Genomic DNA, 72,089 nt, shown 5'->3' on the forward strand with positions numbered 1-72,089 from the left:
GAATATATAACGGGATGAGTCACCAGACAAACAGCAATCACTGCAGAACATAAAGTCCTCAAACCCACCAAACTGGTGATCAGGAAACCGCCTGATTGGTTGTTTTCAGTGAATGGCTGTTCACCCACATCCTGGGAACAAGAAGGTTTTCCAAACTGACACTGGCCCCTAATGCTACACCAAATTAGCTTCCCATTAGCATGAGGACAATAAAGTCTGCTTCTGAACGCCAAGAACAAAAAATAAATATTCAACAAAGCACATTTCTACTGGCATTTAGCAAATACAAATGAATTTGATCATCACAGACAAAAATAGGAGACATTTAACCTGATTTAATGAACAGCAGCAGCTTTTATTCTCACCACTCTGCTCAACAGCTGAGTTAAAATAAACCCAGTGAGTTCATGAACTTGATTTAAGACACCAATTATAAATGTCAGTGTGTGAAAGTGTAGAAAACCGGCTCCATTAAACCCTCCGGTGTTAAATGATGAGAATGTAATGAAACCAGGCGGTTCTGCTGGGTTTAAAATGTAAACAGGCTCTGGGATCTGCCTTCATCATCAGGTGGAAAACAAACTGAACTGGATCTCAAACACTGTTTGCATGAAAGGCGTCTAGAGAGAGTTCGTTCTCCAAGCCTGAGGACTTATCCGTCCTAATTAATATCTGCTGAGAATGAACACTTCAGATCAGAAAAACAACCGCAAACCACGGAAAAACTCTGCATCTGTCTCACGCACTCAGTGAGGTTTGGGGGTTTTACATTTTCAGAGCTGCAAAAGATTGAAATTTAATGTTGAGTCCATTATTTCTTATTCTAGTTGACATCAACTCTCACACCAAAGAGCAACTCAAACAACCTGACATGAACGTTGGGAACCAGAGTACCTGGAGAAAACCCATCTATAGACGAGGAGACATGCTGACTGCTAACACAACCAGGATCGTTTTTGTCGGAAAAATCCAACATTTAAAAATGTTGGATTACCAGGAAGAAGAAACTGAAAAATACATTTAGTTTAATTCACCGCTGAACCAAAATCCAGCCTGATTCTGTACATTTTGGTTTCTGAACTCCAAGAATGATAAAACAAACATTAGATTCTATTATTATTATTATTATTACTGTGGTAAAATGAGTCTTTGTGGAAGATCAGGAATGTAAAACATCTTCTCTCCCCTGGTGTCCAAATCATCCGTCCAAAGATCTTTTCTCCAGAAATCCTGGTTCATTTGTCATTTACTAATAAAATAAATGATATTTCTGTTGTATTCTACTGTCTTTGTTAATGTGAAACTTTTTTATGTATACCTTCTTGTTCGTTTGGTTATTTTATTTTTCTATTGTTGTTCAGTTATTTATTTTGTAGATCAACACTTGTTTTTTTTTTCTAATGTTTGTTGTATATTCACTGAATAAAACATTTATGCTTCATGTTTTTCTTTTGCTTCGAGGAAAATATCAGAAACTAAAGCAGCAGGTTGTCACAGCAGATGCATTTGAACTTTTTATGTATTATGTACTTTTTATGCTTATGTATTTACATAAAGAGCCCTAAAAGAAGCAGTGCATTGTGGGTAATCATCCTTAAACTTCCAAGTCATTCAAAAAAGCGTCCTTTAGACTAATTTTAATTAAATATTTTCCACCTCGATGAATGATTTTTATTCAGTATAGAGACTTTATGATTAATGACCAGAATCATTCAGAGTTTCAGCAGAATAATTCAGGGCACAGGAAGTCGCTTCCTGCTGCTCTTCATCAAAGTCAGTCCAGTTTTCTGGTTTTGATTTCCATCAGCTCTGAATGACTTTCAGCTTTGGACAGAAAGTGAGGAGAAAAGTGGAAGAATTTGTGTCCAACTGTGAAGGTTGAGTTATGACAGAGTGAAGACTTTAATGACGGGTCAAGAAGGTCAAGAACTCAAAGAACTGAGAATATTTCAAGGTCTGCATTTCAAAAGAAAGTAACGCTAACGGTTCCTAATGGTTCCACACCAAGCTTCTTGTCTTGATGGTTAGTATTGAAGTCCAGTTCTAAGATGTGACCCTTGATGATGCCAGTTAGTTAAACCACTAACTGGAAAACTAGATAGTGACAAAACAAGCAAAAATTTTAATTCAAATCACTTTTTTTCTGCTAAATTATTGAATAAATTCACACATGAGCTCAATGACAAAAGATATTTGTTGTTTTTAATCTGTCATTTCGGTCCTTCAACCATCAGATTGGTGAAGTTATTCAACCCATTAGAAAAGTTGACAGTAGACGCTGACATTAGCGTTAGCTGCAACATGTTTAGCATCGAGATGCTTCACTGATGAGCTAACTTGTTTTAGCACAACTTGAACACAAAAATAATCTTTCGAAGCGTCCAATCAGATCGAAGCAGAAATTAACCGTCAGTGTGCCAAGAAAAGCAGTTTTGTCGTCCATCGCAGCTTATGGATGTTACTTGTGCGTCAGATTTACCGTCGTACCAGAAACATGTAAATACAAAAGTTCCTTCTGGATTTTTTTTTTTATGTATGAAAAATGCATTTAATTGCATTTCAATTTTTAATGCTTTAAAGTCTTTTTAAGGTCAAAATTAATGCTAAATTAATTTAGCCGGTCCTGCTGATAAAAATCATACATTTTTGTCACTATTTTCAGAAAGCGAAACTCGTTTGTTAATATTTCAAGTCTTTGTTTCTTTTAATTTTGATGATTATGACTCACGGATGATGAAACGAAGTGTTTTAATCTTCCATCAATAAAAACAGTTTATTTTAACCAGATCCACCATCCAACGACTCTGAATCTTCAGATTGGTGGACTCTGATAAAATATCTGCTTTTTATTAATTTTTCTTCCTGATTTTTATGTCTTGGAAGGTGTGATATAACTCAAGCTTTAGTTACAATAACTCCAGAAAATGTGAATAAAAGAGCCAAAGCCGGTAAGAAAGAGCCAGGAGACGATAGTGTGCTTGACAAAGTACATCTGTTGTTGGACACAAGTAAAGGCCAACAGGTTGTGCTTGGTTACAGTCGCTCACACAGTTCATATTTACACACAACTTTACTATAATGAACTCTACAACATTACAGCCATGTTACAAAGCGGTTTACATTCACGTCTGGTAGAAGGTCAAGCAGCATCTGGGGTCGTCCTGCCACAAACCTCAGAATATTTCACATCTGCAGAGACAAGATGAAACGTTTCACTTTAAAAACAAAACCAGGAATAAAAAAGAAATGAGAAAAGTTGGACTTCCAGTCCTTCACGCTGATCCAAAAGAAGGTTCATAAGCCTTTTTACGAACAACAAAAAGGAGAGGATATTTATTATAGCAACATAAAATAAAACTACAATAATTAAATGTACTGCATTATTTACGGTGGCCCAGAAGGGTCAACAAAATACAAAAGCCACAAAGAAACAACAGCCAAAAGTCACGACCAAGGTGATGCTAACGTTTGTTTTAGCATCACTTCTGTTGCGGCTCTTGCGTTTTCTTGACCCTTCTGAGCCACCGTAAATGTTTTTATACAAAAAGCATAAAAGAAAGAAGAGAAAAGTGGTTAACGTGTTAATATGGACCCAATTACCTGCATCAGGTTAGCTTTACAAGTCAGTTTTACAGTTTTCTAACTGGAATCGCTAAAAGGATTTTTATCTTAACTTCAGTAAATTCTGAAAATGTAAACATAAATAAAGACGATTCTGACCAAATTCTCCTGCTTACAGACACAACAGGCAAACTTTAAACCAGATTTCAGGACTTAAACCTTTTAGAAGCTTTAATTAATAAAGTTTTCAGATTTCTGTCAACTCAGATTTTATTTTTCAAATAACCCCAATGTGAACATTCATCAGAGAAAATGTTATTTCAGTTGAACACTAAATGTCTCTGTTGGAGATGGGAATTTATTGTATCTTTACTATTATAGTCAAAGTAAAAGATTTTCAGTACTTTCTACAATATTTGTCTGATGATGGTCTCAATAAATCTGAAAATATGTTAAATTCAGTCATTTTGTGCAGTTTGGTGTCCTTAGGAAGCCTGTTTAAAATGTTTTATTTAAACTTGTTGGTTGCCGTATCATGCGGTCACAGCCATGCAGTTACTTAAAAAAGACTAAAAATACGTAATAAATAGTTTTTATCATGATATCACAAAATATTGTGATACAATTTTAAGTTAATATCGCCAACTTATAGTTGCTGCTTTCTTTAACTTTTGACATTTTGGCAACAATTAGGACAGATGAAACAAAATATCCAAGCATAATTATTTCTAGAAATGGTTGATGAGATTTTTAGATTTATTCTTTAGATCTGGGAAATATTATTTTTTTTGCAGTAATGAATCATCTCAACGTTACATAGAGTATAAGTAAATGCTTTGGCAGTCTTTTGAAATTATTTTTGTTTATAATATTCATAGTAAATATTCATGTAATCACAGGGTTTCCTCTTTTTTGTGAAATTGTGCTTTAAAGATTCAATAAAAACAACATCTTAATAAAGACAAAGGTTTAACATCAAAGGCTCAAGAAACTAAAAATGAGCAAAAAATTTTAAAACTTTTTCTTTCATTAAATAAAAAAAATTACATTTTATTTTATTTTTTTTAAAGTAAATTTTAAACTAAAGCACTTTGTGGTACAATGTAATTATTTTAGCCAAGAAGACTCTTTACTTTCCATAAGAATAATTTATAAAACACAAAGGAGTGAAAATGAAAAGATGAGTTCAGGAAAATCAGGAGATTCAGATTTTATTTTTTTTGTTCTGGTCACCTGAACTTTTCTTTTATTTCCCTCTTTTGTTTCTGATTAGTTTATCATCTGAATCACTGATTTCACTCCTTCATGTTTTCATTTTTTATCCATCCATGATTAATGGAGCCATTAACGTTTCAACTCATAATTAAATCCATTTGTTAATAACATTTTGAACGATGGAGCGAGCGCCGTTTAAAAATTAAAACTCAGGCAGGAAGCTGTGGTTTTGTGTACAGCAATGATGAAGATTATTAAGGAAAACATCATCATCATCACCATCATCATCATCAGACAGCAGGTCCGATTCAAACCCATTAAAATTCCTCTGATGTCTCGTCTGAACAATGAATGAAGGTCACATTCATTAATATGAATTTAGGCGTCACTTTCTCATAATCACCGATCTTGATATAAATTTTTTATTTTATTTTATTTTTTGCAATAATTTATTTGGGCTTGTAGATATTAAGATGGTCAAGATCGATAAAAATATTTTTGTTATTATTTTAATACTTTATGGTGTTTCAAAAAAAAAAAATATTTGGGAAATTATTTACATATTTGTGTCATTATTTTCTGAAATAATTTATTTTACTTGATCTTGTGGGCGTAATTTCTGCCAAGTTATAAACTTTAACTGGTGGAATATTTGCAAAAAACACGTCAGGTTTGAAACAAAAAACAAATTTGATTTAACTGGTATTCATAGCCACTGCTTAGCAGGGAGGAGGATGTGTAATGCTGCGGGCCTGGTTCTCCTTTAAAGGGACTTTTCTCAATGTTTCAGTGTTAGAATGTGTCACCACATTAAAAATAAACTAATCTATTTTAAGATGTCTTACATATCCCGACACTACTTTAATAATTTTTAGGAATAAACAGAAAACTGATGACATTATTTTGAAATGTTACAAATCAGGAGTTCTTGATCGATACAACGGGGAAAAATCTCAATAAGCTGCAGGAGGTTAATATTGTCCAACCATCTGGATCTTTTAGGAAAAAAACAGAAAATGTTAAAATGTTGTTCCTCTGCCTCACCTGAATGTTAACAACAGGATCAAAACAGGAAGTCGAAAAAATAACTGAAAATCGACAGAAATGATCCTGTGAGATCAAGAGAAGTTTTATTTCCTGTCCCTCTTCCAGCTGCCTGTGTCTCGGTAACGTCAAGGTCGGCCAGCCATGCATATGAATCAGCTCTGCACTAAAAACACAAACATTTTCAAAAACTGGAAATAATAAAAAACACTCCGGCGCTCACGTTTCTTCAACAAGCCGGACCGAATCACAAATTTACAGCAGAAATTAGCAAAACATTTTATCAAAAACAATGAAGTTGTGACTGGATGAGCCACGTAAGCCTCAGTCTGGTTGAACATTCATGTGTTGGCAGAAAGCAGGGATCCTTTCCAGCTCATTTTATTTTAAACTCATTTATCTTAATCACACAAACATTTTGTTTCTCCTCCTCCGTCTAAAAAACAAAACCCTTCTCTCTCAACGTAATCCGTCTAAATTTGACCTGCTTTCCCGTATCAGACGCAGAGGCTGCGTGTTTCTCCTGCGGCGGGAAGCAGCCTGATTGCTGCGGGACTTTAATAAGCCACTGGAGGTTTAATGAATGCTTCACATGCAGAGTTCAGCCCTGTTCCCAGACTGCATCACCAAGCTGAACTGTTTCACTCATGAACTTGTCTGATGGAGATGAATTTGACTTGAACCGACGCCCCAGAGGACGCCTCTTCCTCCTCCTCCTTCTCCTCCTCGTTTGGGAGTTCTCCATCATGTCGAGGTCACGTCTTCAAAGAGACGCCGCTTCAGTTGTTCCACCACTCTGAGTCATTCATTCTCTCGCTGTTCTTCTGTCACTCTCCCTCTAATCCTCCATCATTTCCATGTCCTCCTCTGTTTCTGGCTAATAAAAACTTTTAATCCCCCGAGGAACTCCCTCCATCGTCTCCGTCCGTCTTTTCTCCGTCTTCCAGTGAGCGATCGTCACACGTCGGTGGCGTTCAGGTGCGTGGAGACCGGGTCTTGCGTCTCCAGGACGATCTTCTTCGCCCTCGCTGCGCCCGCTGCCCCTCCGCCGACAGGGTGGATGCTGTCCAAGCGGCCGCCCCGCCCGCGGTCTCTGCGACACTTGAAGACGGCGAGGAAGGCGGCGCGGTAGTTGCGGTTCATCCAGCCGTACAGCAGCGGGTTGGCGAAGGTGGAGCACATGGCGATGACGTGGAATATGGTGTAGAGCAGGCGGTAGTCGCGCATGTCCAGCACGGAGCTGTCGATGTCAGTGGCCAGCTGGAAGGCGTGGATGGGCAGCCAGCAGACGGCGAACACCACCACCATGGTCACCAGCATCTTGGTGGTTTTGCGGCGGCGGCGGTGTCGCTCGGAGCTGGCGCTGCTGCTGACGCCGCTCTCCGCCGGGCTGACGTGGCCGCGCAGCTTGGACCAGATGCGGGCGTAGGCGAAGGAGATGATGGACAGCGGCAGGAAGTACTGCAGGATCAGCATGGAGATGCTGTAGAGCGTACCGTCCGTACCTTTACCGGGCCACTTCTCCCGACAGAACTGTGAGGAAACAGAACCACACGTTCAGTTCAGGTTTACAGGAAAATAATCAATAATCTGCAGGAAAGTCTGGAGAAGCAAGACGCTTGATTTGAGATCATTCTAGATTTTTAAAATCTTTGGTGAACGTTTGTATACTTGTGGTAAAAAAATACTTAAAAACATGACAAAAGTTTTAAAGTTCCTTCCAAGCCTAACAGACTTGAGTCCCTGAACTTTGTCACTTTGTTTCAGGGAAAACCAGGAGAGACATTTTTGACAAATAACTGAGTATTAAAAGCATAAAAGACCTTCAAAAAGTGTCAATAACTGTAGATGAAAACCAAAGACTGCAGGAATGTCCGTCTGTTTGGCAGGAGAATATACAGAAATGAATTCTTGATAAAAACCACCAAAATGATTCTTATTCCTAATCTAGCCGCTCTGTACATCTGCTACGATCGTTAAATATTTCACCCTTTCATGTGGAAAGTGACACACGGCAGTTCTTTTTTTTTTTAGAAAGATGAAAGGAAAAAGTGAAAAAGTGAAGCTCTGCAGCATCCAGGTGGAGGAATTACACTAAGTGCAGAAATCCACGGTAAAAAAGATAAAAGCGAGAGTGAAGGAGGCAGCAGCTGGGAGAAGAGAAGAATCTGGGAGGAGAAAAGTCAGACAAGGAGAAACGGAGGAAGAAAAGGAGCAGCAGGATCAAAGCACAGGTTTGTTTGCTGCTTAGGTGTGTGTGTGTGTGTGTGTGTGTGAGAGAGAGAGAGAGAGAGAGAGAGAGAGAGAGAGAGAGAGAGAGAGAGAGAGAGAGAGAGGAATCACTGGCAGAGTTGGGTAGTAACTAGTTACATTTACTCAATTACATTTACTTCAGTAACTTTTTTGGGAAAAAAAACTCTTAGGAGTATTTTTACTACGCTGAACCTTTTTCTTTTACTATTATGAAGTATTTCTACTCTTACCTGAGTAAAATTTCTGGATTTTTTATCCACTGAATGAAGAACAAACATGTTTTAACCAAAAACACAGACACACATACGCAGTTTTTAAAGTTTCTTAAGTCTTTTATTCAAATAAATTGATGTGGAAAAAATTTCTTTTGCCTGATTTATTTATTTTTTGTTACTTACATGAATTATTGTCATTAATTTTCACTTATATTTACATTTTGGTCTGTCTGATAATGTAATTTTTAAATATTAAATGATTTGATCAGTTACTCAGTGCTTGAGTCATTTTTTGGACGGCTACTTCCTGAGTAAAACCTCAGCCCTCCTGAGCTGCTGGCTACTTGTAAGGTAAGGCTACCTGTAAGGTAAAGCTACCTGTAAGGTAAAGCTACCTGTAAAGTAAGGCTACCTGTAAGGTAAAGCTACCTGTAAGGTAAAGCTACCTGTAAGGTAAGGCTACCTGTAAGGTGTGGCCGGGGTCCAGCACAAACGAGCCGTACTCTCTGAAGATAGCCATGGGGCTGGCCAGGACGGCGCTCAGCACCCAGGTCAGCGCTATCACCCCGAAGCACACATCCTTCCTCATCCTGGTCTCCAGGTGGTACACGATGCACCTGAAACACACACACACACACCCAGGGCTGAGTCCAGCTTGTAAAACACACACTGACACTAATGATGGCCTCAGATGCTTAATGGATGCTGGAGCTGAGAGGAATTTCATGAACAAGCAGCAGGAAAGCTCTCCACCCTTGTAATGTTGCCACTTAACCTCAGCCTGCGCAGGAAGAGCAGCAACAAAAGCCGTATGGATTATTCAGGCTGATGTCTCTGTGGGAGCAGCTTGTTATTTCTGAAGCATCCCAGCGGTTTTAGAATCCAGAGCAGGAACTTCAGTCAGAAAACATCTTGAGAACTCACTGTGTGGTTTTATTTAAAGCACAAAGAAGACCAGAAGATGTCAGATCAAAATGATGGAACATCAGATTTCTTCATGTTCCACATTCAACAAACACTCAGAACCACCAACTTTAAATTAAAAATATGGATTCTAAGATTTCAAATGATGTGAAGTACATGGAAACAAAGAAATAAGTTGTTCTTTATTTCCAATGGTTTTGTGCATTAATAACATTTTAGGGCTATTCGTAATTTAGAAACACAATTAAAGAAAAATAGACTTGACTTGATTTGGCAGAAATAAAAATCCTCTTCTGAACTATTAAATATAAAAATTATCCACCCATTTCTATCGATTGTGTTTACCTAAAGTATTTATTTGCCAATTAAATAAATTTTAATTAAATAAAAATAACAATAGCTGTTAGCAGTCACCAACTGAGTTTCAATAAGCAGGAATGACGCAGCTTCCTCTGGTCAAATAAATATTCCTGCTGTTGGTTTCTTTCCATCTTCAGGGTTTATTTTGAGTGACTCGGTTTAAGCCATTTATCCATTATTATTTTTAAACGCAATCCTTTGGTAAGCTAGCTGTGGCGTCGCGCTTTGAGATGACGTCACGGCGGCAAATAAAGGGTCGTTTACATGCAGTACCCTGCGCACCACTAGGGGCGCCCGCGGACCACCAGCAAGACTGTTCCAGAAGAACTACAGATTCCAGTCACTGGTTGCCATGGAGATTCCTGCCTTTTCTAGTGCAGTTGTTTTTAAAGTTCGAGCCTCAGTCACAGTGTAGAAAACCGTAACTCCTATCATGAGCGGATCATGAGCGTTAGAAACATCTGGTGGCTAAAAATGTGAATTTTTACATCTTTACAGACGTCCATCCATCTGATATAGGAGGAGGAAATCAATTATTGATCAGAGTTTCTCATAAGACAACGGTTCCCCTCTTTCCTTCCAGTTTTTAGTTGTGTTGGACAGTTTTCAACCTAATTTGAGCAGTTTCTGAAATCTCCTTAGATGTTTTCTCTGCTAATAATTTGACCTTTCTTAGACTAACATCTTTTCCACGACTATTGAATGTGTCTTCTGACATCGATGGCCAATAAATGAGAAGCTACTCATTGCATCAATATCATTTTACTCATCATCCAGTCAGGAGGCTTGGACGTGTTTGCAGAGGTAAATCTAGTTGGCGGCGTTTTTTGGGGATAGTTACTGTTCAGCCAGTTAACAATCAGCTTTTTGTGACTCAAACTTTCATTTTGCCCAAAGATTATTAGTCTTAGAAGGTACTTTATATGACAACCAACAATAACAGTCACATCTATAACAAGGTTCTCACATGCTATTTTAAATTTAACTTCTAAATTAAACATTTTTCCTCATTCAGCCGAAACACCATCTAATTTACCTCAGATGCTCATCCTTCCTGCAGACTGTAAATTACTCTCCAATTATCACCAACTTAGGAAAACTAATGAAGCTTAACTGTGATAAAAATATTACTATATCATTATACTGAGCCAGAGCTGCAGACCTGCAGCTTGATGTTGTGATTCCAGCTGCAGTCTCATTAGGAATGCCAAGTCCTTCACTGCCACCGTTTCTGAGAAACGTTGGTACTCTGATGCATGCATAAAGAGCAGATGAAGAGGTGCAGGTGAAAAGCTAATGAAGGACTTTAATGCAACTTAATTCCACTTAGAGCTGGAATCGTGACTCCAGAGAACCAACAGGAAATCCAGTAATGGGCGGAACTGGAGGAAACTGGTACAAAATTTAAAAAGTGACAAACATGAACCAGCAGGAGAAAAAAAAACACTCAAATACTTACTGCCATTTTTTAATAAACATTTTTCTTGACATTGTATAAAAATGTCAAAAGGTCAGAGAGACGTTATGGGAGAAACATGTAAATAATAATCATTGCACACATTGTTCTGAAAAAGTGTGACTTTTTCTTATAAGGCCAGGTTGATTTTGGCCAAGTTTTACTATTATTAAATGAAATTAGAGCTGAATCTTGCTTTTACTTGGTATATTTTTATAATCTGTCATATTTAAATGGGACAGATTACAGATTAAACCCATCAGAGAACTTCATCACAGTGCTGTAGAAATGTAAAGCACAAATAAGAAACCTCAACATTTATAACGTTAATATACTTTCTCTTTAATATACTTTCTGTTTTGACAAACTAATGTCAAAAATATACATTTAAGTAAAAGATTCCCTGGGACATTTCAGGTCATTTCACTCAATCAGCCTCTTTTTCATATTACTGAGAACCAACTGCTGACACAATCATTTAAAAACCCACAAAGTGAGAAAACAAAACATTTCTTCTTTGTCCCAGTTTGAGCTTTTTGTGTCAATAATTTGGGAAAATCAGCGACCAGGAATCCATCAACAACCCTGATTATGCCAGTGAGAAAGTGCAGCAGGTAGACTGGAAACCAACATGGCAGCTCCTCCCTCTGATGGCTAATTAACCGCCTGACTGAAACTCTGAGAAAACGCATTTAATCTGCCTGATTAACAGAATAACTGGATCAATTCAAACACTTTCTGCCATCAGAAAGTCTTTTAATCTGAGGTGACCACGTCTTATTTTGTGAAAAAGCTGAAGAATTTCCAAAGTTATGACATTATTAAACTGTTGGACTGGATCTAAAGGCAATAAAATCAAAGCATGAACACTGCAGTAAATGTGTCTGGCTGCCACTTATTTTGGAGGTGAAACAAAAACAAACTCTGACTTTGTTGTCCTGATTTTTAGTTGTCGCCTCCAGTGAGCAGTAAAGATTAACACCCGGAGTCGTTATCGTCTCCACCGCTCTTTTTCCTGTCTTTCTTTTTATTTATATTCGGTGAATGCACCGTTCGTCAGCCAGGTGTACCTCTGCGGTCTTCTGGCAGCCATCTGTTTGCTGTGGATTAAAAGCTGGCGTCGCTCCCTTTGGTGCCGAAGCCGAAGCAGAAACGCGCGAGAACACCTGAGCAGTGGCCAGAGTTTAACCTGTGCAAAGGTGAGATTAAAAGTTTCCTCCGGCCTCCGGAGCTGGAAAGTGTTTAAAGCTCAGCAGAAACGATTCGGGTTGTTTGAGCAGGTGCTGGACATCAGCAGCATATGGTCACAAAAAGAAAAGCTTTCAATTTTGGATAGCAGGGAAATCTTTCAAATCATTCTGAACGCAAATCATTTAAAACATCTTTAGATTAAGAGAGTTAATGGGCTGTGCATCAGCAACATTTTTATGTTTTCCTGTCCAGGGAGTGAAGAAGTTTTTCTTGGCTAGCTGGTGAATTTTCTGCAGGATTGCTGGCAACAAACAAAGTCCCTGTTAACTGAACCCAATCCATTTTATTCAGTTCAAGGCATTTTTCTTCCAAACAAGCAGCAACAATAAATAGAGGCTCAAATTAAATATAACTAGAATGTTTTTATTTTCCTGATCTCAGTCCAATAAAGCAGAACTCAATAGCTTTGTGTAAAATGAAGCCAAACCAACTTAATTAAGTTAAATTACTTCTTTTTTTTTACCCTTTATGCCACTTAAAAGGCAATTCTGCCAAATGAAGAAAGTAAAATCTGAAACATAAATATGTCTCGCGTTACTCAGAATACAAATAATTTTGTTAATTCTGTTTCCTAGAAAAGCAAACTATGAGAACTTGTGTTTTAAATCAATGCATGTGAATCTGAGATTTAAAAACAAAACAAAAAAACATAAGAAATGTAATGGATCTGAGACTGAACCCTGGAGGAACGCCATTTTTACTGAGCAGAACTGAAAACTGCAAAAGCCTGAAGGAATTTAAGAGCCTTTAACAGAGAAATTCAACAAAATATGATGTCATAAATCCTAATTTGAGTAAAATTCAGGTTACATCTAGCAAGATTTTTACTTACTGGACTGAATCTCTGCCAGTATTTGTTGATTTTCCACTTTCTCACACTACATGCTCATTAATAAAACTTTTATTTGTGGTTATGTTCAAAACACTGAACTGGAATTACATCAGGGAAATAGAGAAAATTAAAACCAGTAAATCAAATAAGGTGAAAGTAGAGATGAAAAGAAGAAATGTGTGAAAAAACAAAACAACACAAAGAATAATATGCATATATCTCATAAAAATGTAAGTAAGGCTTGACTCAAACAGAAACACCAGGGATTTCTCCCCAGCAGATAGAAAGAGAAGAAAACTCATTATGACACTGCTGAGGCCCTCAGGAGAATCTCAATGCACTAAATGTAATATAACAGTGTTTAAAATTTAATCCTTTGCTGTTTCCAGGATTAAAATTTAATTCTGGATGCAAATCTTGTAGCCTGCGGTGCTCCACGGGTCCGGCAGGTCTGAAATCCTCCATAAGGTAGAACAAATTTAAATTATGAAAATCAGAAAATCAGGTTTCCTGCTGTTCTGAATAATTTATTATAGTGACCAACATTCAGCCAATCAGACGAAGGAAAGCAGACGACAACCAGGAAAGCAGGAAATGCTCGTCTCTCTCTGAGTCCAGGAAAAACAATGAAATCCAAAATATTTCTTTTTCACCTCTATGAAAATCCTTTTTCTATTTTTAAAATGAAAAATAACTTAAATAAAATTATTATTAAAAGTAAAATCTTGAAAATAAATGTATCTATATTCGTTTCAAACCAGATCCGATTTTAATAAAAGTTTTTTCTAGATTTTAAAAAAAAAAATTTGTTTTATACAAAAGAAACTGCAAAAGACATAAGGTACCATCAAAAAGTGGATTTTATTCCAATCATCTCTTCTGTGAGACGATGGAGAATAAATTTTTCAAAAGAAGATAATTGATCAAAAATCAATCAACAGGTTTATTGAACCTGACGAGGTTTTAAGGTCTGAAGTGGCCATAAAGGTTTAAAGAATCAACCAAAGCAGATGACGACAGTCTGATGCTTTAAGCTCCACCCACCTGTGGCGGTCCAGGGCGATGACGTTGAGCGTCACCGTGGAAACGTGCACGGCGAGGACCTGGGCGTAGGGCAGCAGGAAGCAGAGCGTGCTGCCGAACTTCCACTCCCCCTGCAGCGTGTAGACCAGCGTGAAGGGGAGGCACAGCGTGTTGACCAGCAGGTCAGCTGCAGGACCAGAACACACAGGTCCACTGTTACTCATCTCAGTCACAAAAACAGAACAGAACCACAGCATCTGGACTTTGACTAGGTCAACATGGCATCTTGATTCTTTTCTCTTTCAGTCAGCCTGTTGTGGATCTGCTGTTGTGTTCAGGATCATGGTTCTGCTGACCCAGTTGGTATTAAACCATATTAAACTCCACAGTACTTCAGAGGAGTTCACTGCTGCTGCTGAACCAGCTCAGATCATCGCCAGCGTCTCACTGCTGGCTCAACGAGTCGACTCTGATCTTATCGCAGCTGAAATAATCATAAGAAAAGATTCATTACTTTTGGATAACTGATGCTTTTTGTCAAAAAAAATGTAATTCTGACATATTTTAGGTTCAAAAATATCATCCAAGTATTTTCCTTCAGTCGTTCTGGTGGTGATGCAGGAAAGCTCTCCAGTAGCAGTCAGTCCTGCAGTGAATCTGAAGGAACCTCTGACTGAAGACTTGCTGCATGACAGTCTCTGTTAACATGTTAACAGCTCAATATCCAGGCAGCAGAGACAATACTCCTGGATGCCACCATCATTTGTTCTCAAGCTCTGCTAATCCACCTCATTTGCTTTTGCAGCTCCTCTTTAAATCTCCTCCTGGTCAAAAGGCTGGAAAACCTGGCAGAGAGACGCTGGAGCAGGAGAAACGTTCTTTTCTCCTGCTGAAGCCTCGTTTTAACTCCTCTGAGATCCAGGGCTGTAGTTTGGGTTTTATCTGAGCTGTTGAGAACCTAATTAGCTGCTCCCAGTTGTAAAAACAACAACCTGTTGCCACGGTTACACATCACAACAACCGTCCAAAAGTAAAAATGTAAGAGGAAAAATTCTTCCAGCTCCACAGCATCCAAAACCAGAGAGAATAACTGTCAGCCATCAAACACAAATCAGAGCCAACATCACAGCTGCAGTCTGATGAAACCATGAGAGCAGCAGAAAAGCAGCTCAGTCACATTCATTCCCTCAGATTTATCGGTCTGCCTCTTAGCCAAACATCTCCACTGTTGGTGACCGGTCATTTTCAGGTGAGCCGTTTTAGAAGTAAAACTGAAGCAGGAGAAAACTCGTATACATGAGGTTGAACTGAGTGACTGCAAGGCGCCCAGATCATCAACCCTCCACTGCCGTGCTGGAAAGTCTGAGCCGTTTTCTCTGATATGCTGAGTTTGGGTTTAATTGTTCATGAAACATCCTTCAGATATTACTTTCACCTTTAACCCTTCCAATCAGCAGCGTTTCTGGTTCAGAATGTTTCTCTTTCATGAAGTTTAACTTTTAGGATGCTTACTGAGGTCTGGACAAAAAATATGTTTTACAGGATGTTTGATTTCAAATAGTCTCAAAATATCTTTATTAGCCTTTGACTGGGACTTCTGCCTTCATGGATCTGATCTCTCCTGCTTGCTGCAACTAGCCGAGCAAAGCTCAATGGACAAACACAACCATTAGTCTAATTCTGTCTGATTTGGGAAGGATCAGATAAAAATGCATATCTAAATAGTTTACAAAGTATAATCAGATATTCTGCTTTGAAGTAGCTCATCTTGCTGTCATTAGGAACGTCTGTCATCCTCCTCCAGTTAATGTTTTCTGAATGAGCAGCAGAAGTTGCTGAGCATCAATCCTCCACCAGACCTCTCTGGGATTTGCATCTTTCCCTTCATGGCGGATAATTAATCACTCTGATCGTTTCGGCTGGTCGGGGATGATTGCTCTGAACGTTACGCAAACTGCATCCATCCTGCTAACAACGAGACGGAGGAGGAGGCCAACACAGCTCAACAAACCAAACAAATTATTTTTTTCAAGGGTTTATATCCGAGACGCGAAATCGTCTTTTAGATAAATAGAAACTCATTAAAGATTTATGAGCCTCCATGAAGAGAAAGAAGCTGCAGAAAGGCAGCTGTGAGTCGGATGATGCAACATTTCTCATTTTAATGCGAATACAGTATGTCACAGCATAACTTTAAATGTTTGTACAGGAATATAAGTGAAATGGACCCACAAAAAGCAGCTCCACATTATTTTCAAACAGCCAAATCCTTTAAGCTGATGTGGTTTAATTCTCCATCAGGTTTAATTTGTCTGTTGTGCTTTTAAATCCTGAATTATTTTCCCCCTGATCTTTATTTATCATGACGCTCCTTCAGGCCTGCTCTTATGTCACGATCCAGAGATTATTGTTGAGTCAGCTGAGGACGTGCAGAGGCAGAACCGAGCCTCAGAGTCCAGCCCAACTCAGCTTGGGGAACCGTGACGCCATCTGCCCAGAGATTTGCCCACAGACAGCAGGTCACATGACCTCTGCAGCCACCAGGAAGCCAAACATCATCTCCAGCCAAACCAACAATCAGACCAGGACAGGATGTCAACTTTAGACTTTAGTTCCTGTAACTGAGTGAAACCCAGTCCAGCCTAGATGCTGTTCTTGTTATTTTTTTAAGCCATGAAGGTAATCCTCTTGGATATGTTTTACAATAATCCCAATACTGGGAAGCAAAAAGATTAGCTGGAAGACAAAAGCGAACAAGACAAAAACTCATTTGAGTCTAAATCAGTGTTGCTATGGGGACAGCAGCTGAGACAGAGACTGGTCCGAGTGTCTGAGTCAACATTAGTCCTGAAGTCCATCCTGTCCATTTGTCTCCATGTCTTCGTCCAGTATTGGATACAGTGAGACTGGACTTTGTAGTAATGGACTTAATTGCAGGATCTGTAATTAATTCATTGCAATTGATCACATTTTAATTGAAAGTCATATAATCAGCAAAAAAAATAACCATTTTAAATCTGAAAGCAGCACAGAAGTTGTTTCATTTGTCTGTTTTTAGATTATTAAACCACCAGATTGGTGCAAAGTGCTTTTCATTCCTTCAGCTCTACAGAGTTTCGTTCATGAGAAGTTTTTTAATTTGTGGACGTCTGTGTGCTGCTACACGTTTAGCACTGAGATGCGATTTCAGGCTCTAATAGCTTCACTAATTGGTTAACTCCTGTCAGCACAACGTGAAAATCAGTAGTTTTTCAAACATCAGATCCATTTCTGAAGCAAAAATTAACCTGCTTCATCGTCCATCGCTGTTTTTATGGGTTTCTTATGGGCTTATGAAAAATACAAATACACAAGTTTGGGTTGGAACCTTTGTATGTAAAAAAAAAAGAATTGTTTTAAATTATTAATGCGTTACAATCTATGTAATTACGTAACCAAAATTGAGACGAAAGATACAAAAGACATTGAAACTGAGTCACAATCCAAGAGGAAGTTTCAAATAACGAGATGAAACTCCAGAATTTAAGAAAAAATGGTAAAAGTCAATTAAATTTCCAAATAATAAATGATCAAATGAATACATGGAATAAATCTGACAAAAAAATAATAAGCATTTTTATGACCCTAGCAGACAAGGGCAGAATATGTTTTAGTCAGGTAATAAGAAAAAAAGCTTGTGTATCTTCTTATGCAGTGTAAGCAAACATTTGATTTAAAATGCATTTGGCAAAACAGAGATAATAAACCAGAGCAGAGAGGAATTGATGTGCAGAACATGAGAAAAATGCATCTTGTCATTCTGTCAACTATGTGCAACATTTTACTGTAAACTGAAAACAAATGAAGTCTGGTCTTTAGTAAATTCAGCATTTAAAGGTACAAATAAAAATAGATCTTTCTGAAGACGTTACAGATTCACAGCATCAGGACTCAGTTCAGACTCTCATCAGGTTGAATTTCAGTTAACAGCTGAACCTTTCCTCTGACGAGACATTAACGGGTCAGAAGGTCCAGTGAAACCGCTTCTCCACAAGGCGGGTCGGGGTCAAACCCTGCAGAACCCAAGGACTTTAGATGACTAAGTTTTCAATAAGCGCGTTCTGTCGGGGCGGATTAGACCAGAACCGAAGCTCTGCACCGAGTCGGCTGCAGTTTGGCTTCTTCTGTTTCTAATGTGGCGCCTCGGGGCGAAGAGAGAAATGAAGAAATCAGAAAAGACAAACCAGGAAGAGGAGGAAAAAACAGCCTAATAACACAAACACCTTATTGAAGAAATACATTTTAGGTTTATATCTAGCAATTGAAATGTATTTTCTGGTTTTGCTTTTTTTGTATGTTTCAAACTAAATCAATTGTATCAGGAAAAAACGTTTTTAAAGAAATAAGGAGATCCAAACTAACCTGATCCCATGTGAAAACATATCACACATGTATCATGTTTTGGTTCTACTTCATAAAATAAAATGTAAAAAATCACGAAGCCCAACACTGAGAGCCTTTATCTACAAATAAAGAAAACATTTAACCTTCCCAGGAGTCACCAAAAACTACAGCAGGAGTAACAATCCAGCACAAATTAATGCAACATCAGATGGAAATAAATATTGTGACATTATTATTCAAATAATGTCACAATAAATGTATGTAATGATCAAAGTGTCAGGCAGTGAACATTATAGTGTAGGAGGAAGTAGCAGCAGATATCTATTTGAAATGCAAAACTTTTATTGATTTAAAGAAAATGAAGCATCAACTCTCTGCCAAGCATCTGCTCTGCTTCCCAGGCTTCATAAGGCATGACAGAAATCTTCCTGAACTTCTGATGTTTAAAGTCATGAACTTTTCTCTATTTTTCTCTCTGTTTCATGTTCCTTATTAAACCTTCAGCAGAAAAGAAAAAACGAGACTCTCAAATAAAAGGAGATCTGAAGGAGCTGAAGTTGCTTCATCCTGAACCTCCAGAAACTTTTAGTAGCAACAACAAATCAAGTTGTGTGTCTGCCTGACAAAAAGCTCCTTTAACAGCGTGTTTACTTCCACAGAGGACGGCAGGAAGGGAATCTTTTCATGTCAATTTCTCCAGAAGCTGCAGCTAAACAAACAAATCAGATGAATATTTGGGGCTGTGAGAGCTGAAATCTCCAAAACAGAACCAGCAACATCAAACGGCAGCATTTCAAAAGGAAACCAACCTGCCACCAAATAAACAAAAAAAACTCAAACATACAAGCAGGACTCAAATCAAAGTCCCAGCAGGCGACACAGGAAGAGCTAGTTTCTCTTTAATGGCGTCTCATCTACCTGAAACTAAACCCGAAGAAGTCTAGTTTATCCTCCATCATTCTTACGATTTGTTATAAATGCCAAATGCTGGACTGAATAAATTTACTCCAGAAGTTGATCCTTGTTTTAAGGAAAAGCAGATTGAGTCTGAATGAATGAATCATCAGAAACAAACTGAATTGATTCATCTGCCTTATTTATCTGGGTGCTAAATATACGCTACATAAATAAACAAAAATATTAAAATCTGTGGATTGTATTATTTAAGTTTCAAGTTAAACTTTTCAAACGTGCATCTTTGCAGATTTTCACAGGTTATGAAACAAGTTGATTCTCCTGCAGACTCAGCGGTCAGCAGCGTTTCCAGCTCCTACACGTCGTTTCAAACTCACATTTCCAGAGTTTTCAGTCTTTTTACAAAAACAGGCCTTGGACGGACGAATGATCTCTGCTACATTAACTGTTTTCTGTGGACCTCCAGTGTAGAGTTTCAGATTATTCCAGTCTATAAAGCAGTTATGGACTTTCACTGAGTCATATTTCTCTCTTCCTTCCTGCTGCTTTTCAAACGTCTCCTTTTTCCTCCTTCCTATTCAGTTCTCAGAAGAAAAATGAAAACGTGTCGGTTGTTTCAGCCTGTGATACCAGATAAAATGGCATCATTTATTCAGGTTCATTTGACAGCCTCTCACTGGTCTAATTTCCATTTCAAACTCAACCCTGGGTGGTTCGCTTCAGTCCCACTTCTGGGATGGTTCTCCTCTGAAACTGGGCCTGTCTGGCACAAAAGGCTCACGGCCTCGTTTACATTGTGTGCCTCTCAGCAGTATTGTTGCCTTTTCTCATTATGCAAGAAGTGCTGAAAAAGTACAAAATGGCCGTCTGCCACTTCTTCTCCATTACGGTTTGTTCATTCGACCAGAAAAGATGCCATTCTGGTGTCCTGAGACGACTCTGACGGGGAGAGAGAGCAGCCCGCTCGGCGCAGACATGGGAGAAAGACTTCAAACGGGAAGAAGCTGCGTTACGCAGCGGGACGGGACAGTAGGACGGGACAGCGGGACGGGACAGCGGGACGGGACAGCGGGACGGGGCAGCGGGACGGGACAGCGGGACGGGACAGCGGGACGGGACAGCGGGACGGGACAGCGGGACGGGACAGCGGGGACTGAGACGCAAACCGAACATGGCGAGCCATTCGACTCATGTCTCGGTTTAAAGCAGCTGGAAGCAACAATGTTTAAAGTCACATTACAGTTTTCTGCAATTCAGCTGGAATGTGACCTAAAACATCATGTGGAGACACAAGAGGAAGAAGTTTAACAAACACAGGGAGATTTCAGCTGCATAAAGACTAAATAAATGTCAAACATACGAGGCGATGTAACATTCCCCTCAGGATCAGGTGAAGTGGTGAAACGCTACTGAACGTTTCCATGGTTACACAGACAGGTTGGGGTGAGTTCATCTGACATTCACACCGTGGGAACAGAAAACCTACATTACCTGTTCGATACCCGTTTGGCTTTTAGTCAGTTTAGTGCCAACATGTTGATTGGTTGTTTCTGCTTCCCTGAGGTGATCCGTTTCACCCTCACCTCTCTTCTTTAGATACCAGCAGAACCTGACCTGATGACCTCTGACCTGAACCTTCAGGACGGCCTTCTCCCAGCTGCAGAACATTTCCAGGACCAGAGGACTAAAGTCTCCGATCAGAGAAACTCATCCAGGCTTTAGTTTCTCTTTAGTGGCTTTGATTCCTGAAGCAGCATCTTCACAGGTCTGATTGACAACCCAACGGTCCAGAACGCTGCTGCTGGAGTTCTGACCAGAACCAGGAGGATAGAGACACCACCCGGTTCTACACCACCCAGCTCTACAGTCCTTCACTGAGAGAATAGACTTTAAAATCCTGCTGTTAGCTTAGAAATCACCGAATGGCTTAAAGGTCTGCTGCTGCTGGACCTGCAGACCTCTCAGGTTCTGGTTCTGGTTCTGCTCTGCATCCCCAGAACCAGAACCAAACATGGAGAAGCAGCATCCAGCTTCTATGCTCCACAAATCTGGAACAAACGTCCATAAAACTATAAATTTGGCCGGTCATAGCTCGTTATGTGGCCCTCTAGACTCCAGATCAGTTTTTCACAAATCTGAAAAATTCACACAAAGTCAAAAAATCTCCACATTTTTTTCTGATTTTACTGCAAATTTTTCTCAAAACTGTTAAAAAATACTGAGTTTAAGTGACTGCTGCTGCAGCCTTAGTCCATAATTGATACGGCAAGTAATAAAAAGTCACAGTTAACATCATACATTAGCACAAATATAAAAATTCCTTACAAACATTTCTAAATTGGCACCAAAAAATCTGCAATTTTGATTGCAAAGCCCACTAAAACAATCATAAAACTGAACAGCTGTTCATTGATATTTTAACTGCTTAATTGGTTTTTATCAATATATTCGGGCACAACCGGCCCTTTAAGAAATGAAATACAATGAAAATGAGTTCGACAGCCCTGACCTAACCATCAAACCTCAGCTGGGGGTCAAATCTGAAGCAGCAGTCCACCGGCGGCTGAGAGCCCCGCAGGAAATCAGGCAACAAGGCATGTCGCCACTACAGAGGACTTACAGGCACTTTGGTCTGACTTAGGCCACATGAATGGAGATGCACACCTTCCAAAAATGGCAGCTTTTGTCCCCAGATGACCACAATGTAGATAAGTCCAGAGGCTTTTTGTAAAACCCAGAATCCTCCCAAATATGCTGAGTTATGAACAGGACATGGATTAAGTTCCTCTTTAGAGAATCCTTGCCTTGCAGCTTTCATGCAGTCTGTGCAGAAACGGATTAAACCCAAACTGTAAATGGGTCATTGCCTTGCTGAGTTGTTTGTAGTTATCTTGGATCCGTCTATTTTGAATAAAGTGGCATAAATCCCACTTGGCCAGAAAACGCACAATAAACAAAAAGAGTTTCTTAATTTGACAACTTGGACGTGGAATAATCCTGAGTTTGTGCTTTGACCCTCGGATGAACCGACTCAGACACCTTTTGTCAACAGATGCAGGTTGGGGATTGGTGTGAAATTAAACATCTGTGAGGAAATGCCACATGAATCAGACAAAGCGCAGGAGGAAACGTGAACAAAGTGAAGGCGAAAAACAAGTTGGCCCTTCAGGCAGAAGCTGCCAACCTGTGAATCCAGCGACGAGTCTGCTGCAGGAACTTACAACATACAAACACGGCTGGCACAAAGACGAAGATGATGATGACAAAAACATTTGATACGGTGAAAACATTTTTCACACCAGCTGGTAATTCACAGAGGCAGGTTTTCTTTGCTGACCAACCTTAATCTGACCTATGAATCACTGAGGGGAGAGAAAAGCTCCAACACCTCAGGGATGAACCAAGTGCACCAACAACATCCTCTAATACTTACAGGAAACAGATGACAGTCAAAGGAGGTAAGATTATGGCTTCCTTGGGTTTTATCTTCAGTAATGATACTTGACTTTGATCATGAAGTACTAATGTTGCGCCCAATAAAATATGATCATCAATAAATTCAACTAAATGCCCAGATATGGCACATTTTGAGCATGTGTCTCTTTGGAATTGATTTTACCATCATTTATGTCCATCAAACTGTTTTTTTGCATTAACTGAATGTAAAGTATCTAAGGAAACAAGTCCAATGAATTGAAGATGTTCTTTTTCTGCACTTACAATATGGAGTAATGTTTCTTTTTCATAAATCCTGCTGAAAAGTTACTTGTTAGTTTTATCTTATTTCAAGTGTACTAAGATATTTGAACTAGAAACTAAACAAAACATAGTTGGTAAGATTTTGTGTTTTAATCTGGGGGAAGAGAGCGAATGTCTGCCCCCCCTCGTTAAAACTCAGGATCCGTCCTGATTCCCTTTTTGGGTTTTGCAGGTAAATCTCACTGGAAGGAGAACCGAGGGAGAATATGTCCCTTGTGGCATCCGATCAGACAAAAGGCAATTTTAAACGAAAAGCAGTGAAAACTAAAACCAAAACACAAAGTGGCTTGCTGGCATCATTTCAGCGATCTGATCTTTAGATTGGTGTTGATCAGCAGTTCATATCACACAAATCAGAACAGAGCTGGTTCCTGAAATCTTTCTTCTGTCGACTGTAGTTTCCTTCAAGAAAACACATACTGTCAATGTCACTTTGCATCAAAAAGGCAAGAATCCTGCTGCAAGTCAGAGAAAAACCCAACCAAACAGTAACTGAATTATCAAGAACACAAAGTTCAGCTAAAGGTTTGGGAGCCACCAATAAAGATAAAAAGGTCAGCAGGTCAAAGAGTTTCTGCGTGGACAGCAGGGATAACGGTCCGACGTCAGGACAGAAAACAAAGAGGAAAACACTTTCCTTACAGACAAAAAGAAACAACAGTCGTCCCTGAGGAAGATGTACACGGACTGGGCTGCAGAGAACTGAGTATGTTTATTTTCTGAGATGAAGCATCTTAAGAGATCCTGATAATGAGAAGAAAAGGTGAGAGCTGCCCTGAAAGCATCCTGAGACCATTCATGTGTGGAGTGTGTTCACTATTCCACCTAAAAGCATCAGTGAACAAAGAACAGGATCAAAACACAACCCACCACTAAATGCTTTAGCAGCACGCTTCAGCGCCACATGAAGAAGTAAAAATAATGAAATCAGAATATTTAAAACTTTAAGAATCTTCAAAAAGGGATAACATTTACCGTAACATCTGAAAAAGAGTTTAAAAACACAAAAGTATGTGAAAAAGGAGTTTGATGCGATATTCTGGCAACCAGACGTTTCTCAGAACAAACTATCGTCTCTGTTTTCATTTATTACAGCCAGCAGTGAGGTTTGCTTTGCATCTCATTTTCTTAGCATGTCTCAGAACAACACACACTCGAGGTCGTTCATTTCACACACACACAGGTAAACTCTCACACTGGGAAAACAACGACAGCTTCATGTGATTATTTGTTTCTGCGGTTCGTTAGGAGCCGGCCGGCCGGCAGGCGGCCAGTCGAGCCGCAACAATCCGGTCGCCTGCTTTCTTTTTGTTTCCCTCAAGTTTGGTGAAAAGATCATCTGATTTCTCCTGGTTGAAACAATCTTAGTTGATCTTTGTGTTGCACGAAGACGTGGAATGAATCCTTTTAACTTTGAACATTTAGAAACTTGTTGCTGTTCCTTCCTACTCTGTTGGAGGTCGGTTCTACTGATTTATCTCCTGCAGTTTTTCTTATTTCTAATCACATCGTTAGCAATTAATAATTAATCTTCCAGATTAAAAGCTCACATACCAAAGCATTACTCTGCACCTCATTACAACTCATCATCTGTACTACATTAACGAGCTCCTGGTGCATATTTATGCTTTTTGTCTTACAGTTTTTATTGTTTAGGCGCTAATTACAGAGTACTGGGATTTAGTTTGTCAGGTTTTAATCAATTTGTTTCACCTCCAAAATCTAATTTTATAAACTGCCGTCATGTTTATTGTTCAAAAACACTTTTGAATTGTCTTCAGATGAGTCAGACTACAGACGATCCTTGTGTCACCTAAATATTTGGGTCTTTAGACTCTAGAGACTTTAAATTGGGTTGATTAGGCGGGTACATGCGAGCATCAGATGTAGAGGTGTGGGATGTGTGAATCACGCCTGTTCACACTCAGATGAATAAAGTGGAGGTGAGATCGCCCGCCATGTGCTGAAGCAGATGACTGGGAAAGTGTTTGCAGCTCTGAGGTTCTGGTGGCGTTTTCTGAATATTTAAAGGTTTTCAGCCTGAAGATTCAGTGGTGACTTCACTTCTCTGCCCTTTCACGGATTCGGAGCTGGCTGTAGGCAGCGTAGGCTGATCACTTTGAATTTAAAGGCACTTTGATTAAAATGAAATAGTTACACAACTAATTACGATTACTTACTAAGTAATTTCTCTACTAAACACAATATTAACTATTCTTCTCTAAAACCTTGGAGCGACTAAAAGCATCAATTATTAGTAATTACAAAAGAGGGAAGGAGGCATCAGCTGACTCGGGAAGCAAAGGAAGAAAATGACAAAGAAGTGAGATAACAGCCTGACATGTGGTGTACCACAGGGCTCAGTCTTTTCCCCTTTGACCAAATAATCAGGGACTTTTTCTGATGTGTCTTTTCACCTCTATGCTGATGACATTCAGCTCTTCTCAAATTTTAGAAAAACTGAATATTTAAAGTTGTTGTTCCTGATAAAATGTATCAAACATACAAACAGTGGCTCTGTGAAAACTACTTGCATGTGAACAATGAGACTGAAACTCTAATAATTGCCTCTGAGACCCAAGTAACTTATATCATTGTCTTGGTTTATTGGCCTCTTCTGACTCCGTCATGTCATTTTAGTGCCATTCTCATGGATTAATCAGAAACATTGTAACGAGGTAAACGGGGCAGCAGTAGTGCCACCGGTCGTACTGCCACAGAGCTCCGTTAGCATTTAAAGAGCTTCCAGCACTCTGGCGGCAGCGGGTTTAGGGGCTTTGTGGATAAAAACTGTCAGCATGGCATTTATTTTTAGCTCGTTAAGGTAATGATCACCTGTTAGAGCCTTTTGTCAGTTTTGCTCGTATAAATGACAAAGTCTTCTGGAGAGAAATGCTGAGGGCACAAATGTAGGTTCTTTGGACGTTGTGTTGCGCTCTTCTTTCTTTCATTTGGGAAATGATCCAGATTCACCTCACTGTTTTATGTTTTTAATTACAGCCAACAGTGACACAGTGTGGCAGTATCTAAAATTACACCAGTCAAACGCAATATGAGACAACTACTGAGGTAAAGTTAGCTTTCCTGTGTTTACTCTGTATATTCCAGTACAGAATGGACTAAAACCCAGTAGGTTTAAAAGTGCTGACCTCCATGGGTGGAAGATATAACAAATTATAATTTTTTTTTTTAAGTAATTATGAGTTTTGGCGCATCACAAACAGCAAATTTTTAGTTGATAGGAAAATTATAACATATTTAGGCCAACATGTTCAACTAATCCTGGATCCCTTCAAAGACTGGTGAATGGTAATGAAAGCCCAGGTTGCTTTTACGGCAACCTTCAGGCAATCTGCATTGCTCTCTCATCTCCGTATGTTGTCTATAAGTTCTGGTCAGGCCAGTTTTCTGACCAATCAGCCACAGTAACAGAGCGGTCAGTGAACCAGCTTCAGTTACGTTTAGTAGTGCGGTCCAGTACCAAGCCCTCCTGGAAAATTAAATCAGCATCACTCAATTATGAGGTTTTTCTGTAGCAGTTCTTCCCTCCTCTCAGCTCTCTGTTAATTTGCTCAGATTGAGCGCTCAGTGCGCAGCCAGCTTCTGTAATAATGACGCTTTGTGCTTCTGTATTACCTCTTAAATTTGAAAATCAGATCAAATTACTTGAAATTTCCTGCATCGTATTTGAATCTAAGCCCATGTACCCAACCAACACTCTGGTGTATTGTTACACCTCTAATGGAGTTGTTTTTAATCATATTTACCGTATAAAAAACATTTTCTGTTGGTTTAACCTCTAAGGGTCCAGATGGCACAGAGAATGAATGCAGCTGGACGGTTCTGTTTCTTGGCAGAAAACCTATTAAACACACATTTCTGTCGCCTTTTGTCAGCTCCTGCTTCACTTGTTTGGCGTTTTTTTCTTTAATCACATTTGATCTGATGCCATTATGATCCGACTTTGAAGTTCAAAGCGAGAAACGAACCGCAATTATAATCAATACAAAGACTGTGTTTTAGTGGTAATGCCCATCTGCCTTCTCCTGCCAGCAGGAGTCAGCGGACCAGCGGCGTCCCGTTCCCCGAGCCGCATTCAAGAAACCTCAACCGACAGAAATCTGCATATTAAAAGATTTAGAAACAGCAAACGATAAAATTCAAATTCATGAATACTTTATTTATCCCAAAGGGAAAGTAAATGTCATAAAACGTCACCATATGTGTAAGCATTAGAGTCCTGATGCATGTAGGCAGATATTAATGTTAATCCATGATAAAACGCTGAAATATATGACTTATTTTAAAATGCATCTGATTATCATTTTAAAGACCACAGTGAGTCACTTTTTATCTTTGTCTGACGTTTGTTTTGTTTTTTTGTTCAGATTAAAAATGAACGTGACTCATTAAAAATAAGCAATCAGGTTTGTTTGATCAAACAAAAACAGAAAAGTGGGGCTTATGCAAGTGAAAGATCTTTTTCCACGTCTCCCATCATTTGTGTTTCTGGTTAACAAAATAAGTCAAATTTGCCTTCAGTAAAACTCATCTTCAATTGTTTTAATACCTTCATCACCAACAGAGCAGAAATCTGGTTCATCGCTGCTGACAGTTTTATTTCAAATCAGCAGATCAGTCAGTCAAACGGCTCAAAGGTTTCATTCTTTCAAACACAACAGAGCGAACATTCATTTAGATTTCTGTCACCAAACCACGACTTAATCAAGTCCTACATGTTTTAGATTAGCTCAGAGCATTTTACACACACTTACATCAGTTTCCTTTAAAGCCATCTCACTACATATATATGTTTAATTAATGAACATGGGGACCTTTAGTCCCAGGAGGAAATGAAAGAATCTCCACAAACAGAAAATTTAACATGCAATCCCAGGCATGCAACATGAAAACCCACTTCTGATGGGATTTACTTCAACTCTTCCTTTCAGAGGGAGGAAACACAGAAATGATCAAAGAAAATCTTCAAATCTTGAACAGAAACTTTCAAGTCAAAGTTTTGATTTTGCCCTTATTTATAAGAAATACAAGCTCTCATACTAGAGCTTGCCATGATTGGCAGGTTGTTCACATTTGTAAGTTTATTAGCTGTTAGCTTCCTCATGCAGATTATTTACCAATCTGACTGCTGTCCATCATCATTGCATAAACAACTAAATTATTCCTCTAAACCAAACATGACCTTAACGAGCTACTAACTGTGATGCTAACACAGTTGCATGTCATGACCTATTACGTCAAACCCAATAAAAACAGACGTTAAGAGACGCTCCGTTCCTAAAAACCCCATTCTGCTGTTATTGGTGCATTAACTGAGCTCCTGTCTGCACTTCCTGTCAGATTTCCTGATATATTTCTGTCATGTTTACGTCCAGATGGAAATAAAACACATGGAAGTGTTTAAACAATGACTGACAAGCAGCTAATTTAGCGCTGAGCTGTGTGTGTGTCTAAACATACCAACGGCCAAATTAGCGATGAAGAAGTTGGTGACGGTCCGCAGTGTCTTGAAGCGATAGATGACGTAGATGACCAGCGAGTTACCCAGAACCCCCAGCCCAATGATGGTGCTGTAGGCCAAGATCAACACCACCTTCAAACAAACCAAAGCAAACAGCTGTCAGACGTTTTCACGCTAATGTGAAGCGAAATGTAACCTTTAACCTTTTCTTTGCTCCAATTAAAGACGGAGGATGTTCTGGGAATAGAAACGCGACCCGCACCTGAACGCTCAGCAGTCGGATGGGGTCTTCTGGAAAATTCACTCCCTCGAATCCGGCTGGCAGAACCGGGGGGAGGATGCCGATGTTTGGGGGGTAGTCATGGTAACCGAGGTTGTTGGGGTCGCCGTCAGGCGGGGGCAGGAAGTGGAGCTCCTCCTGCGTGGCGTTGACTTCACCCAAAGCCTCCATGTCCGGTCACACGCGTCCGGCCAGCAGCTCCATTTCACTGCAGCTCGCTGCGCCTGCTGGACGGAGGAGAAGAAGAAGAAGAAGAAGATAAATGACGGGTAAACGGTTCTGTTTACGGCCCAGGCTCTGATCAGGGTCATTACTGATGAAGGATGCTCTCTGGGGTTTCAAGAGGCACTTGGGGAAATGTGTTCAGCTCGGCTGTATTTGTGGCTATTGTTATGAAAAAAACTCAGTAGCTGCTGATGCTTATTGAAGAGGAAAACCACAAAACAGAATCATCTGCATGCAGATGATTCTGGTCTGAAGTGGATCATAATTAATGACGGCCGAATCAGGTGACTGAGTGACAGGAGCCTCTTCCTGGATTAAATACTCCACTAAATTACCAACCGGTTCACACGACGGATCGCTAGTAAAACATCACTGCACTTTATTTTTTATTACATTAATTTGTCCTCTTATTAACTTATTTAAACAAACAAACTGAAAATATGTTTGATTTTTTCTTTAAATTTCCTTTTACACTCCCGCTTTTTACTACCCTAATCCTACGAATAATTTCCATAATTTTTTTGAATTTTTTTCTAAAATGATTCAGCTGGTTTAATCCAGCAGTAACTGACCTCCAGCTTTAATCCATCACTGCCTGCATGAATCAATTCATGTACAATTACAGGTAAACAGACTGTTACTCTGGGAAAAACATGTATGATCAACATAAATGTAGGTTTTTAGTATGCAAAATAGCAAGTTTTAGTATAACTGGGCATAACTGCTTCATGCTGGTGGAGTGTTTCAACACGGTAGTTGGTGTGTGAGGAATATATTAAAAAATGAGTACGGTACAAGTATGGCTCAAAAAAATGAATTTCATTTTAAAAAGTTCAATTTTTTGTTTATAACTCATTCCAGGATGTGAAATATTTGTATTATATAAACTGATCAGACACAGAATTAAATATTGTCAATTTGAATTTTTAATAAAAATCCAAATTTGTGTCTCACAAAATGTGAATTTTGTGAAAAATATAGAAAGGTGAGTGGAAGGAGAAAGTTTGGTAGAAAAATAATGTAGCGGCATCCACTCTGTTTTTTACTGTGTCTTTATTGCCATGGATAGCTCTTCGCTAGAAATTAGTCGGATGGTTATGGATTATCACTAATCTGATCAGATTATGTGCAGGTTGTTCCTCTCGGTCAGCAGAGCAGGACGTTTAATTTCAGTGATGAAAACGAGAAATCCTAAATTAGAGTGAATGTCAGCTTCTCCGTCTCATCTACACTTCCAGTTCCCAGATTATCTGATGGGGTCGTGTGAGCCATAATCTGATATTCCATGTTGCTTTCTAGGTCAACGGATTAAGAACAGAACAGGTAGACTTGACCTGTTTTTTTGTTCACGTGCATTGGAAATAAATAAAAAAGAAATGGGTTTCATCTTTAAAAACCAGCAATAGAACTGGTCTGACATTTCAGTCAATAATCTGTTACTGCCGAATCAAACTGAGGGATTATTGAACTGAAGCTTCAGAATAAAGTTCAGCCGTTTGTGATTTTTCTTTGAAACATAAAACTTCATTATTCTGGGATAAGCTGATTTAGGGCCTCTGTCACTTTAAATCCAAATCAGCTTCTGCTGGCCACGCCCCCAATTCAACGCTTACACTCGCACATGAAAATGGCTGGAAACCACAAATATACAACTGTACATTTTGAAAAGCGGAAGTGGAGCCTCCTGCACAACCAACCAGAATGCAGAAAGTGGTTTCTGGATGGTAAGCCAACAACAACACACTTTGTCTTTTCCAGCAGCCATTGTACAGAGAATACAATTGTAAAACCAGCTGATCAAATGTGCTGGAGCTCAGCTTGGGTTGCTAGGTGACGATGTGCTCAGCTGGGGTTGCTAGGTGATGATGTGCTCAGCTGGGGTTGCTAGGCAACAGGGGAGTGCCTGCTGATTTGAGACGTTTCATTTTCAAGACCCCAGAAAATATAAACTTATTGTCAAAAACCGGCTGGGTGTTTTTATTTTTTAAGCGCTTGGGTTGTTTTTAGGAGCAGTAGAGATTTTAACGGAAGCAGAAACAAGCAAAATGTGAATTTTTCCTCAAAGCTTCATGAGAAATACATCAGCTACAAAGACAATGACGCGAAGCCAAATTCACTCCAAATTAGCTTAAGGGCAACAAAGTCAATGCTTTGGAGAAAACAGCATTCAGTTTTCTTCTGGTGAAGTCGGTCGGTTATTGATCGATCAGTCTGATATTGAAAAGCGGAGCTGCATCCTCTCTCTGTGCGTCCTGCAGCACTGAGTACCGTTACACGTCTTCTTTAAGTGACTGAACGCTGGGAACTGGCTTTAAACTCTCCAGTTTAATGCCACCCTGAGGCGCCTCAGCGGATCTCTGAGACTCGATGAGGCAGAGCGACAGCAGATGGCGGCCATACTGGGCAGCTCTCCGCGGCCCCAGGCTGCTAATATCTACAAAGAAAACACAAACTAGGCGTTAAATAAGCTTCTACTGACGAACAGCCTGTGGGCAGAGGGAAAGTTACCTCAAAGATTTGGCGTATTACTCAGCAAACACAGAAACCGTTAAAAAGTGAATCTGCAGCTGAAGATTAACTTCCAATGAATCATGGAGGAAAAAGAGAGACTCCTGTGTATCTGTCATTACGGCTCAAAGTGAGGATCTAAGAGGATTTAAGAGGAAAAGTAGCAGCCAAGTGACAAAAGCAGATCTGGATTTCTCAAAGACGGAAAGACAGGAATACATCTGCTAAGACTGTAAGGAGCAACTGCCCTCCATCAATCTGGAAACGGACAACAAGTTGGGCAGAAAACAGTTTAAGGAAGTCAAAGTTTTCGATTTGTCTTGACCTCAGTCTGACAGAACGTTTGTGGGCGGAGCTAAAATGTAAAAAAATGGCCTACAAACCTGATTCTGTTGCACCAGTTCATGTCAAAATGTCTGCAAACTGTTTATAGAAGTTAGAAATATAAAATCATTGATCCAAGTCATTTAAATGCTGATCCAACCAAATGTTAAGAATAAAACACAAAGTTTTCACATCCTGACAAATTCTGCTCTAAAGTAAACCTGTCGCATTAATCAATTAATCAATTAATCACATAATTTCCCTCCTGATTATTCATAATTTTTGAAGGGCAAGTTTGTTGACAGCGACGTCACAATCCATTTTATTTATGGTTTCAGTTGTGTATGGTTTTTATTTCTCTTATATTTATTGTTTTTGTTTTATTATTTTGGATATTTTAAATGTCTTCCAGGTCCAGTGTGGAATATTTTTTACTAAATTAAAGTTTGTCAGTCTTTGTGAAGTGGCACCTCAACGCCTTTAGTGCTACATGTAAATGTTGGTGCTGAACGTGTCGGTGTGTAAAACTAACTCACCTCTTTAGCCTCAAACAGAGACTGAAAGTTAATCTGCAGGTTACAGGTGGGACCAGCTGACCAGCTGGGAAGCTTTTAACAATCGCTACACGTACAGATGGGACCTGTCTGACTGGCTGCTGCGCAATGTAGGCCAGATAAGACCTTCACACACACACACACGCCCCCACACACACACCCACACACACACGCCCCCACACACACATGCAGGGCATCATTAAAATGAATGCGGCCGCGCTGTCAGAACCCACGTGGGATTAAACCCTCCCATCGAGCCGCTTCACTGAGCAAGTTGTCCGAGGGCGTTCAGCTCGGGATCAGTGTGATTGATTGATTGATTGATTGATTGATTGATCAGTGGCGGCGCCCAAATCACCACAAAAAGCACCAAAGACATTTTTACAGGCTCACCTCATAAAAGGTCTCACAGCTCTTTAAATAGAAACAGAGAAAAATAAAAATATGCTCCTACACAAGGCGTCATCTTCAGGCTCCTTCTCAGGTTTTTACTGGGTTTTCAATAACTGGGTTTTTATTTCAATTAATTACAACATAGATAAAAACATAATTTAATACAGGAAATGATATTTTAAAGGCCTCTTTGTTAAACCGCCTTCTGCTCGACGCCTCAGGCATAAATTCACAGAGGTGTCGTAAACCTCCAGAGGTCGAAGTGATGACATCACAAACATCCTGCAGGTTTATTGGCTGGATTTCTATCATGTAAATCTGTTTGCTCTCATCCAAAGTGAGTTCAAGATATTTGAGTTTAAATAGAATTAAAACCCTCCGGTCTGGTGCAATAACTGGGTTTTTAGTTGATTTTTATCTGTTAGAAAGGTTTATTCTCATGGTTAATATTCTTATTAGATTATTATTGATCATATCAACAATTTATTGTCTTGATAAGAAATTTGATTTATTATTGTCACAATAAATTTCAGTTAATGTTAAAAAAACTCACTGAACTGTTTTTTTTTTTCTATTTTCTGCACTGTAATGACATGATTTAAAAAAAGTATTAAAAAGTATTTATGGGTCTATAAATGCTGCTCTATGTAGCTATACAGTTAGGAAAAATAAAAGTAATCAATAGTCTTTTATGATTATTTTTAATCATCACTTCAACATGATGATGTAAAATCAGTCCCAGTAAGCCTCATTATGCTGCTACTGGATGTTTAGATTATCCAATAATGAATCAAAGTTTGTAAAAATGTGAATCAGTCATTCAGGTGTGAGAATAAAACCTGTAATTAGATGCAGAAACTTTGAGCTTTAAAGAGGCGACACTAAGCAGCTGTCAGACCTTCAGCTTTTCTCTTCATGTTCAAACCGTCTGTTTACTGTTAAGAGTCAGATATTTTCTCCACTCTGCTCTAAAAATATGAGCCATCAGTAGAACCAGAAGAGCCCAGTTCTCCCAGTTTGACCCAAACTCAGGCTGACGCTTCGGTTCGGTGGCAGCTTGGCCTCCTGAGTCGCTTCTTTCAGGAATCATCTGTTTTTTTTCTGCTGCAGACATTAAAGCTGCATCGACACGAGGGAGCAGAATCACAGACTGATGTTTGAGCTCCATGTTCCACTTCTTTGTCTCGTTCTTACAAACCCTCTGAGTGCAGCGGAGTATCAAACCAGCTGCAGCTCAGCCTCCTGCACTGAACACTTGAGTCTGTCTGTCTGTTGCAGGACTGATGAGTGCAGTCCCCAGAGAGGCGGGGGGGTTGAAGTCAACCTGACATTCCTACGGCTCAGAATAAAAGAGTTTCACTGCTTTGTGGCGTCACAGTATGAATTATTTTGACCTTGTTAAAGCAGAAAACATTTAAAGTGGATTTACTTCAGGCTGTTTTGTCTTCAAAATTCTATTTTTTTCCAGTTTCTGACGACCAATCAAATAGGAAATCCATAAATGAAAGTGTTAGCCTTCATTATTTTCTATTAGAAATCCAGCAGTGATGCACAAATCTGTTTTCTTAAGACGCATCAAAGTTTTAAAGCAGGTGTTTTCAAAGGTCAAAGGTCATTTCAGGGCCTCTGAGTGATTTTGTGGAGCAAATCTGAGTTTGATGCAGATGAACATGAGTCTCTTTGTTTTAGGGTGACATTCTTACAGATAAACAAAATTTATTAAAAATAGAAGAAAAAAAACAAGGAGTGAAGTGATCGCAGTTTTCTGGCCGATAATTGGTCTGTTAAAAAGATAGATTTGTTTTATATGTCACAATGCAGCTTCAATATCCCAATTTTATTTCATTGAAAAACATTTAACAATATCTGTGAAACAATGTGTGAGATTTGTCACTAGTTGCTTTTAAAAAAAGGTCAAAGACGGGTCTGAAAAGTCATTAAATATAGCAACAAAAACCCGGCAGATCAAACGGTGGAGATAAAACTGCTGGAAAAGATCAGCAGAAAAGATTCACTTCACATGAAAGTAACGGCCGATTGTCAATCACCAAAATAAGGAAAATCTAATAAAAATGTGAGGTGAAGCAGAAATTATTTCTCATTTATTATCAAAGTTTCTGTATCCACTTTAATTTCATAGCTAATAAAATCAAAAATGTTCAGGAACTTTAATTCAAAAGCACATTTGGGACAAACAGCTGCTCAGATAATATAATATACTTTATAAATTACATTCTTTTCAGACAAAAAAAATCAACTTTTTACAGTTCAATTTCAAACTGAGATTAAAACTAATTTAAAAAACATTCAGGTGAGTAAAAACCCAACTTCTGGTCTAATATGAAAACTCATTTTAGTTTTTCTTTTCACTTTGAAACTTAAACTTGTGTGAAGAAGTTTAATTTTCTTACATTTTAACACCAAAATGTAGAGGTAAAGTGTATAAGATAATTTGTTGTATCTCCTCCTGAGTCTCGTTTTGAACATAAATTAGTTGTTTTATTGTGTAAACAACATGGTTTAAGTTCATCTATTGAGTTATGTGATTATAGGAGGATTTTCTGGCTTTTGATCCAAGTTTCCATTTTAACTGTTGGACTGAAGAGAAGGAATAAAAAAATAATAAAGGGTGTAAAGTGAGGCCATGGATTCCTCTGCTTAAACTAATTCATTGTCATTCTGAGCTCCTGAGTCTTCAGTGATAACAGGAAATGACATTTTATCCATTCAGAAGGAAAGCTGCTGCAGGAACAAAGTCTGCACAGAAAGAAGAAACAGTTTCTAACTTCAGAGGATTCATTTCCCAACAAAAGCCTGGTGAGTTTTAAGCCTCTTTTTGAGAGTCAGCGCTGGAGCTACAGGCTGCAAACATAATCCCTCAAACCAGAACCGCGGCTGCTAATGTTTCCTCTGGATAAAAGTCTTTAATACAAACTAATGTGACTTCGCTTAACCGCGGCTCCGTCTCTTCTCACCTTAAAGTTTCCTCCAGAACAAATCCTCTTAATGGTTTTCTCCTGCTAATCCTCTCCTCACACCTTGTACACTTGTTGACTTTGACTCAAATTTCACATTTCAAGTTATCTCCTGAAACCAATATGCACTTTTTCTAATTCTCGCAAAGCAAACAGACGGTCGGTTTCATTAGTTTTACTCTAGTGGCTCCACAGACACTCAGCAGATGGTGGATCCGGGCAGATTTGCTGCGGACGGTTATTTCTTCTCTCGAGCTTTACGGGGTCAAACCGAAGAGATGAACTCATAGTGACTCATCATGACGAGGACCATGTAGCGATTCAGAGCCAAGCAGTCTGCACCCGGTTCTGCAGACGAAATGATTTGGATTCTGCATGGAAAAAAGAGGCTCCAACAATCGCTCCGGTTTTTACAGCTCAGAACAAAACGTCCACAAAAAAAACTTAAATCAGCTTCAGTAAATCCTGCTTTCTATTTAGGCTTTGACTCTGTTCTACATTACTGTAAGCATGGAAAACATGAATTTTTTTATTAATTTTCACCCAAATAATAGGAAAAAAATGTAAGTTAAAACGACAATCAGCGTGTCGATTAGAAAGAAAGAAGAAAAATTGAGTCAAAATAAATCCTCAGAGGGAACAACCATTTCCTTACACACTGTAGGATGGTGCAAGATGGGATGAAATTATATCCTCTCATATTTAATTGCAGTGGCTGACAGATAAAAACACAGTAAATGACACATGAATGTTGGAAACTCCAAACACAAAAAACACAAAAGCAACAAAAGAATCTGCAGAAAAAATGCAAATGGAAATAAAAGCAAAAGGGAAAATGCCACAAACAGTAAAACAGCAAATATAAAAACTGCAAACTGGCTCCACAAAATGGAAGACCTCCAGACCACCAGGGGGAGTCTGGAGTAGGAAAGATTATTAATACGCTGCTGTTGTAAAAGATGTGATGTTTTTTGTTTTGTTTTGTTTTGGAGTTTGAATCATTCATGTGTTTGCAGCTCGTTTTTACTCGCCTGCAAGATGCTGAAGGAAGAATCCAAATCCTAAAATGTTCTCACAGGACTCACCGAAATCTGACAGTGGATCCAAAGAACAAGATGCTTGAACTAGAAAGAGGTTAAAAGATGATTCTTCTGGGCAGATGAGTCAAAAACTGAATTATCTGGACCAGAACAGAGGAAATGTTTGGCAAAACCAAACAGCATTCTAGTACAAAGCATGGAGGTGGAGGTGTCATGCTTTGGGAATGTTTTGCTGTATCAGGGGCATCAGAAAATCCACCAGGAAGTTCACATTAAAATTAAAACTGAAGCAGAGCTGGGATCCCTGGAAACAAACAAACTGATAACAAAAAGCTAAAAATTAAGATGAGGGACATCCTCAGCAGAATCAAAGGTCAGAGGTCAGACCTTGACCTCATGAGATCCTGTGTGGGGACTGGAAACAGACTGAACATGAAACAAATTCTACAAAAAAGTCGTTCTTTTCATGCTGCTGGCAGATTCCAAATCGTTTCACTTTGAAACCTTTCTGAGTAAAACTCTGAGCTTTCTGTTGGTAGTTTGGGAAAAATCAATGAACCAAAATACATTAATGAACTTTTTCAGCTCCTGAAAATAAAACCGGCAGAGACTTATGAGCATAATTACCACTGGATGAAGTATGGAGTCACTGCTAATAAGCCAATTAAAGAGGGGCAGAAAAGCCTCATTACACATTTCATCTCCACTGACTGAATAAAAACAGACAAACAGGAAGGAAGGAAATGATTTCAACAAGATTCAGTCCAAACTTTAACTTCTGAAAACAGTCACAACAATTTCCATCAAAGGTTGGTTTCAACAAACTCAACATGCACTTTATTTACACCGAAATGTTAAATAACATTTAACTGCATTGTATATGTGAGCTATAAACATGCAGGGCTGCAACTAGGAATTTATCATCATTATTTACCTTTAATTCACAGGAAAACCATCATAAATAATTTAGCAAAAAGATTCTTCAATTAAAAAAAACTGACAAATGATTCCTTTTCAAAATCAGTAAAAATATCCCTAAAGATATTTTATGACGACAGCAACTTTAAGTTCATGTTTTTCTGTAACAAGACGAAGCAGAAAACTAAAAAAATTCTTACCAAGTTCAGTCCAAGTTCTTTTAGGCACCAAAAGGAAAAATAAGTTCTAGAAAATATCTTCTCTTCTATTTACGCAGCAAAATAAATAGAAGTCAAAGTACATTTGCCTCCCAGTCATCGCTCTTCTAACTTCAAACCAAACTACAGCGGCTCATTCCGGCGCTAACTCTGAATCGGGATAATCGATTGTCCTAATGAGAGCCTGGTTGGCCCAGTCCAAAAGGTTCACTTGGATTCTAATCAATGGTGGAGCTAATTCCCAGTTGACCCAGTTTGACTCTCGTTCTCCAGACATGTTGGCTGATGAATATGAGAAGCGGTTATTTAACGCAGAATGTTTGGAGCCCAGAATCATCCAGCGATGATCCCAGAGCAGAGGGACTCCTGTGGAGTGGTAATGATGCAGTAACGTGATTTGAGACGGGCCACCGAACATCAGTCCTATCAGCCAAACAACAACAACAACAACAACAAGCTGCTGAGAGGATTTTCCACTGAAAACTCAACTTTCATTAAAATTTACACCAATCTGAAGGTACAAAGCTGTGAAATGACTCAGGAACTGTTGTGTTTGTTTTTGTTCCTTCATGCCAAACTATTCTGGGTGTCATGATGAGTTTTGTGTTTTGAGAACATTTTGTTTTGTTTGTGTTCGTTTGGATTATTTTCTCCTGTAATTAAGAACCTGTTGTTTGGTTTGTGTTGGTTTTTAATTCTTGGTATTTTTTAAAAAGTTAATCTGCAGGGTTTTATCAGATCAATTATAATTGATTGGGTTTTTTTCCGTCTCTGTGATGAAGCTACAATAAAAGATAATAATTTTGTTTACACCTTCCATGTAAATCTGCTCTTCATCTTAGAAAAACAGTGTTGTGAAAACACCCTGAGTCATGCCATAGTTATTATGTCAACTATTTTGGAAACTGAGATGTCTTTGTCTCTTACAGAAAGTCAGTTTTTTCATTTATTTACTTAGTTTTCACATTTCCCAAACTCCGTCTCTAATTAGTCTCTTGGGATTCGCCCTCCGCCCCAATTCTCTGGGGTTTGAGTCAAAAAGACTTTGACCTTTGAACTCAAGTCGCACCGATATGAAAATTTGGTCCAATATTGATATTCAATATCCATATTATTGCTATAGTCAATATTTACCAATATTATATATATTTCAGATATATTTTTCTACCCATTTGTCATTAAATCTCGACATTTTCTCTCTACTGTACATCAGTTATAAAACCAAACCTTCTAAGTCTATAAAGCCAATAATAATAAATAATAATAATAAATGTCGTCAGTGGCAATAGCTGGTTGGTCCATGCACTTCCGACTTGATTGTTTAAAGAAATACATATTCTTTACTTCATACAAAGAAACAGACAAAACAATAACTAAAAATCTCTTACTGCTGAGTTGAAAACTAAAGTAGTAAAAATTACTACTTGATGTTTCAAGTTCAAAAATTACTAAAAAAGAAGAAAAAGAAAACAATGAGACATTTTCCAAACAAAAAGTTCCTCCATCACATTTTCCTGAGTAAGGAAATTATGTTGGTAACCATTTTTACCCTGATTACAAAGTGACGGCTGCACAAAATCAGTCTGAGGGCCACAAATGGCCCCGGGGCCACACTTTGAGACTGGTGGATTTCATGTTTGCACACCTGTTGATCCACCTTTCCTAACAAACCGTTCTCCAGGTTCTCCATTAATTCTCCTGTATGTCAGTATGAAGCTCAGCACTTCGTGTGGATGAATGTAAACATGGAAGGTCAGATCTGCTATCGTTTCCTGAAACGATAATGGCGTCCAGCGGCGCCGTCCTCCACCATCGCAGCACCGTCAGACGCTGGATCAAGGACAAAAGAGTCAGACGGAGGCGACAGCAGACCCGCGGCCCCGCGCTGCTCTCACGCAGGAAGTCTCACCATCAGCATCGACCGCTGAACGAACGCAGAATCCAGAAGCACAGAGGTCAGCTCCTGTTAAATCTGTTAAACCTCTCTGGGAGAAATATCTGAGCGGGACCGACCGGGAGGGGCCCCGAGACAAAAAGCAAAGGAGGACGGATGATCATCGTCTGCAGCCTGCTCTGCCTCTGCGGTCTGAGCGTAATCACAGCTGCAGCAGCGAAACGGGACCGATCCCCTCTGAGAGCGGCTCATTAGGAGGATTTAATGAAATCGCATCAGTGTGCATCATTCAGAGCCGCCGGACCAGGGGCCACAGATCCACTTCAGCTCAGATTAGTCCGGAGGAACCAACGCTCTGCACGAAGAGCTGGAAATTCAAACAGCGAAGGAAATGATAGCAGCACAACATGTTGGAGTTAAAAAATTTATGAGCAAAGTGTCAAATTAGGTCATGATGGAGGAAAAGGGTCAGTCTGGGTCTGTTGTGGGGCCCGTTTTGGTCCCCTAACCGCATCAGAAGGTAACAACAGATGCAGGTTTAAAACATCCAACCGACGACTCAACATTCCTCCAAACGGACCAGAGGAAGCAGCTAGAAGACTGACCAGCACATTTTATTAAAATATCATAAATGGAAAAGAAATGTTTGTTTTAGTAACAATTCCTGGGTCGGTTCTGTTCGATGTCTCACCAGAAGCCAAGAAACTGTGGAGTCAAAAACAGGGCTACCAGGTCATATTTAAAATACTTAAGTGTTTTTTTTTTATCTTGATGAAAATTCAACAAAAATTTAAAACATATCGCATTGTGTGTGCATATTGATTTAATACTGTAAAGTATATAATAAAGTTATAATATACAAAGTTATGCTTTTTTTTTCTTTTTTTTTAAATTTGTGGAGCCCAAAACATGCCGCCCTGGGCTAGTGCCAATTATCCTTTTTTTTTTAATAAAAAAAAAAATTGATAAATGATAAAAATAGTAGCCTTAAAAAATAAAACAATAATGATAAAATTGGTGGTTTAAAAAAAAGGAAATTATATCTTTAGAAAAATTATAAAAAATAATCGCTTTAAAAAATTAAAGATAGGTTTTAAAAAAAATAACAAAAATCATATATTTAAAAAACATTTAAGTTCAGTCTGATGTCTGAGAGTAAAAATTGTCAATATTTGGTTTGAACTTTTCATGCTTCCAGGCGTCAAATGGCTTCAAAAACCTCGATGACCAGATGAAGCGTCTCTGTGGCAACAAAACATCCGAGTTTCCTCCAAAGCCCAGAGACGGGTTGGAGGGTCGTACTGGGAACCAGTTACACAGGACTGGAAATGGCCTCTGGATTCCACAACGGCTCCAAAACGCATCACAGTCCTGCTCACAGAGTCCTCCATGGCTTCTTTAAGAGAAAGGCTTTTAAAAAATAACTTTGGTTCCTTTCAGGATGACGACTGAACACAAAGTCAGAGGAAATGAAAACAAAGACCAATCCGACAGAAACACCAGAAGGAATGATCGATCGATCGATAATCGTTCTGCCCAACAGGAGCAGCTGCGCCTCCTGCTGTTTCTGCTAAATGAACGGCCAATTAAAAACAAGCAGGTGAAACTAAGAAAAGATTCTGGATGCGATCCCGTCCCGCTCCAGATGGTGTCTGCTTCTCAGGATCTGTGATTTCAAATGCCAAATTTATTCAAATGTCAGAAAACAGCTGCAGGAGGAGAAATGATCGCTGACATTTTAATGCCACTGAGTAAATGACTCCGGTTTTTCTTTTACATTTTATTGGCACAGCTTGAAGTTCCAGACATTTAGTAAATGGATGCTTTTCCTAAAAAAATAAATACTTTTTTTAAAAATGGTGGTTTATTCTCATGTTAGTGAATTATCTGAACCATTTTTCATCATGGACTGATGACAGTGACCTCACAAAGATGGCGGCCAGAACACGGATGCTGTTGGCAGGATTATCTGGAGGTGCTGAGAGTTTTGTGGATGTTTGAGGCCTGAATGTGTTCAGTTTAGGAGCAAAATGTTTTCATTTATCTCTAAAATGTTCTGCTGATCTGTGGAAACGCTTCTTATAATAAAACATTTAATTTTTCATTATTTCAGTGCTCAGATTTTAGGGTTTTTTTCTACTCGTGCATTTTATGCTTCAGCTTTGCATTTTTATAAACAGAAAACCAATCTAACATTTAATAAAACTATAGAAAATGGAAATATCAGAACCAAATCTGTCAGATAAACCAGATCTGGTATTTTCCTGCCTTCAGTTCTCAACCAGATTTAACAAGATCCACTCCTTCAAAAAAAAAACTCTCTCATCAGTCGACAGAATATTTTCACAAAAGTCATCATTTTTAAGACATCTCTTGGTGGACAGTCATTTTTCCTCTGGGATTCGTTCTGACGGACTTCCTGGATGAGTTGGACTCATTTTATTGCTGTTATTTCCAGTGTTGTATAAAGTACTGAAATCTCAGAGTCAAGTAAAAGTACAAGTACCTCTCCAAAATACGACTTTGGTAAAAGTCGAAGTCACTGACTGAAATGTTACTTGAGTAAAAGTCTTAAAGTATCTGAAACTTCTTGTACTTAAGTATGGAAATTACTGTAAAAATGGATGTACTCAAGTAATGTAATGAAAAGTACAAGTAAAAAGTAAAACAAGGCAAGTTTGAATGACATTTCTTATATTTTGGTAAACTTGTCAAATAAACATAAAATAATGTACCCAACCAAGTGCAGGCAGAATGAAACCTGCTAATAAATTGTTCCAGTTTTAAAGAGTAGCACATGTTAATGGTTTGTGGTTTTGAACTTGCATGCCTTTCCTATATTCGTTACATTTAGTCTAAATTGCTATCGCTATGGCTTCTGTCCCCCATTGAACTAGGGTGACCAGACGTCCTCTTTTTCCCGGACATGTCCTACTTTTCAGACCTAAAAAGATGTCCGGGGGGAATTTAAGAATTGTCCGGGATTTTGGTCAATTGCCTCAAAACACATTACATAGCTTACAGTGCATTATAGGGCACGGCGCTGCGTGTCACGTAATCCCTGAGCCGCGTCAGTGCGGGCAGCACTGTTCTCTGTACGACCCTCCCTCCCACCCACCCGCTCTAAGGTGTTCTAATTTCCCCAACAATGGGAGAAGCGAAACAGGTGTATCCTATTGGAGGTGATGAACAAGCCCAGGCAAGCAGGCTACGACTTTGTTCGGTAGCCTGCTTGCTACTTGCTAATCAGTAGGTGGGGTCAAAACACTTTGTTTCTCTCTCTCGCTTTTTTGTAACGAGTAACTAAACCACACATTGAAAATGTATCGGAGTAAAAGTATGCAATTAAGTTCGGAAAAATAGTGAAGTAAAAGTGAAAGTCATCAAACATTTTCATACTCCAGGAAAGTATGAAGTACTCCACAATATACTTAAGTACAGTAGTGAAGTATTTTTACTTCGTTACTATACAACACTGGTTATTTCTGGGAAAATCGCATCTGTTCCACAGTTTTCTCCTGTGTGCAGCAGCAGCAGGTTTATGGGATCCTTTAGTCGACTTCATGTCATCAGACGGATCTTTTTTATGCTGTTTCTTGGACTACATCTTTGTACACTTGGAGTTTGATTTAATTGTAACTTTTTACCCATCATAACCGATTTCTGCAGAAAAAGTAAAAGAAGCCTGGCGGGGTTTCACTCAGGCAGGCCGTCATCAAGAGCAGGATTTATTTTGGGGAGAGAAAGACGAGTTCTGCTTTTTAAGATTTTCTGCACACAGGTGGTGAACAAGCAGCTGCTGCAGGTGAAACGACTCCTCCAATCGTCTGCGCTCATCAGGATTTAAGGTTTATGAGCAGTGCATCATCTGATCATCAAACCGCCTCAATGCTGCATCTCCTTTAAGATAGTTATGTTATGTAAATTATTATATGAAGAAAATGGTACAATACTAATACAGGAGGAAGGCGGGAAGCAGAAATGAAATACGGTAGATTCCAGGCCAAAACGGGAGACTTGACAGGATATTTTAAGGTTGGTTAACTCTAACCCACAAATCATGTGATTGGGTGAAAGATTTCAAAGTTTGTTCCAAAAGCTAATTAAGGTCCATGTAATAAGGTTGCTTTCCCAGACATCAGGAGTACAGAACAAATAAGTGACTCTGCTTGAGGTTATTTAGCTGCTTAATGAGGAGAGTTTCACCTCAGGCTCTGACGAGCAGCGAAAGCAGCAAAAACATCTTAAATCTCACAGTTGGTGCTTCAGACGCTCAGCTCAGTGACACGCGCCGCCGCAGCCAGGCCTCTCGCTGCTCTCTGGGACAAAAATAGAGGTGCTGGAAGTTACAGGAGAGTGAAAAAAAATAGAGTGGTGAATAAATCAGCGGACAGAGATGCAGATTTAAATGAAGACAGAAAGAGAATGCATTAGAGGGGGACAGAGCTGTTGCAGGGGAGAAATATAAATAAAAGGAGAGTGTTGAACATTAATCAGCTCAGCTGGCCCAGGGAGTTTTTAGCTCTAAAGGTCTGAAAAGAGAAGCTGAAATATTCAGAGGTTAAAAGCAGAGTAATCTTCCTGCTGTCAGACTTAATGTCAGCGGTAAAGCAGCAGATTTACTGCTTCATGCTTTCCCTGCTTCTACAGGACAGACAGACAGACGACAAGCTGGAAGGTGAAGGTTCAGACTGATAGCTGCACGCCATGTTTCTATTAAACAGCTCAGATCAAACCTCAGATGAGGAGTTCATGTTCAATTTATAGAACATAAATATAGTCTGACCGTAAAGTAAACTGATTGTCAAAGTTTATCTTCCTAAGCGGGAGAAGAGCGGAGACTTAAGACCCAGAATGGTCAGTCAGACGGCAGGACGCGGCGCAGAGCGCCGGCAGGAAGCCGCTTCCATGAAACCACAGGAAGTTCATGGATAACAGAGGAAATTATTTAACTCACATCCCAAACTAACAGATGAATATTTTACTGCACATGTTGGAGCGGCTCATTCCCAGAGGCCTGAACTCTGACCAGCTTAATGAAAACCTACAAAAAACACCAAAGGTTGAGTTATGGACTCTATTTCCAGAGTTGGTAAACTGCACAAGTTGGAATTACGAAAAATTTATTTGCTTAATGGAAACAAGAAAATTCTGAGTTTTTCAATGTAAAGTTTTTACGCCAGACTGAAGTGGTTTTTCAGATGCATCTAAATGGGTTTCTTTTAAAAAAAAAAAAAAAAAAGCAATGGAAACACTTTTTCATGACACGAGTCACACGATGAACAACCGGATGTTACTACTGGCAGAAACGACAAAGAAGATAACAGGAAGAAGATGGCGTCGCATGTTATTAACAACTTATTCATGTGTGACTTTAATTGTGTTAATTATTTAATGGAAACAACACAATTACAAAATTGTGTTGTTTTTTTCAACATTATCAGAACATCTGTAAAGTTTTCTACACATTTGTGATGGAAAAGCAGGTCATTAGGTTTAATTTCTGTCCTTAGTTTGTGTCTCAGGGGATTTACTGAGCACAAGACAGGAGCTTCATCTGTCTGCTTTGTTGTAGTAATTAAGTGAAATTATCAATAAATTTGTGTTTATGCCCCAACCTTCACATTCAGCCATCAGCTCAGGCAATAACAGGCAGAAAGTGAACACAAGTGGATAAAATTAGCTTCTTCTGCAGAGCGGTTAGACTCACCCATGGGGTCAGAGTGGAAAGGAAAATGATCTGGACCGAATCAGGTGATACAAAAAGATGAGGTTGAACAGGTTAAAGCTTTCTGCTGCCCTCAGCAGCGGCTCCCCCTGCAGGCCACCTGGCCGACGGTTCGTGTTGCTGCGCTGCATCAAAGCTGAGCTGGACTGAAGTGAAATTAATTGGAGGAAGGAGGGAGAGGAGCCGTGACTCAGCCTGCTCACTGTAAATGTCAATACAGGCCGGCAGGTAAACGGCCCGGAGCTCTGCTCAGCCGGGTCCAAACGGATCAACGAGATTTTATACAATATGTATGAAGAGGCGCAAAGACAGGAGCAGAATTACACATCAGAACCAATCTGTATCAAACCCAGAGCCTCAATCAAAAGCCCTCAAACCATCCAGGACCTGGCTGGTTTTCAACATGCCACCAGGTTCCTCATCCACTGTAAAAACTAACAAATGTCATTATAAATTAAACCAAACAAAAAAAAACACGTTCAGCTGGACAGCTAATTGTCAGAGACGTTGTGATAAACCATAATATTACAGTTTTGGGACCATTTTCAAGTAGCATTATGGTAAAAATGGCATAATAATAATAATGGGAGAAGTTATTCTCAAAGATCATTAAACTTTAAATTCTAATAAACATTTAACACTGCATATTAATATTCTAGTTTCTAGTATATATTTACTCATAATAAGTTATATTTTCTTAGCATCAAGCTTTTATATCTTACTGAGATAATTAAGTACAAAAACACTTAAGATAAGAAAAATATTCTAACATAAAAACATCTTGGTGAAATAAATTACATAAATCTCCTTAATTTAAGATAGTTCATCTTACTAAGATTTTGTTTTTTGCAGAGTGGAGCTGGAAGAAATTTTAAATATCCAAATATAAACAAACAACAGAAACAACAAATAATCTGAAGAATAAAGTCTCAGTAAACAAAACTGTCCTTCAAAAAATGAGTCAGTTGAGACCAAAACACCAAACTGGAGACTTTTATCATCCAGTTTTTGGTTAAGAAAAAAAAAAAGAATAAATCATGCAAATGGAAATTATCGAGTTTGTTTTATTTTATCATGCAATCAATTGGTTTATTGCTTATTGCATCAGATATGCATACAAGCAGATCCTTCCTTTCTTGCCATGTGTTTGTAATTTCCCAGTTTACCACAAACATAAAACATCCAGTAGATCACGTTAAAACATTCAGACACACTGGCGGTATAAGATCCGCCGACTGCAGGTCCAGACTGCAAATTATTTTCTCCAAATTCAATTATGTGGCGTATTGATGGGGTAAAAACTGTCCCAATAACGCACTGCGAGCTGGTGTCATGAAGAAAAACATGAAAACCAAGAACCCTGAGGGTGGAAGAGCTGAACAAATGGACTAAGAGCATCAATAAAAAAGGAAAATATATTTAACCTACATTTACCAGGCAAGGCAGCGGAACAACAGAACCATTGGCCATCTGGCTAATAGAGCACGCATAACCCGGGTGAACCTGGGTGGTAATAGGTTGTTGATAAGGAGACAAACAAGGCATTTTATGGCTTTTTGCTCCGATCAAATTGTCTGTAACCTTGATCACAAAATCTGCTTTAATTAATTCCCCTGATAGATCCAGGAGGGGCGGATTAATGGAGGAGAGGACAAGATAACAGATAGGTGGGTCATAAGTGAGAAAGGGAGAGAATTTTGATGAAGTGGAAATGTTGAGCCGGTGAGTCATCCCAGTTCCCTGCTAGAGGTTTGACCTCTCTGCGGCTGGAAACCATTTCCTGACAGCATTTGTTGCTCTTTATACGTCTAAAGAGACGGCGACAGATTACCAAGAGCAACTAATGAGAAAAGATTGAAGCAGAAGTGAAGGTAAAGCTGCACAGCCTGAATAAATTGGGGTCTTTGTGTTGGTTGACATGGCGGGCATTAAACGCGACCTTAATTAACCCTTCCACCTCGTTTCCAGCTCTGACTGACAACACGCTCCAACGGGCGCCGCGCCGCGCCGCACCGCACCGCGCCGCGCCACGCATCAGGAAAACCACGTCAATGAACACAAACATGTTCGTCCCATTTAAACGCGGAGCAGAATCAACCACCCAACGCCTAACCCAGCAGACATTATGTAAGCTGATGTGTTGTAAAACTTTTTGGAGGACATTTAAAATGATCAGGTGTTTGATTCAGGTAGAGGCCACCAGCCGCTCTGCCACCGATCATCTGTACAAAAAGGAAATAGTTCCACTCAGGATGGACGCTAATGCTAATAAACGCTAATGCTAATATGCTAATAACAAATCCAGGTTTTTGTTGCTAACTTTGAAAGAAAAATTGATTCCAGGTACAATGGAGGATTTGGGTCGTTGAATATCAAATAAAAAGCCAAAGTAAATTTCCACAAAAAAACTCTGAAACTGTTCCCACATTCACAGGAAAAAACTTAAACATTCTGTGGCTTTACAAGTTGTAAACGTGCAAGAAAAAATTATGATTTTCCAAAATTAAAGGCATATCGTCTTTATTTCTAGACAAAAAGGAGCCCGTACCATAAACTTACTATATAACTGGAGACCTGGATGTTTTCCGATGTGCTGGTGGAAAGTTGAAGCTCTTTCTGTACCAGAACGTCTCACCAGTAACACCTGAAACTGAAGTCACACCTGAGGCAGCGAGGAGGAAGGTGTGACACGCCTGAATCGACGCTCCGCCTGGGAAATGATCGGATGAAACAACCTGAAGAAAAGCTTGAACCTGAGAGGACTTCGCTCCACTGCAACCAGAACCTTCTCCAGTTCCCTCCAGTACTTTGGTTTTCTGTCCAGCTGCAGAAATAAACTCTGAAAACTGACAAGATCCAGTTGAGAAAATCTTATGATTTATTTTCATATTTAGTTTCAAATCTTTCTCTGATTTTGTTAAACTTTCCTTTTACTCCTCGTTTTCTGCTGTTTAATTAATAATTCATTCTTTCTTATTGATGTTTACACTTGACAGTTTGTTGCATTAGCGCCCCCTGCTGGTCCTAGATTTTGTGTTGCGTTTCTTAAATCCAAATTCCCAGTAAGAACGTATCGAGAACTCCCACTAAAGATGGTTTTTCCACTCAGACAGTCGGATTTCACCCAGTAAACTCAGAAATATCTACTTGGCTCCTTTCTCTAAGTGTGAATCCCATTAAACCAGTAAAATACAAAGAACTAAAATTAGTCAACATCTTTAAGTATTTAAAGAAAAAAAGTAGATATATTTAGCACTTCCACAATCTCAGCAGTTTCCTAACTCCTAGTTTAAACATAATTCCCAAATCAGCGCTCCGACTTCAGACAGACGCAGCGTTCCTGTCGCTCCTGCTTTGACTTAATCCGCCTCACTGGATGGCTGCGGCGCTGTGCACGGCACAGAGACGGCCTGCTCAGTTCTCAGCCGCACTGATGTTATTAAAGCTCCTGGCAATGATAATAACATCAAAACATCAAGATTTTTAGCCAAAATGTAACTGTTGTAAATATTGATGCTGAACTCTGCATCAATATTGCACTGCAATATTGCAATATTCTGCACTGCAAAAATACAAAATATTACCAACTAATTTTGGTCCAGTTTCTAGTGCAAATATCTTAGTGCATTTGAAATAAAACAAAACTAACTTACAAGTAACATTTCAGCCATTTTTAGGTGATTGTTTTAAGTCAATGATTCCTTAATATTGATGAAAAAGTTACATTGGCAAATTATTTCACTTAAAACAAGATATTTTTCCCATGTTATAAATAAAAATAATCTGCCAATAGAAGCAGAACTTTTTCATTAATATTAAGGAATTGTTGTTAAAACAAGTTCCTGACAAATAGTTACTTATCAGTTTTGTCTAATTTTAAAGATATTTGCTCTAGAAAATAGACCAACATCTGTTTATTAAAACCTAAACAATAAATTCCTGGAGGTTTTACTTCTAATTAGTTAAATATTCGTATTTCACCGCACGACTAATTTAATTGAAGGCTCACTCTTCCTCGTTCATGTTTACACTTGACAGGTTGTTGCATTGGCGCCCCCTGCTGGTCCTGGATTTTGTGTTGCGTTTCTTAAGTTGGATATTCCAAATTCCCAGTAAGAACGTCCACCTTTAATTAAATTAGGCCTGTCATTTTCAAGCTCTGACCCTTTTCCAGCAGAACTTCAGTGCTGTGAAATCTCCCTCCCTGCGTGTTGCTTTTGGGTTTTCTGTAAGAAAATGGAAAAAGGGTCAGAAATAAGAAAACTCTGACGGGAAAGCAGCAGAACTGTGAGACATTTTGTCATGTTTCAGCCTCGCAGCGGCTCGGTGAGCTGCAGGAGCAGCAGAGACGCATGTGGCCTCCTGCTGTGTGACGGCGTTAGCATCACTGATGCTGCCGTCTACAAGCCTTCATGCCTTCCACCTCCTGATGCCGCCGTGAACAGCAGCACAAACTTCCTTTACTGAGGCCATGTCGTTTCTCAGAGTGGAGTGGAGAATGATGCGTTCTCTGCAGCGCAGAACCAAACAATCCAAGGACCGGAACGGGAAACATAAGATTGCACAAATTTGCTTAATGTTCTGAAAAAACACATTTCCCAATAAAAAGTTTTGTGCTAGAATGAAGTGGTTTTTCAGACGAATTAAAATAGATTTATTTTGTAAAGCTTCAACGGAAACATTTTTCCAAATCACACAAGTCACATGATCAACAGTCGGATGTTACTACTGGCGAAAACTACAAAGAAGAAAACAGGAAGTAGTATTAAGATGACAGTTTGTTTTTATTTTTGTGCCTAGAAAAAGTTGAGTTTGACTTTTGAAAGCTCTTCTGCAAAATCGGCAACTACAATTTCCCCAAAGCGTCGCAAACGGAAACGCTCCCAAGTAGGCGGGGCTTGTCGATCCAACGCCTAAATAAGACGCCGACGTCTCCTCTGATTGGCTGAATTATCAAAATATATGTCACTATATAATATAAATAAATATATGTCTCTGCCCACCTCTGTGGGCAGAGAACCCAAAATTTGTACTCATCCAAAAGTAAAAAGTATTTCGTAAAAAATATACTCAAGTACTGGGTAACTGATCAAATTAATAGTCACTTAATATTTAAGAATTACACAATCAGATCAAAATATTACCTTAAGTGGAAATCTAAATGACAATAATTAATATAAGTGACAAAAAATAACAAAATCAGGCAAAATATTTTTTTCAGTCTCTTTCAATAAAAACTTAGGAATCAAAAACTGCAGTCTGGTGAATTTTTGGTTCAAACATGTTTGTTCTTCTTTCAGTAATTTACTCAAGTAAGTAAGCAGAAATACTTCATAATAAAATTACTCAAATAAAGGTAAAAAGTACAGCGTAGTAAAAATACTCAAATACAACTGCGTAAATGTAACTAGTTAATATCCAACTTTATTTAACTGTCTGTCGCTGTCATGATTTTCAATAAGAATCACATGCGAACAAGCTTATTCACATGTGATTTTTATTTAATTTCTTATTTAATGAAAACACGGCGACTGAGAAATTGTTTGGGGTATTTTCAACATTTGTAGAATACTGAAAGATTTGTGCATATTTGTAGTGGAATCGATTGTTAATCGATTAAAGCAGTTTGTCAGACTGCAGGTGACAACCGTTGGGTTTCCCTGCTGCTCCGAGGCGAGCCGCTCCGTTCGGAACCAGCAGAAACTGGAATCCTTTTGTGTTTCGGTCGATTCCCTGAGACCTGCGGACGCCGTGTCAACGTCTCCTTTAAGGAAAGAGTAAAAAGTATTTTTTTTACTCTTGTGTCCTGTGACGCGAGTAGTCGGTGTTGACAGTTGGAGGACACTGAAACAGGAAGAAAAGAAAGACAGCCAGAGGAAAGAGGGCGATGAAGATGAGCCCAGATCTGGCTCCCTCCTCTTCATCACCATGCTAACAGCTACAGAGAACTAATCCTCATATCTGATCTTTCTCTCTTGTCGTGTTCGTTGTGAGCCTGAGAGGATAAATATCCAGACCTTCACCAGACCGCGGCCTTCAACATATGATGAGACAAAAACAAAAAAAACTCCAGAGAATCTTTTAGACGGCGACTTTGATGGCAATATGTGCCGCTGTCGCCCGGAGGCAGCCGTCGGATCACGTGCGTGGTGACGGGGTGGTGACGGGGTCCGCGGGGTTACGCGCCCCCCGGAGCAGGGGGCGGAGTCTCCCACTGACAGACGGGAGATGGAGATGTGGCGGGGGGGGCGGGACTAAAGCAGAACGCTAGCTGCCGCGTGGGGATGAAGCTCAGCTGCCAGCAGTCATCAGATCACTCTCGCTCTGTTTGTGTCCGTGTTGGTGTGTGTGTGTGTGTGTGTGTGTGTGTGTGTGTGTGTTTGTGTGGTGATAAACCCCTCACACTGATTCCTGTGACTTTAACTCCCTGACATCTGTATCCCAGATTCAGTCGTTACGTCGTGGTGAAAGAACAGAACCTAAGTAAATAAACCTCAGTGCAGCCTGGCCTCAGCTTCCCAGGCGTTGGGATGTGGATGTGTGTTGGGATCTGACAACCCGCGGTAACAGAAGGAGGGTGGGCGGACGGTGGGGCGGCTGCGGGACCCCGGCGCAGCAGGAGCGCTGCAGGCTTTCTCCTGGTTATGTAACCATGTGAACAGATGCAGCGGTCACCGCGGGGTGCCGCGCCGGAGGGGGACGGCGGTCCGGCAGGCCGAGGCGGCGCCGGTCACCAGTCATTCTCTGATCCGTCACATGTCGGGCCTCTGGGTGGGAGAACACCTGGATGCAGGAAGCCGCCACTTGCTTGTCACGCTTTGTTTTAGTTTAACTAACAGCAGAAACTGAAGCTGAAGCGTTTAAAAAATAAATCATGTCCCTCAGCTCTTTACTGTGTTTTAATAAAAAGAAAACACAGCAGAACATTTAAACACAGTCGCTAAGCGGCCATGATGGAATTTATCCACCAGAACAAAAGAATTTGCTGAGTCACTGGTTGCTATGACGACTCCCGCCTTTTCTGGGACGACAAGTTCTCTGGACAGGAAGCTACTCTTTAAAATCCAAACGGACTTTCTAAAACTCAACCAGACTGAAGTGACGTTTTTTCTGCAGATATGGATTATTTGGACAAATATAAGAAGTCAGGATTAAAAACCTCAGGTTTTGAGTGGATGCAGGTCTTATATTTTTATTTTATGAGCTGTGCTAACCCATCCTCACTACGACTCAGCTGGATTACTGTCCGGCGCTTCCTGTGGCGGGTCGTGTTTTTACTCTCTCTGTCGCCGCAGCGCATCGTGAACATGAGCACTTCTCCCCGTTTCAGTTTCACTCCACTGGAGTCCCAGACATCACAAGCTTCTCCTTCCCGCCGCACCATTAAGCTCTGCACCCCCCAACCCGCTCCGCCCTCCATCAGCTGAGGATCAAACTGGATCGTATGGATCAGCGGTGAGTCTGTATGTCTGGATTAAGTTTGTATTTCTGTTGATGAAAAGTTTATTCTTCAATTTAAAGCTAGAAACGGCATTTGCTGTAAATTCATAAATAAACTGAACTGAATGAATTAATTTCATTTCACTTCATCTCAGATGATGACCAGAAGAAATGGACTCTGATTACATAAACCTGCATTGGTTACAGACAATAATGGAGGTCAAATTAAATAAACTTTCTGTATTGATTTGATGTTTTGAAAGCACTGAGGTCACATTAGATATATTTCAGTCATTTTAAAAGGTGATTTTCTGTTGTAGCTGAAAAGTAGGGAAAAGATAGAAAGACAAGGACTTCATGCATTAAGACGTTACTGATCTGAAACGATTCAACTACATTACTGTTTATATCTGAAATTATGAACAATAGCTTTTATGGCTGCATTAAATTTGGGATTTTTCAGCCACAATTGTCTTGATTGATCATTTATAGGTAACTAATGGGAAATAATCCACATTTTGCAGAATAAGCCCATCTTACAGCTGCTATAGACTAGCGGCAGCAGCAATTAGCAAACACCTGGAGGAACTGCAAACCTGCTGAGCTCATCATATGAATCAGTTCATTGAACTGAACCGTTTTCAGTCCAATGCTCCTGAAAACAGTTTTAAATGGCAAAATGAAAGAGCAGGAGCTTCTTAAAGGGACAGAGACCCAATTTCAAGGCGTCAATTTGTAAAATTAAATTTCTTTTAAGTTGTATTAGCATTTTCACAACAACTAAAGGCAGCGTGCTATAAAATGTTTAACACTGCCCGTTTAAAACACACCAACAGGTGAAGCTTGGTCTGGTTAAACAGATGGACGTGTCCAGACATTTTCTGCAGGACGTTTCTGTTTCAAACAACTAGCTTCACTTCAAAATTACATCTCTGTACCAACATCTTTAGAGAAGCTGCCATCACTGTACCAGAAGGTAAAATAAATCATTACAGTGGAAACATAAGATGTTTTTTTCTTGACTTTTATCTTTCAGCCACAACAAGACATCAACAGACGTCTTTATTTAGAGACATTCTCAACAAGAGGCTTTTTCTGTGAAAAACATTTTCATCTCTTAGCTGCACAAAGCAACAAAAAGACAAAAGAGCTGCGTGTCTGTTTCCAGTGAAGATGTTGCCTCCGCCTGCATGTTGCCTGGTTTGAGCAATCAGAGCTCAACCTGCAGCGTCTCTCATCGTCACTGAGTCACAGGAATATCTGAAGTCCAAATCAACTCACTTGGAAATTCAAACCTGTAAACGCTGCTGATTTAGAAAGGTGTGAAACGGAGACCTTGGCATTTCAAACCCGTTGACGAATGATTTCAAACTGTTTCCAGGTAATGTGGATGTGATAAATGCCTCCGTCGACAGAGGCCCTGTTGGCTCGGGGCGTCAGGGGAAATAACGCAGCCCGTTAAAATGCGCCAAGGATTTTTTTCCTCCCTCCGGCGCCTCAGGAGGTCAGTGCAACTGGGATTAAAGGCATTTTTCATGAGACGACTGCAAGTCCAAATGTAGGGGATGTAAATTACTGCAAACCGACTGGAAGAAACAGCAAACTCCATATTTCTTCCCTGACTGGCCCAACAGCAATGCAGGAGGACATCAGCAGGCTGCAGCAGAAATCCCTGACATTAAACTGAATAAATGAGAAATTTGAGAGATTAATGGTTCCAAAGCAAACCCTCAACAAAACAGCTGCTGCTGCAGAAAAAACTGGAAAGAAAAATGGCTTCCTGCACAGAAACCAGCGGCGCTCACTCTGCTTTCCAATCTGGATTACCTCGGATTTGTTGTTTATAATTATTAGATTAATTTCCAAATCAGATTAGGTCACACAGATCAAGCAGCGGGATTACAAACCAAACCCAGAGAGAGCTGGAGCTGCTGTAAAATAACCCAGTAGACCGTCCTCCCTGTGAGCCGCCGCTCCAGGTGTGAGTGTATCAGCGCCGCGCCTCATTACGCCTGCGCTGACGTGATGCCTGGTGAGATAAGGAGCTGCAGGACGGAGCGGAGCGCAGCCTCTCGGACGCGCTGCACCGCTCTGTCTCCGGCGACGCTCCAGCTGGAAGTGATGGCTTAATAATTAAACCGCAGCTCTTCTTATCTGGGAGCGGATAAGAGCAGCAGCAAACATCTCTGGCAATCACAGCCTGTTGTTTCTCTCTCATTTAACAGCAAATCAGTTCTGGGTCCAGTCCAGCAGCTCCAGCCCGGCTCATTGTTTGCCCACAACCCAAAGTCTGAACACAAACCGCAGCTTTGACACCAACATGCAGGAAACCTGCAGCACAAACGCACCCAAAATAAAACCATGAAGACTGGGACTTTCTACCAACGATTCAACAACAGTTTCACTTCCTCAACTTCTTGTTTCCAAGTGGAAATAAAATACAAACATAGAAAAAATACAGTGGTAATAAACCTATTAATTTGATGACGTAACTGAAAAAGAGCATCACACAATTCATTTGGTTTTCTTGATTTTTGTACAAAACATATTTCACCATCTTGTATCAGCTGCAAAATATTAAACTTTGATTCCTAAGTAACACTTTTTTCAATTAAATTATGAAAAATATTTCATTATTTACTTAATGAAGTGCAGATGCAGTTGCCTTGGTTACAACCTCTCCAAATTCAACATTTAAGTAAAACATTACAAAACATATTCAAGAAAAATGAGAAACTAAATTAGTTGTTGACTTGGTTCAAATTTCATATTTAAATAAAATAAAAACTTATGATTAAATGTTTTAAAACAAAAAAATTCCTAATTGATGTTAAACACTGAGATTTTGTCATATTGGCAGCAATTAAATCAAAATTATATTTAAAAAAAATCAAGAATAAAATGTTGCTTGAATGTTTATCCAACAGTGGAGATATATTATTTAATTTAAAAAAAATCATCAGAAGCTTTCAGGAAACTGATTTTTTTTTTTTTTTTCCTGTAGTTGCATTACGCACGTGCGTTCTTTTCCTGCCGTGCACGCGCGCGCCCAAATGTGAGCACGTGTGTGTGTTTCAGCGCCTCAGTGTGACTGCGTGTCCGGGTGTGTGTGTGTGTGTGTGTGTGAACACATGAAGCCCGTGGTGTGGTGCGCGCGCGGCACACTGACCTCCGCGTGTCTCCGGGGGCAGCCACGCCACGCTCCGCTGCCATCAGAAATCACAGGACAGGATGAGCCAAAATCCACGCGCCGCCGGAGTCTCCCACTCAGTCCGAGTCGGTGTGACTTCCGCCGCGCGTTTCCTCCTTCATGTCCGTCACCGGCTCCTAGTCCCGGACCTCAGGGCGCGCGGACTCACCCACCGACCCACGCGGGGGGGAACCGGCCGCAGACAGGCTGAAGTTGTGGAGTTAAACCATCCCCGCTGCTGCCGCTGCTGCCGCTGCTGCTGCCACGGATTCGACTCTGTCAGCTCTGGACACACAAACGCAACTGAAGCGCTTTTACGCACAGCGCGTCAGAGCCGAGGGGGGGCGGGGGGAGGAGGAGGGGTTTCATTCCGTAAAGGGACGAGAGAGAGAGGAGAGGAAGAAGTGAGAGATTTTCCTAAATGAACGGAGGTGAATAAAAACTGTTCTGGGTGAAAATGTTTACACAGAAAATGTCTAAATATTAAGAATGAAAACTGGAGTTTTTATCTCCAGATAAAATTTGAGTCTCATCTGGTTCCAGATGAAACCCGGAACAGAACCGAACTCAGAACATGGGGAGTTGTTGTCCAGTTTCCTTGCAGCTCCATCCATCTTCGTTTGAAGGTCAGTATTTCCCTCAGCATGACGCAGCAACCACCGTGTCAGGTTGATAAATGGTGCGTTCAGGTGACGCTCAGAGCAGATTCTTCTGCCATGAATTATGATTTATGGAAACTATTGGTGGTGAAATCTGACCCAATCTTTACTAATATCAAACTCCTGTGTTTCTACTGCAATGAACACTTTTTAACCAACAAACTGGATCCACGTCGTCCTGAACTCACCATCCCCACAGTGGCACACGGTGGTGGCAGTGTTATGCTGTGGAGAGACTTTTCTTCAGGTCAATTAGAAGATGGACGGAGCTAAAAATGCTGCTAATTTTAGGACAAAGAGCTGCTATGGAATGGTTTAGAATGGTCCAGTCAAAGTTCAGACCTGATTCCAACTGATAATCTGTAGAAAAACTTGAGGATCTTCACAGATTTTCTCCATCCAATCTGCCTGACTTTGAGCTGCTTTCCAAAAACCAAAGAACAGAAACTTCAACTCTAACTCCTGTAAGAACTTCTCTTCTCTTCAGAATTTTGAACTTTCAGGAAAATAAACACCAACAAATAAAACGCTGCTCCTCCTGAAAGCGTCCGTCTGTCCTTCCTGTTGCTGAGCGGGAATCGGTGTTTCTGATGTTGGCGGCTCGGAGGAGCGCCGTCCGTCCTGCGGCTCATTAGCCCAAAGCTCAAACTGACCAGGTTAAACTCCCTTCATTTTGTTTACATGTTAAAAGAAAATACAAATGTCTATTATTGTTTTAGATTGAGACAAACGTTGCAGAATAATTGAGGTTTCAGGTTTTGTCATTGCTTTGTGAAATCACGTTAAGCTGCCTTCTGTTTTGGTCCTTGTAGATTTTTAAGCTCAGATTATTTGAGAGAAAAGGGAGAATTTTAAAAGAAATTCAATGATTTTCTGGGGATTTAGGTGAAGCTTGATCAATACTCTGCTGTAGGGCCGTTTAATTAGCACTTTAATCCGCGCTCTGTGCAGAGATTACTTTTAAAGATGAATAAAACCAATTTAAAAATCCAATATTTCCTGAGGAAAATGAAGCAATAAACTTACATGTGCTTCAGTCTTCAGTGATCATCTTAGTATGAAGATAAAAGGTTTTCATGCTCTGCTCAACTAAACAGAAAAATAAATGATCCCATGTCTTTCAGATCTGACCCATTCGGGCCAGAGAGAAACTTCAGTCACTTCAACTCATTACTGAGTTCATGCAAACAACCAGGCTAAAAATCTGAAAGAATAAACACTTTAACAGGGAAGCTCTGTTCATTTCAGGGGAATAAATCCAGAGGCAAAGCTTTCAAGCCTCTGTCAAAGCTTGTGGTTAATACTTGAGTAAGTCCTTTGAGTCTTAATTTGAAAGCTCTGTATTCTTTCAAATCATTGGAGCAAATATATCTGAAAAAGATCTAGATGGCTAAAAACACTGGCTACGCTGTTTCACAATTGGTGTGTTTAAAAAACGTAACTAAAATCACACATGAATACATTTGTGCACCTGATAAATCAATGCTGCTCCCATCATCCTCCAACCACTTCCTGTCGTCTTCTTCGTCTTTTCCGTCAGTGGTAACATCCGCCTGTCGATCACCGGAGTGTGTTACGAATAAATTGTTTCTATTGCAGTTTTGCGAAATACGCAAATTTCAGTACAGCCGAAAAAACATCTGATCCTAACACAAAACCCTTTCTGGAAAAACTTTTTTTTTAAATTGTCGTGTTTCTAATAAACTAATTTATTTTCATAATTCCAACTTGTGCATTTATAAAGTCGGTGGAAACACAGCTGGTGGTAAATGTCCTTGTTTGAGAGAGGAGGCCCAGCAGGTAAAGAAAGCCTGAATCTTTTGGTGTTAATTCACGTCAGATCTGTTTAGTCCACTTTAATCCAACTCCAGTCCGTTTTGATAGAAAGTCCGGTTCCGGTTTGGGAGATGAGAACGCGTATTCAAACCAAACCAAACCAAAAGAGCGTCTCCAAACCTCGATCTCGTTTCTGTTGAACTGTGGCGCAGTTTGAACGGATGTGTCAACACCAAACTGACTGGAGGTCGCTCCAAAAGCAGGAAGTGGACTACAGAACAGGGCATTCTGGGTAAATACAACCAAAACAAATGTGAGTCTAACTAGCAGGAGAAATTTCTTGTGTTTTTTTTTTGCCAGAGACAAAAGAAAAACCCTCCAATTGCTAAAATCTGATGCTACTCCATTTTTGTTTACATGTCATGAAGAAGAAAATTTTGCTCAGTGTCTTCTGAGGTTTTCATGTTGTTTTCTTCAGTGGTTCTCGGTGCAGCGCCCCCTACAGGTGAGGAAACAGGAAATGTAACAAATGTTACAACTTTAGTCCTGAATCAAACTGAGTCTGCTGGACTATCAGGTGTGTTAAAGCAAATTTAAACCTATTTTCATTCGACAAATCTTCTAACAAATATGGAGTTTTGAATTGTTCCTGTTTCATTCTACATGTTCTCATAAGAATAATAAAAAACAACTGGAACAGCCCTGAACTAACAACCACACACCAACATTTTGGTCCAGAATCAGCTGAATATGTTCATCAGGTTAAATCAGAACCTGTCAGTCATGTTCAATAAATCTGCTGAAGCTCATTATACCTGATCGTTTATTCAAACCTCCAAATGTTAGTTAGTTTTATTACAGAGTGACTCTCCTCATCATTGTCATCCTGTTTTGGGTTCTTGGAGAGATAATTGGACTCAAAGAAACGTCCTGCCTGTTTAGAAGATTTAAATTAGAGGAAGAACTCCAGTTTAACGTGCAGCTCAGGCGGATGATGAACAGGCGGCACGGCGCGGCACGTTCTCAAGGTTTCAGCTTTTCTATCTCAACAGAAACCAACAATCTCCTGATTCATGTCATGGAATAAAGTTTTCTCTTTAGCTTTGGGCAAGAAGACTGAAAAAGTAAGAAAAAGTTGAGAAAAAGCATAAAGGGTGAAGCAGGAGTTCAGTTTATTCCTTCTGACCAAATGAACCGGATCAACTTTCACTTCTAACGGTTTTAAACTTTCAGGGATGCAGAAAAATCTGGTCAAACTTTCAAATAGTTTTATTCTATTTATTGTCTCATTAAAAATATAACATCCTTGACAAGGCAACTCCTTTTCTCCCAGCAGCCATTGTAAAACCGATGCAGTCTTTTCACAATAAAAGCATGATGAGGTTGGAAGTGGGAGTGTTTCTGAGTGTAAGCAGAGCTGAGGAATGTGGCGACCACCAGCCACCGCCATCGCCGCCGCCGGTCTCTGTTAGATCAATCAGCCATGCGTGAGCGGCGCTGGGTGGCCCGGTTCCGATCCACTGCTCCCACATGTGACCAGGATGCTGCTTGTTGCCTGTGTGAGTTTGGTTTGCTGGAGCAGAAACATGTCTCACCCAGTTTGTGTATGACGTGGCAGATATGTGTTAGAGAGAGAGTGTGTGTGTGTGTGGGTGTGGGGGTGGGTGTGTGTGTGTGTGTGTGTGTGTGTGTGTGTGTGTGTGAGAAGGCAGGGAGCTAATTTAAAGTGAAATGTGGAGTTTGCTGGAGTGTGGCTGTTAGTCTGCAGATAACACAGCATCAACATTCAACACATATTTTATTCATGTCAAACTGCATGACGGCATAGAAGGAGAAAATAAAACTGAACTTTATGACCCTGATTAAACAATGTTTTCATACAGTGTTAATTAATTAGTTCATCATTTACTGTTACAACCAGAAAACATGTCAACCATTTTCCATGTTTCCATTAATGATTCTTCATGCACTTTTTACATTTACTGAATAAGTTCTGATGTAGAAAACTTTCCCATCCACCGATGAGTCTGTGCCTTACCAGAGGCATGACACTTGGAAAAATTACTAAATCCAAACCTCCAGCTTGATTGGCGCCGTTTATGCTAGCTAGCAACGTTAACTTCCTGTTTAACGTTTACTTCCTGTTTATCGACCTCTGATAAAGTCACGTTTTGTGTCCTGGTTGATTTGCTCCAAACCAGTAGATGGAATCAAATCTAATTCACATTTTCTTTTTTGCAACATTTTAAAGGTTTGCTCAAAATTCACAACATTTGGAAATTCATATGAACATTAATAATTCTAATACTGTAGAAACTAAAACTAACTCAAGAACTGTCAAACAATTTCTTTCAGACCTGGAAACATAGAGAATAATAAAAGATGGAAACAAAAGATGAATGATCTTCATTGTGGATCGTCTAACATTTTTGAAAAATCAAATAAACCACAGAAGAAGTGAGGGCTATATTTATTAGTGAAAGTAAAATTGTTTCCAAATGATGTGAAGAAAAGTCGAAGGATTAAAAATAAGAAAACTAAAAATAAGATAAGCTAACTGGAGTAAAAAGGCAACAGTTTGTATTAACGGATACTGTTAAATTATTCGCTGCAAAAAAACAAAATCTTAAGTATTTTTGTCTAATTTGTAGTTAAAATATCTTATTACACTTTAAATAAAGCAAAACTAAATTACAAGTAACTTTTCAGCAACATAAAGGAGTTTGTTTTAAAGAAACGATTCTTTAATAATGATGGAAAAAGTTCTGGTTCCACAGATTATTTCACCGATAATCTGGTTAATAAGTGAAATAATCTGTCAACTAGTTATTTTACATCATCATTAAAGAATGACTGACTTAAAACCAGTTCTGGTATTTTCCTGTAAAGTTTCTTGGAAGTTGGTTTTAATTTATTTCATACATACTAAAATATTTTGAAACTAAACCAAAAATACTAAAAGTTGAGTTTTTTCTGTGTTGTTTTTGTTATTTAGAAACATGAAGCTGTTCAGCAGAATAAGCTGGCAGAGTTGTTGAGGTTTCGTCCTGACAGTGGGATTCATCTGGATCCGTCTGGATCCGTCTGGATCCGTCTGGATCCGTCTGGATGGGTCTGGATCGGGTCCGTAGGGAAACCCATCAGCCTCTGCTGCGCGACGTTTCGTCAGAAGACAGATTATTCCTGTCAGGCCAGCAGCCGAGTGTGAAAATCAGACTTATGGCTTCATCTGCCCCACACACACTCCGTGACGTAGCAGCGGTCCAGAACCGCCTCGCCCTCCATCCCGCTCACAAGATTGTAGGACACTTCAGTCAGAGAGAATTACATCTTTCATGGTTAGCATGAAATATAGAAAATATGTGAGCGGTGGAGGAGTGCAGGGTCTATATTTGTCACTGCAGATTCTTTTCCTCATCAGTATCTCCGGTTTGGATATAAAGTTCCTGCCAGCTCAGACAGACGGTGGGATGAAAACAGGAGGACATGATGACAGCAGGAGGGAAACCTGGAGAACAAATAAAATGTTTCTAAGTTGCTCTATGTGCAGCGTTTACCTCCAGGCTGTGAAGCGTTTCTGAGATGCTGCAGCGTCTTTCCACTTTCTTTTCTTGTCGTTGCCAGAGCCTAGAAATGTTGTTAAGATGTTTCTAGATTCAGTTCGTCAGGTTCTGCTGCACGGAGCCACATTCTAATTACAAAATCTACATTTTTCCAGTACTTGAATATTAATACACTAAAACACAAACAGAAAATACGTTTGAGAAGTTTCCTGAAATAAAAATAGCTGTTGAATTTTGACTTTTGGTGCCTTGCAAACACGACTGTAAATGATTTTCACTGGGATTTCATGACAGACCAACAGAAAGTAACAAATAATGTCTTTATGTGTAAAACATTTCACCAACAGGGCAAAAAAACAAACAATAAAATCAATAAAGAGCAAAAAAAAAAAAAAAACAGTGGAAAAATAAAATGTAATGAAAAGTTGAACTCCAGACTAGAATGAATTAATTTAAAGGAACTCAGTGTTTCGTCTGTTTTGCAGTTTTCTCAAAGTTTGTTCCAGATTTGTGGCACATAGAAGCTGAATGCTGCTTCTCCATGTTCGGTTCTGGTTCTGGATGTAGAGCAGAACCAGAAAATGAGAGGTCAGCAGGTTTAATCCATTCTGGACCAGCAGGTTCTGGACCAGCAGCCGGTTCTGGACCAGCAGGGTTCTGGACCAGCAGCCGGTTCTGGACCAGCAGGGTTCTGGACCAGCAGTAGGTTCTGGACCAGCAGCAGGTTCTGGACCAGCAGGGTTCTGGACCAGCAGCCGGTTCTGGACCAGCAGGGTTCTGGACCAGCAGCAGGGTTCTGGACCAGCAGCCGGTTCTGGACCAGCAGCAGGTTCTGGACCAGCAGGGTTCTGGACCAGCAGCCGGTTCTGGACCAGCAGGGTTCTGGACCAGCAGTAGGTTCTGGACCAGCAGGGTTCTGGACCAACAGCAGGTTCTGGACCAGCAGGGTTCTGGACCAGCAGCCGGTTCTGGACCAGCAGGGTTCTGGACCAGCAGTAGGTTCTGGACCAGCAGGGTTCTGGACCAGCAGCAGGTTCTGGACCAGCAGCAGGTTCTGGATCGTTGGTTTGTGAAGACACTGCTGCAGGAATCAATCAACGCCTGGATGAGTTTCTCTGATCTGAGACTTTAGTCCTCTGATCCTGGAAATGTTCTGCAGCTGGCAGAAGGTCCACTTTGGAACCGTCTTTATGTGGCTCTGAAGGTTCAGGTCAGAGGTCAGAGGTCAGCCTGATCTCTAACTGAAGCTGTGCAACGTCTATAACTCTAGATCGTTCCTATTTAGGTCCAAAGATAATAACTTTAGTTTCTGTCCAGCTGGAGAAAGTTTTGGCACATCCACACATTGATCTGTTCAGTGATTGGATGGGTTCAAAGGTCACCTGGTGACATCGTAATGTAGAGCTGTGTGTCGTCTGCGTAGTTATGGCAGCTAACCTTATTTCCTGTTATAACCTGAGCTGGTCCTGGGATGGAGCCTTGTGGTACTCCATATGTAACTTCTGTCTGTTCTGATGAGACGTTACCAGTCATCACTTCCCTTCTGTCTTCTGTAAATTCAAGATTTTGTTAGTTTTAATTAAACTCTTCCTACTTCCTGCTCCTCCAGATCCAGGAGACGTGACCGGTGTTATTTATTTTTATCCCAGTCTGTCGACTCTGTTGGTTTATTCTCCATTTCTGCAGAGTTTCTCAGTATTTATATTCATTACTGTCACGTAGACGTTTTCCCTGCAGGCTGCATTAATGGAAGAAAACAATTCTTTACAGAAAAATAAAGTTGTGGTTGGTTCGGATGCACCTGCTTTCTTTAGCAGCAGGTTAGATCGATGTTTTTCCACAGGCTGCCAGGTGGAGTTTAGCTCTCATCCATCTGGCAGATGTTTTCCTCAGCATTTACATTTTTCCTCCGTCGGCGCGAGACGAGGAGGAACGGCGGACGAGGAGCAGAGCACTAACAAACACAATGCTTGTCAGCAGCTAATGCACCATAACAATGTCAGGCGTGTTTCTTTTCCATAATGCTGAATATAAGCAAAGAGCCATATGTTCCTGAAACATAACGGAGCATTTCCATTCCCCGTGGAGATGAACTTCAGATTACGTTTCTGACTCTCACATGGCGCAGATTAAAAGCAATCAGAGATAATGAGAAGCTTATCTGGTACCAGGCAGATGGTTGACGGAGTAAAACTGCTGCTTCAGCATTTCATCCAGCTTCAAAGAAAAGGGAAAAAACGCAAAAAGATGCAAATGATGATGGATCATCCAGGCATTGTCTCGATTTTAGAGCTAAAAAAGAAAAGATAAGTCCAGCTTGAGCTTTCTTAAATGCTGATCAATCAGTACCAGAGACGCTCTGCTTTCACACCAGAGGAGCGTCGTCTGCAACTCCAGAGCTTCAACTGTTCAGTGTTTCTCCAGAAACCTGAACCTGCTTCAGATGAGGCCTGGAAACGAGCCGTTCATTAAACTCAGGTGTGGCAAACAAAATATGCATCTAAAAATTACAAGATGGATTCATAAATCCCTGCAGAAGGTGACAGAGGTTTTCAGCCATCAGGACGGATTCAAAACAAGGTTTATACAACGTAAGGAGTTTATTGAGGCTTTTCTTCTGTGATGCAGGAATCCATGGAAACGCTTTAATATTTCTCCTACATGGCGACACGTCAGTGAGGAAAATTCATTTGTGGTTTGACCAGCAGAGTTACGTCCATGAAAATGTTGAGAAATCTTCTCTGCCAGACAAGCAGCTCTTGGCGGAGACGGTGTGATGGAGTCATCTGGAAAAACAAGGCTTACGATCCTGGAGGTCGTCTGGATGCAGAGAGATGAGATTTTAATAAATCCCATGTGTGTTATAGAAATAAACCAGGGCAGGAATTTATAACAAACCAATTTAAATTAATTCATCACATGTAAAACATTTCAACACAATTAATCACACGTCCCGAACTGGAACCTTTGTTTTGTGTTTCTGGTACGCCTGTAAATGTGACGCACCAACAACATTTACAAACAGCAGCGAAGGACAAAAGAGCTGCTTTGTTGTCCGATCTGATTGGACGTTGGGAAAGACGATTGTGTTCCAGTTGTGCTAAAAGGAGTTAGCCTCTCAGTGAAGGCTAGGCTGAAGTAGCATCTCAATGCTAACCGTGTAGCAGCACACAGACGTCAGCATCCATTTTCTGAAGGTTTGTTCAAAGAATTTCCATAAATTAAAAACAATAAATATATTTGTCATTGACCTCATATGTCGATTTATTCAATAACTTAGCAACAAAAAGGGATTTTAAATTGAAATGGTTATTTTGCTGATATGGGTTTAAGAATAAAGTGCAATTAATTAATTACGTAAATTACCTTGATTAAAATGTTGAATTCAGTCCCACCGATAAAATAAACGACTAAGTTAGAAACATATTGTGTTTCTTCAAACTTTAGTAAATCCACTGTGGCTTTTCCTCTTTTATCCCTAAACCAGATTTGGTTTATCTTGCCTTTATTTTATTAAACTCCATTATGCAACAGCAGGAATATGTTAATCTTCCTGGAGAAAATCTGTCCTCACACACAACGGCACCCAGACCCACCTGACGTTTTCAGGACAGGAGACGCTTAAAATAAATCCAGAGAAACTCGATAACATTTCCAGCTCTGCGTGTTTCTACATTTGAATCAGACTTTGATACATGAACATGCTGTAGTTGGATTGTGGAGCTTTAAAAACGGCCAGGTTGTAAATAAATCCGCCTTTCTAGGAACTGAAAGCATTAAAATGTATCAAATAAATGCCCAGTGGTCCAATAAGCCCACAAACATCCCATCCCTCACTGCTCCTGTCATTTAGCTTCAAAGCTTCACGGCAGCAGAAACCCACAGGGAAAATATTCCCTCCTAAAACCAGGGGAAGCTGAAGAGCCGCCTGTCTTGAGATGACGCTCACTCACATCTGATAAAAGGACTTACGCTTCTTTGCTTCCCCCGGCAGGCGGACACGCTTTCACAAATCCTCGCTCATCTGTTACATCGAAATAAGGCGAAGACGTTGACATTGTTTTCCAGTAAGACGGCTCACATGAAAACAGCATCAGTGGCGCGTCGCTCCGTTTCTAATTAACGTGTTCTGATGTGTCCTTGAGCCAAACTTCACATGAGCGACAGCGTTAAATAACGGAGCCGGGATCAGCTCGACGTTCCTCCATCACAAGGCTGCTGGTCTCAGCTTCACGCTGCTCTTCATCATCGGGAGCAAAGCTGCAATCCTGATGGTTCATCTTTCAAAGGTTTTGAGTTGAAGTTTGAAGTGATTCTATTATTTCAAAAGAAAAAAAAATGCTTCAGAAAGCAAAAGTACATAAACTGCAATTACAGTAATTTTGCTATTTAAAGAAAAAGTTCTCCAAAAAAACAAAATAGCAGTTCTTAAAGGGGCAGTGTTACATAAAATCAACTTTTATAAGCATAATAATGTTACTCTCTCATCAAAACATAACTGGAGTGTTGCTTTGAGTCTTTCAGGCTTGTTAGGCGAATCCTTTAATCTCCATGGCAACTGCTCAGCTCCTTCAGACTAGCAGCAGTAATTAGCAAACACCTGGTGGAACAGCTGAGCTCATGACTGGAGCTACTCCTCAGAGCAGCGCTGGTAAAAACGTTCTTAAAGGGTTAACAGAGGCGCCATGTTGGGATGACTTCCTGAAGGCGGGGCTTCAGAAAGAGCAGGAGCTTCTTAAAGAGGCAGAGGCCCAATTTCAAGGCACAAAATTACAAAGTTAAATCTCTATTAAGTCATATTTGATATATCTTTAGCAACAGATTAACTGCACCATTCAGTCGGTCGGATCAGAACTGGATGTGAACATCATGAACAGGCAGTCAGTGAGTTTTCCAGTTAAAAGTAAAGCTGCATGGCTTCAATCATTAGTCAGATGAAATCCTGGTTGAGTTTATTCAAAGCAACCTGGCCATTAATGTGAGGAGGAAACTTTCCTAAACTCCTCAGTGATCACCGCCTGATTGCATCACAATACGCAGCTTCAGTCCAAACAGCGAAAATATTCTGGTTTTTTATGTTGAATTTTCTGCCTAAACTTACATTCTTTTACTTGTTTGCCTTTGTGTCTCTGCAGTAGAGATAAAAATCCATCTTTTCTCTCAAGTTTACTTTGTGAATTGAGAAAATGGAGCCAATCCAGTTAATTAAGTCCAACAGAAGCAGGAGAGCGGGACAGAGTTCTGTTGATCTGCTCAGAACCGTCCCAGAAGATTAAAGCCCCTCAAATTATTCTGTGCAACAACACATTTGAGTATTTGCTTTTCAGCCTCCGTCATTACATTTCAAAGCCTCTAGTAATGCGTCACAGCAACATTAAACTCACTGAAGCTTTATGAATAACCAATTCTGCAAACACAAAAAAAGCGAAGATAAGAGAAACGTTTCCAAATGGTGCCGTTTTTCCCCAGAGTTTTAGACAAAGATAAAACCTAAAGGATGAGTGAATTCACCAGACTTTAAGGAATCCAAGCTAATCTCATGTTTCTGTCAGTTAACCTTTCAAACAAATTATGATTAATGTAGACCTTCATAAAAGGGTAGAAAGCTTTATGAATCCTCCTCCATACAAAACCTTTTTAGTTTCTAGTGAAAATATGTTATTACACTTGAATTAAGATGAAACTTTTTAACTTTTCTGCAAGATATGAGCTTTTTTAAGTCAGTATTTTTTTATATTAACTTTAAAATAATAGTTCCTCTAGCAGATTATTTCACTTACAACAGAAAAAATGTCAAACTATTTTATCAATATTCAAGAATTGTTTATTCAAAACTCATCTTGATGAACATTGAAGTTATTTTTGCCATATTTAAGCGTACCAAGAAATCAGAACTAGAAACTAAACCAAACTACTTGGTTAGATTTTGTGTTTTTGCAGTGCGCTGACCCATCACACAGGAAGAACCAGGTGTTTCCTCAGGAACCTCTACGGTTCAGTTAATGGATCATTTTAAAGGAACAGAACCAGCGTAAAGCATCTGGACCTGCGTGGATCCCAGTGAGAAGCTCTTTAACTGCTGATGAGAATCAACTAAAGAGAGAAAAAAGAGGAAAGCATCACAAGCATGTGAGCAGATTGTAAATTAAAAATCAACCAGCTGAACACTGAAAAGCCCAACTCCTCCACACAGTGGAGGTTTCTGACTGTTTCAGTTCTGGTTCCTCTGCAGGAAGGTTTTCAGTGGCTGACAGTTGATGCTGCTCCTGCCAGCTCCTCTCCGCTCCCCGCCATGTGTTCAGGTTTGTTCAGCCAGGAGCCATCAGCTTGTTGCTCCTGGCTGCCGCTCTCCTCATTAACTTTGATGTTTATTGATTGACTTCCCAGTTGGCCGCCCAGTTTGAAGCCTGGCTTGCCTTGTAAAACCCTGAAGCGGATTACCAAAGTTTCACCTGAGATCGGCTCATTAGGGTTCAGTCGACCCGATCCGGTAGGCAGAGCGCCGTGAATTCAAGGTTTATTTATTGATCTCACTCAGTTGGGATTTTTACTTGTAATAATATTTTTCCTCTGCTGCATATAAACCTGAAAATGAGTTGGAGGTTTTGTGCAGTGCAAAGATGTTGAATCCATAAACTCCATAAATAATTTGAAATAACTCAGAAATTATAGACCAGTTTCCAGGTCAGACGGGTTCCCAGTAAAGTGAGAGCAAAATAAATTGACTGGAGGCAAGAAATGGGCAAAATTAGTTATTATTATGTAGAGAAGAATTAAATAGTTTAACAATCACAGCAAGAACAATAACAACGAAAACAATAATAACAAGCTAGCATATCAAAATTTAAACCCAGTTCTACTGAGCTCAATGTCCCAGTTCGTCTTTTTAGTCATTAAAGTCAAAATGTGGTTCTAAGTTTGGTACTTTTCCGTCCAGTGGTTGGTGTCGTTTCCACCAGGTGGTTCACACTGGAGAGAAGAATGAGGTTCTTCAGCAGATCTTCAGTTCTGCTCTGGTTCGGCTCGTTCTCTCCATCTGGACAGAACCCAGGGATCCGATCAATAACATCAATAAAACAATGACAACTAGAGTAAAACATTGGAAAAGTTTTCTGCCTTTTATATGACATTTTGAGCGATTTAATGGGAATACAAAATAAAAAATGATCTTACAGTAAAACTTTGACCAAACATGCATGGCATCAGTAGCAGAAAATGAAAACTTTAGAAAGACCTGATAACAGCCAGGCTTGGAGTCTCTCAAGGGAAGATTTAATTTGAATTGGAGTTAGCGTGCTAGCGTGCTAGCTTTAGCTTTAGCAGAACTAGTGTTTATGATTAGTGTTTTAAGGTTAGCATCTAACTTTTCAGTTACTGTCTGGTGAAAATCTAGAACTAAACTTGATGGAAAGATACATTTGGTCAAGTTTCTCTGGGCAAAGTTGTCAGATAAAATCTATTTCATATCAATATCAGAATCAAAGAACAGAAGAAGCTTTGAAAACATCAAACCAAGGCCACAGGAAGTTCAGGCCTCCCTGCTGAGCGGAGATGCAGGAAGAGATATTCCAGGAACAACTTCAGACTTGGAGTCAAGATATTTACAGAAAATTGTCAAACGGTGCAGAAACAGCCTCAGGTCTGAGGCTGGAACGGCGACCCCTGACCTCCTGTGTGCCGAGACGTTTCTCTGCTCTAACGCTTTCTGACACTTACATCAAAATTATTTGCTCCATTCAAGGGGGCAAATGGCCTCTCATTGCATTCAGAAACACCTCCAAACACAATTTGCACATGAACTCCATCCATCATCCGTCTCTTTTTAATTTCATCCCATCGGGGCTGGCAGTGGCGCCGCCAGAGAGCAGAACCAACACGATTTGGACACAAAAGCGAATGAGAAATGGATGCAAATGTCAAGAGGGAACATAAATGCAGAGCAGAAACGCCATTTGTCATGGTAGCTCTCCAAAAAACGTTGGCTGATGTCTTTCTCATTACACGAGAAGTAAAAAAAAAAAAAGGTGATCCTGAATCAGGAGGCTAATTTGCTCCCCGCTCTGCGTTTGTCACAGCAGGCAGGAGGCTGACTGCTCCGAGGAGAGGAGAGGTGGAGGGATGCAGCCAGGCTGCGTCACGTTTGACGTGGTGAAAGAAATGAATGTTGAAAGGTTGATAATAACCCCAGAGGACAGCGGGGGGGCAGGGACGTGACTCAGTTTCAAATGGAGATCCGGGGGATTGTTCACACTGCAGCCATTAAAACGACCCGGCAGGAAGTTTTCAGCACCTTCAGGTTTATTGTTTCGCTTCAGGTTTGGTCTGTTTGTTTGATTCTGCAGGAGAAAAGAGTTTACCGCCCAGCCGAGCCGACGCAGCCGGGTTCCTGCTAACAGCAAAACCCAAAACTGCATGCAGAGATAACTGGTTCTGAGCTGAAGGTTCTGTTCAGGCGAGGTCCAGATTACTCTACACACAGAAACGCTGTAACCCGTCAGGACTTTTGTATTCAGGTGAATCTCAGAAATTAAAATATGAAAAAGTCATTTCAGAAAGTGAAACCCAGGCAGATTCATCACAAAGTTAAACAGTTCAAGCCTCATTTTTTGTAAGTTTAATCACTGCAGCTTCCAGATAATTAAAAATTATGTCTTTTAAAGGAGCTGATATGTTGCAGGGTGGGCGTGTCAAAGCCCAAAAATGCTATTATTGATATTAAAAATGTCTAAATAATTGGATTTTATGAGAATGGGAGGTTTATTCTTCATTGAATGTGGGAATCATTTAAAACTCTAAATAAGTAGATAAAAAAATAAAAAGTTAAATATTGGAAACTCTCCAATCAGCTAATTAACTCAAAACACAAGGTGCTGATTAATTTTCCAGTTGGACTCGGTACCGACCGGCGATGGTACCAGAAGCTGGTCCGATAACCACTGGGTCGGTTCACGCTCAGCTTCGTGTTGATCTGTCTCTTAAAAATCCAAACTCAACGCATTAAAACGCTTTTCCTCCATCATTAGAGTAATAAACTGTCTCACCGCAGATGGAGAACCGGATGTTCACTCGCAGCGACGCGAGGATTTATTTACGCTGCGTTAGAGAAACAGAAGAAGAAAGGAGCAAATTAAATCCTTCAGGCAAAACTAGCAGAGATAAAAGCCTTTTCACTGACAACTCAGAGAATTACAGGCTCCAAATAGACGGTGAGAGTTATCGTCTCTGACGCCGTGAAGATCAGCTTCCTATTGAGGTTTGAATCAAAACAACCAGGACTGGAAGTCAAACGTTCGTCTTTTTATAGAATATTTATCTGGAAACACTGGAGAAACGTTTGGATTCATATAAACATAAGGAATCAACTCAAAGAAAACAAGATTCACTCGTTATGCAAACAACATAAAACGATGTTTGACCCTAACCGCACCCGGTAGAGTCAGGGTTTATCCTTCAGGCTGAAATAACTGCATCATTTAACTCCATCACACAGATCTACCTGCTCTGAAATCAATCTGAGGAAAGTTTCACCTGATTGAGACCAAAATCTGGGCTTTGACTAGGCCTAAAGCTTTCCATTTCTCAGGTTTCAGCCCAGTCCTTGGTGGATCTACTGGTATGTTCTGGTTCGTGTCCAGTTCTACTTTTATTTATATTTTCATATGGAGAACAAGCCAAATCCTGCTGCCTTCCCACACCATGACACTTCCACCTCCGTGCTTCACAGTGTTCTG

General features: G+C 39.9%; 1 protein-coding gene across 2 annotated transcripts; it reads right to left on the reverse strand.

Annotated features, from left to right (window-relative positions):
• Positions 1 to 2,973: 2,973 nt before the first annotated feature.
• On the reverse strand, positions 2,974 to 56,670 carry npy2rl (neuropeptide Y receptor Y2, like). Of its 2 annotated transcripts, none has more exons than XM_032584048.1 (6): positions 56,340 to 56,670; positions 28,936 to 29,177; positions 28,673 to 28,805; positions 14,156 to 14,321; positions 8,752 to 8,905; positions 2,974 to 7,353 (listed from the first exon to the last, which is right to left on the reverse strand). In XM_032584048.1, exons 2-6 carry the CDS (start codon positions 29,122 to 29,124, stop codon positions 6,778 to 6,780), a joined length of 1,218 nt encoding a protein of 405 aa, XP_032439939.1. In that variant the 5' UTR covers positions 29,125 to 29,177; positions 56,340 to 56,670; the 3' UTR covers positions 2,974 to 6,777. The 2 variants fall into 2 exon arrangements, with proteins under 2 accessions (XP_032439939.1, XP_032439938.1); XM_032584047.1 differs by having other exon boundaries at positions 28,936 to 29,180; positions 56,340 to 56,669.
• Between the last annotated feature and the right edge of the window lie 15,419 nt (positions 56,671 to 72,089).

This window comes from Xiphophorus hellerii, chromosome 14 (assembly GCF_003331165.1).
Source record: "Xiphophorus hellerii strain 12219 chromosome 14, Xiphophorus_hellerii-4.1, whole genome shotgun sequence".
Classification (NCBI taxonomy): Eukaryota; Metazoa; Chordata; class Actinopteri; order Cyprinodontiformes; family Poeciliidae; genus Xiphophorus; species Xiphophorus hellerii.

Bases quoted from the DNA above. Each gene is read 5' to 3' on its own strand.
- npy2rl (XM_032584048.1), bottom strand. From the start codon at position 29,124: ATGGAGGCTTTGGGTGAAGTCAACGCCACGCAGGAGGAGCTCCACTTC. The intron at 8,906-14,155 runs GTGGGTGGAGCT...TGTGTGTTTCAG, and splicing joins ATCGCCCTGGACCGCCACAG to GTGCATCGTGTACCACCTGG. The intron at 7,354-8,751 runs GTAGCCTTACCT...GTTTCCTCACAG, and splicing joins ACCCCGGCCACACCTTACAG to TTCTGTCGGGAGAAGTGGCC.